Consider the following 72,089-nt stretch of genomic DNA (forward strand, 5'->3'; position numbering starts at 1 on the left):
ACACCAGTAGCACTTCAAGGATGTTGCCTGTGGTCAGTTTTGATGGTCCATTGTTATCTGTATTATTAGTTTGTCTTCAAGAACTATACATTTGTTAAATTGTGAATTCAGTGCTTTGTCATAGAAGCCAATGGAAGCAATGATAAAAAGAGTATGATGTATGTCAGTGAGAGAATTCAGGACTGGTATGTCAGACTGATTCAAATATAAATGCAGTTTAAATATATCATATGGAATTTCTACAGAGTTGGCTGTCAGTTGACAGGGGAATCAGGTGTTGATAAGGTTGGATGGAACATTTTTTGTCAGTAAGAAGATCCAGTTTTCAGCTAGTATCACTTGAATAAAGAGTCAGGTCGGTGCATACCGACATTTTTTGGTGATGGTAACCGATTTGTCTTTGTTTATGTTATTAGTTATGGTATATACAGACATGATAAAGGTAGTGTGTAGAGCCTTTCAATAGGACATTAAAGAGAGTTTAGATGCATAACAGTATGTATTTTGGCACCTCTTATCAATTTCAGTCACATTTCAACAGTGTAATGAGAGAAATTTCTCATTATTTATGGAATTATTTATTATAACATCAATGCATGCCACATTATGGAAAATCAGACAATGGAAACTCCAGACAGGAATATCAACACCGTAGGAAAAGACAGATTGCTACTTACCATAAGGAAGACACATCGAGTTGCAGACAAACACATTAAAAGACACTCAAATACAGCTTTCTGCTGCAGCCTTTGTCTGTAAAAGACACACACACACACAAAAGCAAGCAAGCACACACATACACACACACACACACACACACACACAACTGCCAACTCCAGCATCTCCAGCCTGATGTGCTGGATTTGCTAGATCTGAGCCGTCCTTGTGAATTTATCTTTGCCAACCCATCTTGCAAAACCTCACATGCTGATTCCATGATCCAGGGTGTAGTGGTCCAATTAGCTCCCAATCCAGACGTTTGCATTGCAGCCCTCAAGCTCAACAATCCTTTCTTGGATGACATGCTGAAAATTGCACACTCTTTAGAGATCATGCAGGCAACAAATGAATGTCTTATGGCCCGCCCTGCAGATCGCAGCTTTCTTCCCAATGGCGTTGTCCTGATTCGACAATTTCTGACTTGTTAATGATGTCTGAGCACCAGTCCAGTCATGTCAGCACAAGCAGTTTGGTCTGCCTTATCCTGATTATTTTGTGAGGCATCAATGGTCAGACTGCCATGATTGTTAGGCACGGTGCACCCATTGTGGGAAAGGTGCACAACTCCAAACTGTCTGTCATTGGCCATTAGATCAGTGTAACCCCACTCCTAACTTCAGTCATGGGACGCTGCATGAGCTTATGAGCTTCAGGCCGTCATTCCCCAGGGCAATCCTTGCGCCCCCAAGTTTTTTATTGATCTCATGATTGCTCGTCAGGATGTTCATTTCCAAGTCGACACGGGCGCAACTGTTTCCCTGCACAATATCCTTGTATATGCTCCCATGGGTTGCTCAGCATTGGCCCCACCCTCTCACAAGTTGATTGCATATGATGACAGCTATATTCCCATTCAAGGTCAATTCACCACTACGGCCACCTACAAAATGGTTAGACGGCCATTAATGCTGTGTGTTGTTAACAGTCATTCCTCTGCAACATTTTCGGCCTGGATGCTTTCTCGTTGTCTGGATTCTCCATGATGGACAAAGTTCAGTTCAGCTCAGACACAGTCCCCCTCCAGGAACTTTGTGCTTTGTACGCGTCTTTGTTTGAGTCTGGATTGTGGCGCGCCACCGGTTTTGAGGCACATATTTATTTACATCCAGATGAGGTGTTCTGTTTATGTCATGCACTTCCTCTTCCAGTCTCCTTACAGGTGGCTGTTGACCTCAAAGTCAATCGCCTTCACAACGCAAGGGTCATAGCAACAGTCAAAACTAGGGCTTGGGCCACACCCCTGGCTGTAGTCTTGAAGCCAAATGGTTCCCTCCAGGTTTGTGGAGATTTTAAGTTGACAATCAATGCCCAAGCTCCGGTGGAAACCTACCCCATACCACGTCAAGAGGACGTCCTCTCAAACCTCATTGGAGGTGAATGTTTTTCTAAAATAGATCTTGCTAATGCTTACTTACAGATACCTTATGCTCCAGCGATCTTCCAGAGGTAACTGGATCCATTAATCATGTTCATCCCAGCTTGTGCCAATTACCTGGATGACTTTTGTCATGGGTACTACACACTAAGACCACCTGCATAACCTATGTACCCTCTTCACTATTGTGCATGATATGGGCTCAAGTGCCGTCTGTACAAATGCCAGTTTTTCTAGGATTAGGTGTACTACCTGAGCCACTTACTTATCAAAGACGGGATTCAGCCCACTGACCATAATGTTTCTGTTATTGATTCTCTCCCACATCCCCGAAACCTCCAGGGGTTGCAGGCTTTTTGGGGAAAGAGAATTGTTATTCTAAGTTCCTTCTGCAGGGACCACACATTATGTATCCCTTCAAGCAGTTGCGGAAGAAAGGTGTTCTGTTCCAGTGGTCAGTGGCCTCGTGAACAGGCCTTCACACAGCTGAAGCACATGTTACATTCTGCATTCTGCCTTACCCTTTTTCCCCACTAAGCCTGCTTGTTTTGGTTGCAGATGCTTCTCCCTATGGCATTGGTGCAGTGGTGGCACATCATAGTGATGATGGTACAGAGCAACCCAAGGCCTATGTATCCAAAACACTGATGCCTGCCCATTGCAGTTACTCTCAGATCAAGAAAGAGGCTTTGGCAATCATCTTTGCTGTGAATAAATTCCATGTGTACCTATTTTGGTCCTGGTTTACACTCATTACAGACCATAAACCACTCGTAGCACTCTTTGGGCCACACTCTCGGCTTCCAGAATGGATGGCCCAGAGGCTCCAGCATTGGGCTCTCTTCCTTAGCTCCTACAATTATACCATCAAGTACAAGCCTACTGTGTAATATGCAAATGCAGATGCTCTCTCATGTTTACCCTCAGGACCAGACCCATCATTTGACCAACTGAGCTCTCCTCTTTTTCACACCAATGTGCTATGACAGCACGCCTTGGATGGGTTTCCCATTACCAGTACTTGTGTAGTGGCAGATGTGCACCACAACCTTATCTTGCAGCATGTCTCACTCTATGTCCTCCATGGGAGGCCCCCTAATTTTTTGAAGTCATCTGGTCCTGAGTTCCAGGCCTGAGCTCACCTCTCTCATTGTTTGTTGGTTGTTACCAATGTGCTCCTGCTTGATGCAGAGGCAGGTACCCACTGTGCTGTCATCCCAACTCCCTTACGCACTCACGTCTTGGAACTCCTTCATCGCAGGCTTTGGGGTATGTCTTGGATGAAAGCCCTTGCCAGGCGACATGTCTACTGGTCAAGACTGAACAAGGACGTGGAGGCTATAGTGCACTGCTGTCCTGCCTGTGCTGAATATCAGGCCGCTCCATCCTTGTTTTTTGCTGCTTTGCGTACTCCCTCTCATCCTAGGGATCACATTCATCTAGATTTTGCTGGCCTATTCCTCAGCTCGATGTGGCTTATTGTTGTGGACACTCATTAAAACTACCCCTACATGGCCAGAATGGACTACCCCTACGTGGCCAGAATGAAATCTACCACCAGGGCGGCCAGGCTCAGTACCTTTCTGCAGATTCTCGTGGCTGAAGCCCTTCCACGCACCATCGTCACTGACAATGGGCCCCAATTCACTTCTATGGCATTTGAACAGTTCTGCACCGCTAACAGCATCAATAAAACTGGCCTGCTTACTTGTAGTACTGATGGAACTTGAAGCATTGGAACTGTTGTGAATTCCTCGAAAGACAGTGCTAGTGGATTTGAGAAGGGAGCCAACTTAAATGTCTGGGGAAGCCCAAGAAAGGAAGAGCATTTGTTGGAGAGCATCATCAGAAACCTGAAAACTGGTGAAGTCCTGTTTCATCTGCTGCAAATACGTATCCTAATCCTCCTTGATATTGTTAAACGGCGGAAATGTGGTTCAAATGGCTCTGAGCACTATGGGACTTAACATCTGTGGTCATCAGTCCCCGAGAACTTAGAACTACTTAAACCTAACTAACCTAAGGACATCACACACATCCATGCCTGAGGCAGGATTCGAACCTGCAACCGTAGCGGTCGCGCGGTTGCGGACTGAGCGGCGGAAATGTGGGTGGGCGGGAATCTGTCTGGGAGGTGATTACAGTCCAGGTGAATTGTGGACCTTGTACATGTTATTCATGGACAGCAGCTGAATCTCCTGACGCAAAAGGTCCATCTGCTGATGGAACCGCTGTTGCAATTGCTACTGCAGGAGCAGCTGTTGCTGCTGCTGCAGTTCTGGTAATCGGAATCCGACACGATCAGGAAACACAAGCCGACTAGCTGAAGGCGTTGATGGTGAGTTGCCAAAACCCACAGAAAGACAGCTATAGACAACAATAACAACAGCCACAAATGCATACAGCAGTGTACAAGTGCGAAGAGTAAACCAGCTCAAGAGCCTAGATGTAGCGAGATGAGAAACCAACAACTATGTGTATGATGAACAATACAAGAGCACAGTTGGAATGTGACTGACTTAGGAGCCCCTGCGCTGCGCCACCATGAGTGCTCATAGGCTGGCTTGGCAACTGTGGCTCGTGCACAGCGCTGTTGCAGTGATAGCAGCACTTGCATGTTATAGGGGCTCCACCTAGCGGCTGTCATCCACATCCATGCCTTCTGGCGGACTGTCCAAATTGTCATACGGGGGATGCCAGACATCTCAAATTGTTTCCAGAATGAGATTTTCACTCTGCAGTGGAGTGTGCGCTGATATCACACTTCCTGGTAGATTAAAACTGTGTGCCGGACTGAGACTTGAACTCGGAACCTTTGCCTTTTGCAGGCATATGTTCTACCATCTGAGCTACCCATGCACGACTCACAACCCGTCCTCACAACTTTACTTCCGCCATTACCTCATCGCCTACTTTCCAAACTTCACAGAAGCTCTCCTGCGAACCTTGCAGAACTAGTGCTCCTGGAAGAAAGGATATTGCAGAGACGTGGCTTAGCCACAGCTTGGGGGATGTTTCCAGAATGAGATTTTCACTCTGCAGCGGAGTGTGTGCTGATATGAAAGTTCCAGGCAGATTAAAACTGTGTGCTGGATCAAGACTCGAACTCGGGACCTTTCCCTTTCACAGGCAAGTGCTCTACCATCTGAGCTACCCAAGCATGACTCACAACCTGTCCTCACAATTTTACTTCCACCAGTACCTTGTCTCCTACCTTCCAAACTTCACAGAATGAACTCACACACACATGACCACAGTCTGTGTGTGTGTGTGTGTTTGTGTGTGTGTGTGTGTGTGTGTGTGTGTGTGTGTGGTCTATTTTTGACAAAGGCCTTATTGGATCATTTATGTGTTTCTGTAGCAGGATTAAGGCTTGTTGTAGTACTGAACCTTCAAAGAATGTTACACAATCGCAATTCATTCCGTGTTCATATCTAAAAAGGTGAACCATTGTCTATGACTTTTTGCATACTTCTTACTCAGGTAGAGTTACAACTTTCCTCAGTATGTGTATGAAACTGCAGGACAAAATATACTACAGTTACAGGTCAAATACTTGTGAAATGTGTACTCACATTTGTGAAAACACACACACACACACACAAGCTAGTACATAATTAAAAAGGTCAGTATTTTTTGAACTCATGAAGCAATGCCAGAGACAATGGATTGAATATCTAGATCATATGGCAAACATGAGAATCACGGAGCTTATAGATCAGTATATACCAGACCAGTATGTTTCATCTCTTCATCAAGTGTGAAGAAATGGAACACACCAGAAGATCCAAGCCTTCTGGATGATGGTGGTGATTTTAAACATTATGCATTAGTTGTCAAAGGCATTTGCCATATTTACACTTAAGAGGGCATCAGATTATTGTCTTACATTATTAGTAGATGTTTCAAAAAAGCTCCCGTTTCTAATTATTGTACTAATTTGTTATATATCTTGTAGTAGATGATTAACAATAGTAGAAGTATACTTATTAACATAAGTAGAAACAGTTTGAAGCTACTTTGATTACAGATAACATCCTCCAACAGATTTTCAAAATGTTGCCCAACTGATATGTTGCTTCATCTCTAATGCCTTCATGTCAAGAAGACTGAATTTTTTATCTTGGAACTATAATAAAATCCAGAAACTTCTTTTCTCTTGTATTGTAGAGGATCAGAAATTTTGACACACCTTTCTGTTCCTCTCTAAGGAGATAAAACAACTAATGTCGAACACAATTTTCTGCAATCAAAGTTCCTGTTGCTGACAGTATATGGTCTATCAGTTTTGTAGGCTTATTACAAGAGATCTGAAATTATCAGATGCTAATTGGAGTGTTTAACATCATGAGCAGGGTGTATATTTCACTTCATGTTTCATATCAATGATTTTGTAGGGTTATTCTTTTTCTTAGCTGATTCTTACTCCAGAACATATTTGTATCATGAATAGCATGACTGTTTCATTTTTTGAATTGTGTTTATGGTTGGTTGAGGCGGTTCTTTTTTCTAGCTGCATCTTGATCTAGAATTTTTTGTATACCATTAGTGAATTAGTATTCTTGAAACAGTGTCTTCCATGAGCCCCTGTGAAATTTCAGTTGATTGTATGATTTCTGTTAAAAAACTTGTCGATAATACATTGATAATCTATTGTATTATTGACTGTAGTCACAGTTTATAGCACTGTCTGTGGCAAGGTGTTCAGTGACATGCTGTCAGCAGCTTATTTTCAAGGGAATTTGTTGTTCAGTTCATTAAAAGAAATAGTAGATGGAAAATTTGGTTTGTGTCAGCTTTTTTCCATTTTGAGTGTAGGTTTAGACTATTATTCCATTCTTACATTCAACATGATCACTACAGATATCATCACTGAGCTGTTACTGATAAAGACTTGCCATACAATTTGAAGGACAGAAATGTAAGTCAGTCATGATCTGATTTCATGTGTTTTGTGAAAAGGCACAGCATAGGGGGGTTATTATTGGAAATGTTATCTCATTTTATAATGTTTTTGCACATTTTGCTGGTAACATATGTTGTGAAACCTATGTGTTTACGTTTTTCTGTACAAAATGATATGTGCCTCTGTTGACCACCATCTTGTTTCTTCAGGCTGATGTACTTAAATTGTTTTGAATTATATACTTAGATTGATTCTGTAATTTAACTTTTACTTTGTTTCAGGGAAGGTGGCATTCATTGAAGAGACATGGGGATTGTTAACTACTTCCTTTGAAGCTGTTATGCTTCAGAATGAGAACATATATCGCCAGGGACAGCCCCTTGTGATTAATAATTTAAAGGAGTTTATTAAAAAAGGTATTTAAAATTAGATATCCAAGAAATTGCAATGTGTAGAGCTTCTTGAATAATTGAACATTCTCTGCACTATATCTTAAGCTCCTCTTTGTTGAAAAGTACTGTAAACACATTCAAATTGGAGATCCAAGATCCACCATGAGGTATGGTTAGTTAGGATTTCTTAGCAAGTTGAATGTGGACTGGAGAATCACGAAAGATGCATTTAGACATTCTTCCCACACCCCATATGTGAATAGAATGGGGAGGTTCATCAAATCGGTATTTGTATTGAAGAACGCAACACTTAGCATTTTTTATATACAGTGAAAAATATGTGCATGTAATCCCACCTCCATAGCTTAGTGTAGATGAGCTCCCATCTTGATTCATGATGGTGGAAGAAATTTTACATTTACAGTAACTGACCAGCAAGAGCAAAAAAAGTGTGAGCGTACAGACCCTGAGAACTTATATTTTAAAGTGTTTATTTATAAAAGTCTATGAGATGTGCAAGCTAAAGCTTCTTTTCATGGAACAAATCAGTACATAGTTTCCAGAATGTTGATTAGAAAATATATAAACGAAAAAGTTAATGAATTAGTTAAACACAAAAAACATTTAAGAGACACTAAGGTGACAAAAGTCATGGGATAGCGATACGCACGTTTACAGATGATGGTAGCATCATGTATGCAAGGTATAAAAGGGCAGTGAATTGGTGGAAGTGTCATTTGTACTTGTGTGATTTGTGTGAAAAGGTTTCCAACGTGACTATGGCCTTACAATGGGAATTAATTGACTATGAACACTGAATGGTGGTTGGAACTAGATGCATGGGACATTTCATTTTGGAAACCACTAGGGAATTCAGTATTCAGAGATCCACAGTGTCAAGAGTGTGCTGGGAATACCAAATTTGAGGCATTACCTCTCACTACAGATATTGCAGTGGCCAATGATCTTCACTTAATGACCAAGAGCAGCAACATTTACTTAGAGTTGTCAGTGCAACTGTGACTCTATTACCTCACTGTAAATATTGCTTTACAGCTGCAGCAAGGAACTCATGTATGGAAGAGGAGTGTACCACAAGAAAATATGTATCAACTTGTATTTGAATAAATAGGGTCCATTACTAAGTTTTTTCAGTTCTGCTAGATGCCTATGTAAATCTGCTGGAAATTGAACATCTTTCTTTATAATGCTTAGGGAAATATTATCCAAGGGCACATCATTTTTCTGTCTAGTATTCTCTTAGGGAATGTTCCAGTTCCTTTTGGATGACTCAATATTGTCAGCAAAAGATACCAATTTGGAACATATGTCAAAAGGTGGCAGATTTAGAATTCTGAGACAGCTGAACCGTGGGCTATACAAAGCTTGCGTACTGACATTATACAAAGTTTGCATACTGATATTGGAGAACAGTCTGACCACAGTTCTGTGGGCTAAGAATATTCTTGGTGAGTGCAGAGAATTGCCCCAAAATATAACACAATAGCATGAAAGTAAGGGGAGATGTGGGGGGGGGGGGGGGGGGGCATGAGCCTTCATGTTCCTGTGTCAGAGACAGAGGGGATAATTATTGTAATGAATATAGCCGTATTCAGTTTCTGCAGAAGATCTTGAACATGAACATGATACTTCTAAGAAATAAAGGAGACCACATTCTGCCAGAACTTTCCTTACTACATTTATACTTTCAAGATAGTTTTCTAACTACCCTCAGTCTTAAGAATTTAAAATGGTTGACTCCACTCTTTGTTTGACCATCTTTGTACAATAAAATTTCAATTTTACAAGTATTCCATGTCAGAAATCGTATACAGTGTGTATTATCGCAGTTACGCATTAATCTGTTCTCTGATAGCTGTGTGCTGATGCTACTTAGTACGATATTCCATGTATTTTAAAATAATATTTTGTGTCACGTACAAAGAGAAAAATATTAGAATCATCTGTCATGTTTAGTGGCAGGTTATTTATATACATTGCCTGAAAAAAAAGTAGAGTACCCTGGAGACATGGTATTGGAGGTCAGTGTAACTTTGCACACATTCACACCATCAGCAGATATGTAAATGGTTAGAGTCGCTATTTTCTGTGACAGGCATAATGGCCACCAGAATGCATTAGTGCTGTTCATGTTTATTGTTGTTACCAGGCCAGGTGCAGCGTATAAGCGACATGAATAGCATCAGTCATTGAGTGATCACTGTGAATGACTCAAAGATATGATGTATGTGTGTGAGGTGGAGTTGTCTGTGTTCGTCAGAGTATGATTGGGAACTCATTGTGGGTCTCCATTTGGCCATCTGGTTGAATCATGCAGTATCAAGATTTATGGGGGATTCAAAAGTGACAGTGGACTGATGTTGGACTGCATGGTGATGTGAATGCAAACATACTTGTCACGGTTGCCCACATGAGACCACTGCAATGGAGGATCAGTGTATTGCATACCAAGCACATCATAACCACTTCACATTATTACCTGCCATCCCAGAACAAGTAATGGACTCCTTGCAACATTCTGTGTCAAGCTGCACCATTTTCTGGAGATGAGTGATAGCCAGATTAGGGAATTACCATCTTATACTAGGCTGCCATTAACTCCATAACACTAATGGATGTGTTTGGAATGGTGCTGTAACCAACAAGCATGATTGCTGATAGGGATGGTGTCACATTGTGTTAAGTGATAAATAGTGGTTCTGCACTACTTTGTATGACCATTGTCTGTGACTATGCCAGCAGCCTGGTTAGACGTCTCATTCTTTCAGGTTTTTAGAGAGGCTCAGTGGTGTTACTCCTTGCATTGTGGTGTGGGGAGCCACTGGAAATGGCTTCAGGTTATGGCTAGTAATTACTTACAGAGAACTGACAGAACAGTGGTACGTCATGGACAACAAGTATTCTCATGTGTTATCCTTCTTGTAGCAGTGTTGTGGGCCATATCAACAGGACAATGCTCAGCCACTTGTGACACATGTCTGTATGAACTGTCTGCGCTACCTTAAGGTATGCCTGTGGCCTGCAAGGTACCCAGATCTGTCCGCAGTAGAACTTGTTTAGAACAAACTTGGACATCAACTTCATTCCAGTGCCATTACCCAGGATGTCAGGAGCCAGTTACAACAGTCGTTAGTCAACTTGCCTTAGGACAGGATAAAACAACTTTATGACACCTTCTGCAAACGAATCATTGCACGCATCCATGTCAGAGGCATTGCAACATCACTCTGGTAAGTGGGCTCATACTGCCAAGTTTTTTGTAAATCTGACTCGATTTTGCAATCACTGAGATAACATCATATACCCCTTTCAACCCATGAAGGTTCATTTTGTTTCATCCTCTCCTTCTGGGAGCTTCACTTTTTTGTCAGGCTCTGTATGTCAAGAAACGCAGTGGAGTCACACAGACTCTTTGTCATCCTCACTGTATGTGACCCCAGCCAGATTCCACCTATTCCCTTTTGTTGACAGTGGAGTACAGCCTCCTAATTCCTAGTTTCGAGGTACGAAGTGAATCATTATTGTGCTTTTTCCATATTTCCATATTGTGCCAACTCATTCAAGAATATTGCATGGCTCATACAAAGAAATGCTTTTGTTAAATCAAAGCAAATACCTTCTGTCCTCAACCTATCGTTTATCTGTGGTAGTACCTCACACACAAAAAAATAAATTGTGTTTTCTGTGGATACTCCTTTCCTGAAATCAAACTGCAAGTCTCAACAGCAAATTATGTGTACTGAGATGTGCCATTACTCTCTTATACAAGGGGCATTCAATAAGTAGTGCAACATTTTGTTTTTATTTATTTATTTATTTATTTATTTTTTCTCCAGAAGCAGATTGCTTTTATTCAGCATTCCAATACACCTTATTATTCCTCACTCTTCTGGTTGCAAATCCTCTTCTTCGACATTATCTCTGTTAAATGCGACAGCCATATGCCACCTTTGTGGTAAGACCTGTATGTCTGCATGGTACCACTGTACTGATCAGCGTCATAACCAATGTCTTGCTGCATCAGTAACCTCCCCTTTATCCACTTACTGCTTCCCATGGAGTGCATACTTCATTGGCCAAACTGATGGAAGTCAGAAGGTGCGAGATCTTGGCTGTAGGTTGGATGAGGAAGAACAGTCCAGTGAAGTTTTATGAACTCCTCTCGGGTACGCAGACTTGTGCGAGGCCTTGCATTGTCATGGAGAAGCAGAAGTTAGTTTGCATATTGGTGATGACGAATAGTTTGAAGTCATTTCTTCAGTTTCCTGAGGGTAGCACAGTACACTTGCTTGTTGGACCGTGACGGAGGACATCAAACAGAATAATCCCTTCAGAGTTCCAGAAGACCTTCACCATGAGTTTGCATGCTGAGGATGCGGCTTTGAACTTTTTCTTCAATGGAAGGGTGGTGTGGTTCCACTCCAAGGATTGCCGTTTTGTTTCCAGTTCAAAGTGATAAATCCACGTTTCATTACCTGTGATGGCCTCTGATAAAAAATTGTCACGATCAGCCCTGAAACTGAAAGCAATTCCACACAAATGGCCCTTCATTGGTCTTTATGGTCTTCTGTTTGGTGGTGAGGAACCCAGTGGTCACATACCTTTTGAGTATCCCAAATGGTGGACGAGTGTTCATACTTTCTAACCTTTGTGGAGCCGGCAGCTGTGTGCGGCTGACCAGCATGTGGGATATCAAACAGGTTTGTGCAAACTTGTTGTGATGATGACAGACGCTTCATTCAATGACTTGTTGTGGTTTTGTTTGCTGCCTGGTCTGCATAGACATTCTGCAAGTGTCTGTGAATATCTGTGATGCTCTGATACCTCTCGGCTTGGAATGCATCTCCGTTACAGATGCCACTTTGAAGGTTATGTATAGCACTGCCGCCTATCAGAACTTCAAGAAACTGTAAGGGTGGAAGTGGGAATATTCCACAATGCCCCACAGCAAATTCTGCATTTGTTCAACCAAAATTGGCCAAGGAAAAAATGTGTTGATTTACTTACTGAATGCCCCTCATACACTGATTTCTCAAAAACTTTGAAACAGTGGTAGCAAGGAAGCTGCCTGGAATTGTCTACGTAATGTAGGTCAGCCCTACTAACCAGTATTTCAATCTGTCAGGAAACTAACTACACCTGAAAGACACATTGCACGGGTGATCGAGTGTAGAACTAATATATGGTGCACAGATCGTCATAATCCTAATTGAAATTTCATCGTAGCCATTGGAATCTTTACTCTTTAGCAATTTAATAATTGATTCAGGTTAATCTTTGCTTGTATACTGTTGCTTACACCAGCTTTCAAGGGTTCTGTGTATTTACCAGTATCATAAAAGTTTGATTTAACTTGCAAAATATTGGCAGAAAATGATTATTAAATATTTTGCAAGACTTTGTGGACCAATAATAGTTTTACCCTCATACAAAAGACGTGCAATATGTTAAGCACCCACATTCTGCCCTGAAACCTCTTTCAAAATTCCCTGTGTAGTTTTAATTTTATCCCGAGAGCTTTCTACATCTTGGCATAATGCATTGTTTTAAACTATGGTGGTACTGTTCAGTACTAATGAAATTCTGTGACTGTGTTCTGACTGTCCTTCATATTATTATACAGTTCCCATTTCCTCTTACATCATATTCTGATGCTATTAGTTATCAGAATCAACTGCTGAATTAAAAGTTCTTGGTTAACTTGTCATATCGAATTTGGATAAAATTGAAGCTTTCGATGATTGCCTCAATGATCACCATCATCAGCAAAGTTGCACTCATAAAACTGATGAGGTTCCCAGTTTTATGTCCAGAGGATGGCATCTGTTGGATCACATCATGGACATGATGCATGCTGAGATGGCGCCCTCTGCATCCATAGATTAGGTTTGCACTTGCTATCCAGCATCACTTACAATCCCACCACTTACATCAGGCAGTAAACTATGAGAATTCTTCCTCTGCATGCTTTCTTTATCAAGTGTACATTTTCATGCATTGTTAAGTTCATAGGCCGCGTCTCTTTTAAAGTTATCATACAGTTTAATTTCAACTGCTTCCTTCATTGCAAACTCCAGTAATTTGATAGTGAGCAAGGATTCACATTTTTTCAAACATGATCTTGTGTTTCTTTAATAGGCTGTGCGTAGCTGCCACAAATTTTTTGAAATTCCTGTATTTAAGGTGACGCTGATGCTAAAACAGCAATTGGCAACAGTCTGTATAGAGTTTCCCACATAACTGCTGCCTCACTGACATGAAATGTTATAAATTCCTGATACACTCTGTAAAAGACTGTAACATTTCAGGGTGGCCAGAAAACTGGTCTGGTTCCTTGCCATTTGAGGACTGTACCTATCTTATTAGTTATTGCACCGCCGAATGGAAGCCACACTTGTGTTGGTCTTCTTGGTTTGGTTGAAAGGCATCACATCTTCGTTTCCTCAATAGTGTTGATGTAATATCACAGACAGAATACTCGTTCCTTATGAACACTGAACACAGATATTTTACAGAAGTAATCTCAGAGCTGAGGTGCTCATTGTCTGAAATAGGCCAGGCTCTGTGTATTAGACTGGCCAGCAAAGGTCTCATCTGAGCTGGATGATGAAAGCTGTGGCCATGGGGACATATGCCCATTTGTGTTTGTTTTCGACACACAGAATGGCCAAGTCATCCATAGGCATTTCATTCAATCAACACTCCTAAGAAAGACAACTTCCCATCCTTCATCATCTCTGCTGTAAATCTTATTTTAGCATGTATACTGTTCATATGGTCAGTGAACTGATGCAGCCCTCACTGCCATGTGCCCATATTGAAAACAGTATCATCAACATACCTGAACAAACAGGCGGACAGATGGGGCTCTGTTCAACACTTGTTCTGTGAAATCTTCCATGAGAAAAATATCTACAGCTGATGTCAGTGGCAAGGCCACGGCTGTTCCATCAGTCATTTCATAATAATTTCCACCATACAAAAAAATATACAGTCATCAAGTTGTATTGAAATAATTTTAAAATTTCAGGGGAGAAATGAGTAGCCAGTAATTTTAATGTATCTTCCACTATTACCTTTATAAAAAGGGAGACCATGTTGATGCTGACCATGACTTCACTTGGGTGTGTACTCACAAGTTTTATGGTATTTATAACCCTTTCTGAGTTCTTAATATGGTGTCTAAAGTGGCCGGCTGTAAGTGCCAATAATTTAATTAAATACTTTGACAGGCTGTATGTTGGAGAGCTGAGAGCACTAACAATTGGTGGTATGTCATTTTTGTTTGTTGTAGGAAAACTATATAACATGCGTGGCCTAGTGCTCTTGGCCTTAGGTTCTTCACAAGTTTGTCAAAAAGGCCAGAGTTCTTTAGTAGCCACCCTCCCTCCCCTCTCTTCCTGCTAAGTCCTGATGTAGGATCCTGCTTGAGAATCCAGTATATGCTGTCTTCCAATAACAGACCCACTTTCTTTTGATTGATTGATTTTAACAGGAGAGCTAAAACAGCTTAGGTCTGACCCGCCACTGTCCACACCAAAACTAGGTTTATTGTGCGGTATCGCTCCCTGTATATCTAGTAAAGCCAACCAGTGCCCTTAAATAGTGCAAGGAGCCCCTCTACCAGTTTTTTGTTAGACACAATTTTTTCAGGTCTAGTTGTCCTGAAGATTCTGTATCTTTTACTCTCCAATGCCATGCATTCAAAGATCAGGTGTGATGCAGTTTCTTCACCCTCATCACAGATCCTACATTTAGGGCCCTCTTCCATTATACCCATTGTGTGTAGGTGTTTTTTGACGTTCCCATGGCTGGTCATCAGTCCAGTCATGAGTTTGATCTCTTTCCTGTTCAATCCCACGATTATTCTTTTAAAACATGGCTTGGCCATCATTACCTTACCATGTTTTTGTTTATGGACCTTGGTCCAATATCCTACGTGCTATTTCCTAAGCCAGTTCCATAGTCCTAATTTGATCATAGCCTTGATGATTGTCAAGACAAGTTCCGGTCCAATAAATGGATTTGTTGCCCCCAACCTATCGGCTTGTTCATTGCCACAGATCCTTGAGTGGCCAGGGACCCACACAAGGTACACCCTATTGCTTCCTCCTAGCTCCACCAGAGCCCTGTGGCAATCTGCAACAATCTTAGAACTTGTTGCGGGAGCTGCCAATGATTTCAGGGCTGTCTGAATAGATGTAGAGGCTGATTGCAGTAATTTCGGCTTGAAATACAGAGGCCAGTTTCCCTAGAGAGATGCTGTTCTCCAGTCTTGGCTGAACCCCGTACAACCCTGCCCCAACACCTTGATCTGTTTTCTACCCATCGGTGAACCCTAGATATTTCACTTTCCCCTTCACAGGTAGAGTTTCATCGAAGAGCTTTAGATCCCAACTTGCATGCTGAATATGTCTCTTCGTAAATGGCACTACAACAGTCTTCTTAGGATTAACTCTCAGATCCTGTTTACTGCACCATTTTTGCACAATGTCCAACCCTCCTTGTGCCATATTCCTGACTGTGTCAGTGTATTTGCTAAGTATTACTATGACAAGGTCATCTGCGTATCCATGGCAGGAGCATTGTCTGGAATTTAGTTTCTCAATGAGTTCGTTCACCACTAGATTCCACAATAGAGGAGACAAAACTCCTCCTTGTGGGTAGCCTCTAGTGGTCTTAATTACCATCTTTTCATTCATCACGGTAGCCTCTACCTCCCTTCCCCTAAGCGTGGCTCTGGTCCACCGACATATAGTGGTCCCCAGGTCATGCACCTCTGCTGCCCTTACCATGGAATCAAAGGTCGTGTTACTAAAGGCCCCCTCGATATCCAGGAAGATGCAGAGGACTATTTCTTGGAAGTGAAGTGCTTTTTCCACCTTCCCAACGAATTGGTGGAGAGCTGTCTCACATGATTTACCTGGTTGGTATGCATGTTGATTCAGGTGTAGAGGGACCCTGCTTAGCCTCCTCTCCCCAACATATACATTAACCAGTTTTTCGAATGTTTTGAGAATGAAGGAGGACAGACTGATTGGTCTCATATCCTTGGCCTTGATATGATCAATTCTCCCTGGCTTTGGAATGAAGACAACCTTCACTGCCCTCAAAACATTGGGAATGATTCCTACTGCTAAGCTAACCCTGAATAGCCTGCATAGGACTATTATAAGCTTTCCTCCATCCTGTTGCAGGAGAGCTGGAAAAATTCCATCTGGGCCAGGTGACTTGAACAGTTGGAATGTTCCCACCGCCCACTGGATTTTGTTGAAGTTCACACACTCCTTGGCCGATTCCCAGTCCTCTCTTCGAGTGCCTGAGAACCGTTAGTTCTCAGGGGTCACATACTGGTCTGTGTTATCCAGCAGAGCATATTGAGGAAAGTGAGTTTTGAGGAGAAATTCCAGTGCCTCATGTGCTGCCTTTGTATATTCCCCATCCTCCTTCCTCATCGTACCTCCTGGATTAGTTGGTACTCTAGTGAGAAGCTTATGAAGTCTGGCTTGTGCAGCTGTGCCTTCCACTTCCTCACAGAATGCCTTCCAGGCTGCCTCCTTTGCTTGTCTTATTGCAAGATTGTAACTGACAAGGGCCTCATGATATTTAGCCCATTGTCCTTTACGTCTCACAATATTAAACAGTCTCTGTACCTGTTTTCTTTGTGTTTCCAATTTGTTATTCCACCAAGGAACACTCCTATTTGTGCACTTCCTGGTGATTGTGCAGTTGTCCTGATATGAGTTCGCTATGGCAGAGGTAACAGTCTCTGCTACTTCCTCAAATTCTACTGGCTTCCTTATCGTGGTTTTAATTTCTGATAAGCCTAAGTCAAGGTGCCTCCTATATGTCTCCCAGTCTGTTTTCCTGGGATTTCTATAAGTCATTGTCTGTCTGATTCCCATTTCAACCTTGAATTTGATGTACACGTGGTCCAATGAGGATGGCTCCAACACCACATGCCATTGTTTGACATAACTACCCATCGTCATAGAACCAAATGTTACGTCAATTACTTCTTCCCTTCTGCTATTCCTGAATGTAGGTTCATTGCCCCTATTCAGGACTTCGGAGAACTGTCTTCATAAGGAAGGTATACTGAGGCCAAAATAATTTCCCTCGTGATACCTTCCTCACATTGCTGCATTTTGATGGTCGCTAAGTCCCTAGAGCAGAAATCCATCATTGGCATGAAAGAAATGCAATTTCTAACATAGATGCTCCTGGAGTTTCTTAGATTCCTAGTATAGATTAGCTTACCTCCAGGGCCTCCGAGGCCCGATACATCCCCTTTGTATAAATAGGGTTCTTGTATCAGGGCCACGTCCACTTCCTGTCTCCGCAGGCAGCGGTTCAGGGCAGCAGAGACCCCTTTACTGTGCTGCAGATAATCTGCAGCACTTCCAGGCTCCGTCTTACTGCCATCTTTGAGGTCTTTGAGAACCCTGATGGTGACCTGCAAGAACCCTAAAAACAGTTTCAGATCCTGCTCCCGCATCGCCTTCACCAACCTCTGCCACCAGGTTTCGTCCTTCCAGAGCAACCTTCTGGTTAATCACTTTCCAGTCTTCTGTCAGGACTTTTGGGTTCTGGGCTCCTATTTTTGCAAACAGAGTCTTAGGAGAGACTTCCTTAAGGATCTTGGGTACTCATAATGATACCTTTGTGGTCTTAAGAAGCTCCGCTGCCATCTTGACCAGCAGCTTTGCGTCTTCCCATGGGGATATCATGGGCACCTTGTCCTTGAGCCGTTCTACTGTGTGCACCCCCTCACAGACAAAAATGAGTGCACCACGATCTAGATAGACCCTCCAGAAGTTGGAACCTGGGCCAGGTACCCCCCCCCCCCCCCCCAAATCTTTTTGAAGAGGACCATCTGCCATCTGTACTAGTTCCTCCTGCTGTGAGGTGATGGCCACCAGTGGATAACCTTCCTGGATAACTGCCATCCTAAAACCGAGACTGCAGTACTATAGGTCTGTTTCCCTATTTCTTGCCTCGGTTTTTTCTGGACTCGCTTATCCAGGGGGAGGGGGGGGCCTCTGATTCATCCCTTATCCGCTTACTACCTGTCTTTGCGTTGTGGGGGTCTGTGTGTCCCCTTCAACCTGAGACAGTTTTTTCCTGGGGGTCTTGGGTTCTAGTCCCTTTACTTCCCTCTACTTGTGTTTAGGAAGCCATTCTTTTCCTTCCTTTTTCCTCTGTTCCCTAAGTAACTTCCTCCTTTGGGCCTCAGACAAGCCTTTGATCTTAATCTGGTCTAGCTTCTCGGTTACAGTTCCCACTTCTGGATCAGGTCCAGACCCTGATTCAGTAGTGGAAATGCCTTCCATCGGTTCAGTCCCAATGTGTGTGTATCTGAGGTCTGTATTGGCCCTCAGTTTCTTTTTCTGTAGTCATACCCATGTTGGTCCCATGAGATTTGGGGATCTAGAAGGTCCACACCACGAATACCCCATGCGGTGTAAGGCTAATTACTCAGGGAGGTCGCCCGGTATCCCTGAGGCTCTGTTTGCGACACATCTTCCCATGTGCCACGCACCCCTCAGCATGGATCGCATCACACCTTGTGTTGTGTCAGAGAATAGGGTAGGAATAGGAGTGGATGGGATGTTGTGGGGCACTCATAGTCTGATCCATCGGCTGAGGCCTTTCCGGCAGTAGGTCCTCTACCTTTGGCATAGCCCTCAGCTTTTCGTGGACACACAAGCCTCTCCACCCGCACAGACAGTGCTTTGTCAAGGTGGTGTCCCCTGGAGAGGCTCTTACGATAATATGTAGCATTTAGGATACTGTAGACTTCCTCTTTTTGTCCAGTCAGACAACTAATACTAAGCTTTTCTCTTTGAGATTGCTATTAAGTGTTGTTTACTACTTTGGAATATGATTGTGCCTGGATTCCTTTCAGTATTACTATCTGTGCATCATGAGGCCATTACTAATGTTTTTCATACTGTGCCCACAACTAGAGAACAAAGTATGAATATATTTCTATAATTTTTTTCCTCTTTCCCCAAACTCTGGTTGGAAAGTACATTGTCTACATCTACATCTACATTTATACTCTGCAAGCCACCCAACGGTGTGTGGCGGAGGGCACTTTACATGCCACTGTCATTACCTCCCTTTCCTGTTCCAGTCGCATATGGTTCGCGGGAAGAACGACTGTCTGAAAGCCTCCGTGCGCGCTCTAATCTCTCTAATTTTACATTCGTGATCTCCTCGGGAGGTATAAGTAGGGGGAAGCAATATATTCGATACCTCATCCAGAAACACACCCTCTCGAAACCTGGCGAGCAATCTACACCGCGATGCAGAGCGCCTCTCTTGCAGAGTCTGCCACTTGAGTTTATTAAACATCTCCGTAACGCTATCACGGTTACCAAACAACCCTGTGACAAAACGCGCCGCTCTTCTTTGGATCTTCTCTATCTCCTCCGTCAAACCGATCTGGTACGGATCCCACACTGATGAGCAATACTCAAGTATAGGTCGAACGAGTGTTTTGTAAGCCACCTCCTTTGTTGATGGACTACATTTTCTAAGCATTCTCCCAATGAATCTCAACCTGGTACCCGCCTTACCAACAATTAATTTTATATGATCATTCCACTTCAAATCGTTCCGCACGCATACTCCCAGATATTTTACAGAAGTAACTGCTACCAGTGTTTGTTCCGCTATCATATAATCATACAATAAAGGATCCTTCTTTCTATGTATTCGCAATACATTACATTTGTCTATGTTAAGGGACAGTTGCCACTCCCTGCACCAAGTGCCTATCCGCTGCAGATCTTCCTGCATTTCGCTACAATTTTCTAATGCTGTTCTTTGTATACTACAGCATCATCCGCGAAAAGCCGCATGGAACTTCCGACACTATCTACTAGGTCATTTATATATATTGTGAAAAGCAATGGTCCCATAACACTCCCCTGTGGCACGCCAGAGGTTACTCTGACGTCTGTAGACGTCTCTCCATTGATAACAACATGCTGTGTTCTGTTTGCTAAAAACTCTTCAATCCAGCCACACAGCTGGTCTGATATTCCGTAGGCTCTTACTTTGTTTATCAGGCGACAGTGCGGAACTGTATCGAACGCCTTCCGGAAGTCAAGAAAAATAGCATCTACCTGGGAGCCTGTATCTAATATTTTCTGGGTCTCATGAACAAATAAAGCGAGTTGGGTCTCACACGATCGCTCTTTCCGGAATCCATGTTGATTCCTACATAGTAGATTCTGGGTTTCCAAAAACGACATGATGCTCGAGCAAAAAACATGTTCTAAAATTCTACAACAGATCGACGTCAGAGATATAGGTCTATAGTTTTGCGCATCTGCTCGACGACCCTTCTTGAAGACTGGGACTACCTGTGCTCTTTTCCAATCATTTCGAACCCTCCGTTCCTCTAGAGACTTGCGGTACACGGCTGTTAGAAGGGGGGCAAGTTCTTTCGCGTACTCTGTGTAGAATCGAATTGGTATCCCGTCAGGTCCAGTGGCCTTTCCTCTATTGAGTGATTCCAGTTGCTTTTCTATTCCTTGGACATTTATTTCGATGTCAGCCATTTTTTCGTTTGTGCGAGGATTTAGAGAAGGAACTGCAGTGCGGTCTTCCTCTGTGAAACAGCTTTGGAAAAAGGTGTTTAGTATTTCAGCTTTACGCGTGTCATCCTCTATTTCAATGCCATCATCATCCCGGAGTGTCTGGATATGCTGTTTCGAGCCACTTACTGATCTAACGTAAGACCAGAACTTCCTAGGATTTTCTGTCAAGTCGGTACATAGAATTTTACTTTCGAATTCACTGAACGCTTCTCGCATAGCCCTCCTTACGCTAACTTTGACATCGTTTAGCTTCTGTTTGTCTGAGAGGTTTTGGCTGCGTTTAAACTTGGAGTGAAGCTCTCTTTGCTTTCGCAGTAGTTTCCTAACTTTGTTGTTGTACCACGGTGGGTTTTTCCCGTCCCTCACAGTTTTACTCAGCACGTACCTGTCTAAAACGCATTTTACGATTGCCTTGAACTTTTTCCATAAACACTCAACATTGTCAGTGTCGGAACAGAAATTTTCGTTTTGATCTGTTAGGTAGTCTGAAATCTGCCTTCTATTACTCTTGCTAAACAGATAAACCTTCCTCCCTTTTTTTATATTCCTATTAACTTCCATATTCAGGGATGCTGCAACGGCCTTATGATCACTGATTCCCTGTTCTGCACTTAAAGAGTCGAAAAGTTCGGGTCTGTTTGTTATCAGTAGGTCCAAGATGTTATCTCCACGAGTCGGTTCTCTGTTTAATTGCTCGAGGTAATTTTCGGATAGTGCACTCAGTATAATGTCACTCGATGCTCTGTCCCTACCACCCATCCTAAACATCTGAGTGTCCCAGTCTATATCTGGTAAATTGAAATCTCCACCTAAGACTATAACATGCTGAGAAAATTTATGTGAAATGTATTCCAAATTTTCTCTCAGTTGTTCTGCCACTAATGCTGCTGAGTCGGGAGGTCAGTAAAAGGAGCAAATTATTAACCTAGCTCGGTTGTTGAGTGTAACCTCCACCCATAATAATTCACAGGAACTATCCACTTCTACTTCACTACAGGATAAACTACTACTAACAGCGACGAACACTCCACCACCGGTTGCATGCAATCTATCCTTTCTAAACACCGTCTGTACCTTTGTAAAAATTTCGGCAGAATTTATCTCTGGCTTAAGCCAGCTTTCTGTACCTATAACGATTTCAGCTTCAGTGCTTTCTATCAGCGCTTGAAGTTCTGGCACTTTACCAACGCAGCTTCGACAGTTGACAATTACAATACCGATTGCTGCTTGGTCCCCGCATGTCCTGACTTTGCCTCGCACCCGTTGAGGCTGTTGCCCTTTCTGTACTTGCCCAAGGCCATCTAACCTAAAAAACCGCCCAGCCCATGCCACACAACCCCTGCTACCCATGTAGCCGCTTGTTGCGTGTAGTGGACTCCTGACCTATCCAGCGGAACCCGAAACACCACCACCCTATGGCGCAAGTCGAGGAATCTGCAGCCCACACGGTCGCAGAACCGTCTCAGCCTCTGATTCAGACCCTCCACTCGGCTCTGTACCAAAGGTCCGCAGTCAGTCCTGTCGACGATGCTGCAGATGGTGAGCTCTGCTTTCATCCCGCTAGCGAGACTGGCAGTCTTCACCAAATCAGATAGCCGCCGGAAGCCAGAGAGGATTTCCTCCGATCCATAACGACACACATCATTGGTGGCGACATGAGCAACCACCTGCAGATGGGTGCACCCTGTACCCTTCATGGCATCCGGAAGGACCCTTTCCACATCTGGAATGACTCCCCCCGGTATGCACACAGAGTGCACATTGGTTTTCTTCCCCTCTCTTGCTGCCATTTCCCTAAGGGGCCCCATTACGCGCCTGACGTTGGAGCTCCCAACTACCAGTAAGCCCACCCTCTGCGACTGCCCGGATCTTGCAGACTGAGGGGCAACCTCTGGAACAGGACAAGCAGCCATGTCAGGCCGAAGATCAGTATCAGCCTGAGACAGAGCCTGAAACCGGTTCGTCAGACAAACTGGAGAGGCCTTCCGTTCAGCCCTCCGGAATGTCTTTCGCCCCCTGCCACACCTTGAGACGACCTCCCACTCTACCACAGGTGAGGGATCAGCCTCAATGCGGGCAGTATCCCGGGCAACCACAGTCGTAGTCCGATCGGGGGATGCGTGGGACGAGCTGGCTGTCCCCGACAAACCCCCATCCGGACCCCCACATTGATGCCCATTGGCAACAGCCTCAAGCTGTGTGACCGAAGCCAACACTGCCTGAAGATGGGAGCGAAGGGATGCCAACTCAGTCTGCATCCGAACACAGCAGTTGCAGTCCCTATCCATGCTAAAAACTGTTTTGCAAAGAACGTCTGAACTAATCTACAGAGAGTGCAAACAAATCGACAGAATTTAAACGGTTATTAAAATACAAGATTGCCTAGTAAATGCAGTAATGCTGCTACTTGCGCACTGCTGACACTGCTCGGCGGCGGAAGGAGACTACGCGAATTTACTCTCAAATACTGTAATACGCCCAAAATTTATGAATTAAACAATGCAAATACCAAAAACACGCAAAGAAATTAAGAATTAAACTATGTAACAAATGAGTGAGCTAGGAGTATACGACTTGCTGCTGCAGCTGCTTATCCAACGGCGGCAGGGAGCACACCGACTGTGACCAACCGACACTGGCCGTTCAAAACAAAAACAGAAGACAAACGACTACGCGAATTTACACTATTCAGGTACTAAAACGCGATGCTACAACTCTCAAATACTATAATACGCCCGAAATTTATGAATTAAACAATGCAAGTACCAAAAACACGCAAAGAAATTAAGAATTAAACTATGTAACAAATGAGTGAGCTAGGAGTATACGACTTGCTGCTGCAGCTGCTTATCCAACCGCGGCAGGGAGCACACTGACTGTGACCAACCGACACTGGCCGTTTAAAACAAAAACAGAAGACAAACGACTACGCGAATTTACACTATTCAGGTACTAAAACGCGATGCTACAACTCTCAAATACTATAATACGCCCGAAATTTATGAATTAAACAATGCAAGTACCAAAAACACGCAAAGAAACTAAGAATTAAACTATGTAACAAATGAGTGAGCTAGGAGTATACGACTTGCTGCTGCAGCTGTGTACCAGGTTGTAAGATTCGCATAAAACCACTAACATTCTTCTCTCTGGATACTCAGTCACAAAGTTGATAATGGAGTTTCCACACAAAAGCAACTTTGTTATTGTTCAGAACCAAACCTAGCACAGATTTAAGTCTGGAGAAGAAAGCTTTGATGCTAGGAGATCTGGAGATGACTATAATGCATTTTTTTTCTTGAAAATTCAAACTGTCCTGTACATCCTTGAAATTTTTGGCCCTTACACAATGTTTTGATTACATTTAGCATAAATGGCTACTCTTTCCTTCTGTAATAAACTGATTGTGTAAATCCTGATAAGATGTACTCCCTCCAAAGAACACCTTAGTAGTTCTTTACTACCTTAAGGATGCCCTGAAATACAAATAATGTCAATATATGGAAATGTCGTGTGGCTAGGGCCTCCCGTCGGGTAGACCGTTCGCCTGGTGCAGGTCTTTCGATTTGACGCCACTTCGGCGACCTGCGCGTCGATGGGGATGAAATGATGATGATTAGGACTTGAGAAGATGTATTAGCAGTTCATCCACTTTACCTCTAATTTCCCTTACATTCTGATGAAATAAGTTTACTGTAACTTCTGACTTGTCTTCTCCATCTACTGAACTAACTTTCACCATTAAAGGAATACCTCCTACCTGACTTCTAACTAAAAATGTCTTGCTTTCCTACATGTTATTAGTCAGACTTGCCCTTGAATGAGCCCAGATCCACCTACTGTAGTCTCACGTACAAACTTAATCATCCAAACTTTCCCAATCCAATTCAATGTAGGCTTGACTAAAATAGCCCAAGTGCTGGACTCCCAGCTGTCACCACAAAAATGTGTGTCTTGTCAGCAGTCAACAGTACCTTCTCAGGTCTCATATTAACTTGCCTCATTGCACTGTCAAAATGGGATGGATTGCAATGCTAGAACAGCTGAACAATGTGATCTGAGTTTCATTAACAGTCCTGGCCAAGTCACTATAACCTACACTCAGCCTCCACCAAGACTATTCTCAGCCTCTCCCACTACACACTAGCTGATCCTCTTTAGTCCAGTCCGTATTAGCCCAGCAATCGGTTTAAAAATGCTGGTGACTTGGTACTCCTTGCCTGATGTGTCCCGCAGCTGAGGGGTTGCACCATGCCCTTTCTCTTCTTTTTATAGCTCCTCTCTAACTAGGCTTCGTAACAACATTGGATGTCAGCTGCATCTCATGTCCTCCTATAACTATTAGATGATCCTATCCACATGACTCTCACAGCTGGCTAAACGTATTCTCAATATTCAGAAATTAATTATTTCAGAATTAAATTATCGGAACACATTCTCTTTCTAATGGCCTTACTGACAACTGCCAGTTACCCACTTCTCCACCCTCTCCCTCGGTGGATGGTGATGAATAAGTTGGATGAAGTCTATGTTGAAGTATTCAAGAGATGTAAGTTGTTTTTTGGTTGTAGCTTGATTCCATCCCTTCTCTTATCTGCATTGGTAACAGCAATCCTTAATGTAATGAGTTGCCTGAAACTTTACTCTTCATCTTTATTTTGTATGCCTTACGCCAAAGGTGCTAATATTAAAAAATAAAAGAAAAAATATTTTTAATAAAGATGGTCGAGCTGCTTGCTGAAGTCTCCCAAGTAACAGGTCCTGATGTCTTTCCTTTTAGTATGAAAGCTTGTACTTTTAGCATAAATTGGAAACTGTTAGAGACTAGTTGCAAATCCTTTTTAATTAAAAATTCAGCTGTAACTGATGAAGAGGTTTTATTCAATCTGTATTAGTTATCTTGGGCAAAGAGACTGAAATTATATTTTCTTTGTTTTCTTTTTGTTGCAGGAGATATTATATGTTTTAAAATGAGTCCAGTGAATCCAGGAAACAGGTACCCTGGGAAAACTACAGCTGTGTTTTTGGAGTGCCAGTGCTGAATAAATATTTTAACTTAAAATTTAATTTCTTCTTTGCAACAAAATGTCTTTTTGTAAATGTGAACAAACTGGGTTGGTGTTAGAACTAATTTGTTCTTAAAAGATAAGATAGTTAATGTTACAAAATATTGATTTAAATCTCTACTTCAGGCTTTATTTTTTATTTTTTATGCTGTGGCTTAATTTCCATGTAAATAAGTCATGCAATGCATAGGCAGGACAACCATGTGGCAAAATAGATAACATACATTGAATACAAAGCTACATTTCCCTAACACTGTGGACAGGTATATGTATTCACAAGGCAATGTAAAAACACCAGAGAGACATATATTCCATTTGGCTACTTTGTAATCCTACCTACACATTTGTATCCTGTAACACCTATGTCATGTGCAGTTTTTATAGTGAGTATGCTATATTGTATTCCTATCAAGTACATGCAGGATGCTTATCAAGATCATATCTTTACATTACTTTCTGCTTGACACACAATAAAATTTTAATAGGATATTTAAGAGGCTGCCTAGTTCAGATACTCCACATTACTGTAAAAAGGGTAATTGGGAATAACATTTCATTAAGAAGCATATATAGACAAAATATTCAGGAGAAGGTAACGTATGCGACAACTTACCGAACAAAGAAAAATTATCAAATGTAACACATGTAAAGGCAATGACAAAAATCCAGACCTTCATTGATATGTAAGCTCATCACTTTCAGATTGCATTTTTATTGAAAACATTAACCGTAAGGAGCAATGCTGTACAGAACAGTTGGATCACAGAAGGAATAAGAATTCTGTTCTAGAAGAATGGGCTACTACATGAAATGTATAAATTGAAAAAGTCCAGACCTGAATCAGACATAATTATTATTAAAAACATACTAAAAATACTAAGGTAAATATTATCACCAGGATTATGCATACTTTGACAGAAGGTGTAGTGACACGGAGCATTGGAGACAAACACCAATGTCCAAAGGTGTCATGGCTCACGATCGGCAGCCTTCCGAGGCTATTGGCATCTCCCTGTAGAGCTGTATCTCATATAGAGGAGTGATCAGAAATAACCCAAAAAACTTGTATGGGTATTGCAGGGTAGGTTGTTCTGAGAAATAGTTGTTAAGAAAAAGTTTGATGTAATGTGCTAATTGTGATTTTGCATTGAATTTAGCCAATCAGGTCATCGCGTGCATAAATTCAAGCAGTCTGACACTAATTGTATCAGCTTATGTTGTAGATGAGGGGAACAGAAAGAGTGAGTCAAGAAATGAGCACATCTTACTGTTAACTTGCATTAGTTCTTGCTTTCAACCAGTTGTGGATCTTTGATTCCATGGTAACTGGAAACAGCAATCTGTGTTTTTAAATGATTACTTCTAATGCACATTTTCAGGAACAGGTGGAGTTCTTAAAATTTCCCTATCAAAACAATGTGCCCTATTATTCTTGAAAATCAGTGAGTGTAAACTGACTTAAATGTGCTAAAATGCAGTTAACACAGAAGAATCTGTGGGTCCATGAGTTGCCACTCATTCAGCTGCTCTTTACCAGTTAAAATATGCCTTTTTCAAAAGTGTTAAATTAAAGCTAGGTGAGCAGAAGTTGTGTTTGGGAGCTAAGATTTTTTTTTTTTTTCCGCTTCCAAAGGAATAACATTTTCTGATTTTTCACTTTAATGATTTTCATAAAAATTTCAAATTTTGTATTTAAATGTGGCTTCCACAAGAAAAGGAAGTCATACTTTAGAGGTTTAAGTAGCAAATCCTAATCATTAACATTTTAATAGTTTTTGTGAAAGAGTTGACAGAAAAGTTCATCACAAATATGTACATTTATTCTCTCAGTTACAGCATATACAGTGTTTAGTAATTGCTTATGATTTCACCCAACAAAATTCCAATAATGTGTAACTCTTTCAACATAATTATGAAAAATCAATCAATTTCATACTTAGTCAACAGCCATAAATGTAATAAATACAGGGAAAATAATGATAATTATAAAGCAATAAATCTGATGTTTTCTCAAGTTGGTAATGTAACAAAAAAATAATTGAGAATGTAAAGTAACATTAATTTTTCACAAAAACTGCTCAAGGTGTTATTCTCCAGCTTGTTTGCATGCTTTGCAGTGCTGCATCACGGAGTCCACAAGTTTTCCAGAGGTTTTTATGGTTTCATCAATCTTCACATGTCTACTGGAATCATGAAGACAGTTTTCTTCACATGCCCCACAGACAAAAATTTAAAGAGGTAAGATCTGGTGAATGAGCTGGCCAGGCAACTGGACCACCTCGGCCAATCCATCTCTACAGATACGGTGCATCTAAATCCTCATGGACCCCAACAGCAAAGTGTGGCGATGTTGGAACTACATTACTTGATGGACCATCAGAGGAACATCTTCTAAATACAATGGAAGAATGTTTACAAAGAACACTAAATAAGTCCATCCATTTAAATGTGGAGGAAGTAGGATAGGACACAACAAACACTTGCTTACTATACCTACCCATGCCAAACTGGTGCTTATACAATGTATTTTCGTAATTCCAAATTGTTTTGAGAGTTGAATGGCCCTTCTTTGATGAAATATGCCTTGTCTGTCTACAGCACCATCCTTCAAAATCTAAATTTTCAGTGCTTTAGGTTAAGTAACAATGAATATTGATTTCGAGAAAAGTGGTCCTTTTCCATCAAATCTTGCACTTTCTGAAGGTGTTGCAGAAGTAGGTTTTCATCATGTAGTACATCCAATACTACAGCATGTTGTGAGTAACGACGCCATTCTGTAGCTATACTGAACCCAGAAGATGTGTTACATTCCAAATGATCTGTTACCTAGATGCTATTCATTATACTTTTACCTTAAATATTTTCTTGTACAGTCTTCTTTCCAGAATTCTCTTGATTCAGTGGACTTCCTATGCAGTACCACTAACTCTTACCCGATGACTTCTTCTCCATCTGCAGAGAATCGAGGGCTGGAAGAGAGCTTTACATACTAATGGCCATTATAATTGCTACACCACGAAGATGACGTGCTACAGACGCGAAATTTAACTGACAGGAAGAAGATGCTGTGATATGCAAATGATTAGCTTTTCAGAGCATTCACACAAGGCTGGCACCGGTGGCGACACCTACAATGTGCTGACATGAGGAAAGTTTTCAACCGATTTCTCATACACAAACAGCAGTTGACCGGCCTTGCTTGGTGAAACATTGTTGTGATGCCTCATGTAAGGAGGAGAAATGCGTACCATCATGTTTCCAACTTGGATAAAGGCCGGATTGTAGCCTATCACGATTGCAGTTTACCGTATCGCGACATTGCTGCTCGCGTTGTTCGAGATCCAATGACTGTTAGCAGAATTTGAAATCGGTGGGTTCAGGGGGGTAATACGGAATGCCGTGCTGGATCTCAATGGCCTCGTATCATTAGCAGTCAAGATGACAGGCATCTTATCCTATGGCTGTAACGGATTGTGCAGCTACATCTTGATCCCTGAGTCAACAGATGGGGTCATTTGCAAGACAACAACCATCTGCACGAACAGTTCGACAACATTTGCAGCAACATGGACTATCAGCTCGGAGACCATGGCTGCCGTTGCCCTTGACGCTGCATCACAGACAGGAGCGCCTGCAGTGGTGTATTCAACAACAAACCTGGGTGCACGAATGGCAAAACTTCCCCCCCCCCCCCCATATAAATCCAGGTTCTGTTTACATCATCATGATGGTCGCATCCGTGTTTGGTGACATCGACATTGGAAGCGTGTATTCGTCCTCGCCATGCTGGCGTATCACCCGGCATGATGGTTTGGGGTGCCATTGGTTACACATCCGTTTCACCTCTTGTTCGCATTGACGGCACTTTGAACAGTGGACGTTACATTTCAGATGTGTTACGACCCGTAGCTCTACCCTTCATTTGATCCCTGCAAAATCCGACATTTCAGGATGATAATGCACGACCGCATGTGGCAGATCCTGTATGGGCCTTTCTGGATACAGAAAATGTTCAACTGCTGCCCTGGCCAGCACATTCTCCAGATCTCTCACCAATTGAAAATCTCTGGTCAATGGTAGCCGAGCAACTGGCTCGTCACAATACGCCAGTCACTACTCTTGGTGAACTGTGCTATCGTGTTGAAGCCAGTTCCTGCCCAGTCACCGAAGCTGGGCCCGGCAAGTACTTGGTTGGGTGACTGTTTGGAGAAAATAAAATGGTTTTCAGGACAGGCAAGTCACTGAAGTGGCGTCCAATAGAAAGACTTGCACCAAACTGTTGTGCCAGAGGACTGGATCCATAATTTCTGTCAGAAGGGGCACGGTTCATAGTAACTGATGGAAAGTCATCAAGTAAGACAGAAGTAATGTCTGGCACTCTGAAGGAAGTATTATTAGGCCCTCTGCTGTTGCTGATCTATATAAACGATTTAGGAGGCTACTTAGATTGTTTGCAGATGATATTTACCATCTTGAAAAGTCATCAGATTATCAAAATGAATTTCAAAATGGTTTAGACAAATTATATGTATGGTGTGTGAAGTGGCAATTGTTGTTGTTGTGGTCTTCAGTCCAGAGACTGGTTTGATGCAGCTCTCCATGCTGCTCTATCCTGTGCAAGCTTCTTCATCTCCCAGTACCTACTGCAACCTACATCCTTCTGAATCTGTTTAGTGTATTCCTCTCTTGGTCTCCCTCTACGATTTTTACCCTCCACGCTTCCCTCCAATACTAAATTGGTGATCCCTTGATGTCTCAAAATATGCTTGTCAAGTTGTGCCACAAACTCCTCTTCTCTCCAATTCTATTTAATACCTCCTCATTAGTTATGTGGTCTACCCATCTAATCTTCAGCATTCTTCTGTAACACCACATTTCAAAAGCTTCTATTCTCTTCTTGTCTAAACTATTTATCATCCACATTTCACTTCCATACAAGGCTACACTCCATACAAATACTATCAGAAACGACTTCCTGACACTTAAATCTATACTCGGTGTTAACAAATTTTTCTTCTTCAGAAACACTTTCCTTGCCATTGCCAGTCTACATTTTATATCCTCTCTACTTCGACCATCATCAGTTATTTTGCTCCCCAAATAGCAAAACTCATTTACTACTTTAAGTGTCTCATTTCCTAATCTAATTCCCTCATCATCACCCGACTTAATTCGACTACATTCCATTATCCTCGTTTTGCTTTTGTTGATGTTCATCTTATATCCCCCTTTCAAGACACTGTCCATTTTGTTCAGCTGCTCTTCCAGGTCCTCTGCTGTGTCTGACAGAATTACAATGTCATCGGCGAACCTCAAAGTTTTTATTTCTTCTCCATGGATTTTAATTCCTACTCCAAATTTTTCTTTTGGTTCCTTCACTGCTTCCTCAATATACAGAATGAATAACATCAGGGATAGGCTACAACCCCTTCCCAACCACTGCTTCCCTTTCATGCCCCTCGACTCTTATAATTGCCATCTGGTTTCTCTACAAATTGTAAATAGCCTTTCGTACCCAGTATTTTACCCCTGCCACCTTCTGAATTTGATAGAGAGTATTCCAGTCAACATTGTCAAAAGCTTGCTCTAAGTCTACAAATGCTAGAAATGTAGGTTTGCCTTTCCTTAATCTATTTTCTAATATAAGTCGTAGGGTCAGTATTGCCTCATGTGTTCCAACATTTCTAAGGAATCCAAACTGATCTCCCCGAGGTTGGCTTCTACCAGTTTTTCCATTCGTCTGTAAAGAATGTGTGTTAGTATTTTGCAGCCGTGGCTTATTAAACTGATAGTCTGGTAATTTTCATATCTGTCAACACCTGCTTTCTTTGGGATTGGAATTATTATATTCTTCTTGAAGTCTGAGGGTATTTTGCCTGTCTCGTACACCTTGCTCACTAGATGGTAGAGTTTTGTGAGGCCTGCCTCTCCCAACGCTGTCAGTATTTCTAATGGACTGTTGTCTATTCCCAGGGCCTTGTTTCGACTTAGGTCTTTCAGTGTTCTGTCAAACTCTACACGCAGTATCATATTTCCTATTTCATCTTTATCTACAGTCTCTTCCATTTCTATAATATTGTCCTCAAGGAAATCGCCCTTGTATAGACCCTCTATATACTCCTTCCACCTTTCTGCTTTTCCTTCTTTGCTTACAACTGGGTTTCCATCTGAGCTCTTGATATTCATACAAGTGCTTCTCTTTTCTCCAAAGGTCTCTTTAATTTTCCTGTAGGCAGTATCTATCTTACCCCTAGTGATATGTGCCTCCACATCCACTAGCCATCCCTGCTTAGCATTTTCCACTTCCTGTCGATCTTATTTTTGAGACTTTTGTATTCCTTTTTGCCTACTTCATTTACTGCATTTTTATACACTCCTGGAAATTGAAATAAGAACACCGTGAATTCATTGTCCCAGGAAGGGGAAACTTTATTGACACATTCCTGGGGTCATATACATCACATGATAACACTGACAGAACCACAGGCACATAGACAGATGCAACAGAGCATGCACAATGTCGGCACTAGTACAGTGTATATCCACCTTTCGCACCAATGCAGGCTGCTATTCTCCCATGGAGACGATCGTAGAGATGCTGGATGTAGTCCTGTGGAACGGCTTGCCATGCCATTTCCACCTGGCGCCTCAGTTGCACCAGCGTTCGTGCTGGACGTGCAGACCGCGTGAGACGACGCTTCATCCAGTCCCAAACATGCTCAATGGGGGACAGATCCGGAGATCTTGCTGGCCAGGGTAGTTGACTTACACCTTCTAGAGCACGTTGGGTGGCACGGGATACATGCGGACGTGCATTGTCCTGTTGGAACAGCAAGTTCCCTTGCCGGTCTAGGAATGGTAGAACGATGGGTTCGATGACGGTTTGGATGTACCGTGCACTATTCAGTGTCCCCTCGACGATCACCAGTGGTGTACGGCCAGTGTAGGAGATCGCTCCCCACACCATGATGCCGGGTGTTGGCCCTGTGTGCCTCGGTCGTATGCAGTCCTGATTGTGGCGCTCACCTGCACGGCGCCAAACACGCATACGACCATCATTGGCACCAAGGCAGAAGCGACTCTCATCGCTGAAGACGACACGTCTCCATTCGTCCCTCCATTCACGCCTGTCGCGACACCACTGGAGGCGGGCTGCACGATGTTGGGGCGTGAGTGGATGACGGCCTAACGGTGTGCGTGACCGTAGCCCAGCTTCATGGAGACAGTTGCGAATGGTCCTCGCCGATACCCCAGGAGCAACAGTGTCCCTAATTTGCTGGGAAGTGGCCGTGCGGTCCCCTACGGCACTGCGTAGGATCCTACGGTCTTGGCGTGCATCCGTGCGTCGCTGCGGTCCGGTCCCAGGTCGACGGGCACGTGCACCTTCCGCCGACCACTGGCGACAACATCGATGTACTGTGGAGACCTCACGCCCCACGTGTTGAGCAATTCGGCGGTACGTCCACCTGGCCTCCCGCATGCCCACTATACGCCCTCGCACAGAGTCTGTCAACTGCACATACGGTTCACGTCCACGCTGTCGCGGCATGCTACCAGTGTTAAAGACTGCGATGGAGCTCCGTATGCCACGGCAAACTGGCTGACACTGACGGCGGCGGTGCACAAATGCTGCGCAGCTAGCGCCATTCGACGGCCAACACCGCGGTTCCTGGTGTGTCCGCTGTGCCGTGCGTGTGATCATTGCATGTACAGCCCTCTCGCAGTGTCCGGAGCAAGTATGGTGGGTCTGACACACCGGCGTCAATGTGTTCTTTTTTCCATTTCCAGGAGTGTATTTTCTCCTTTCATCATTTAAATTCAATATCTCTTCTGTTACCCAAGGATTTCCAGTAGCCCTCGTCTTTTTACCTACTTGATCCTCTGCTACCTTCTCTATTTCATCTCTCAAAGCTACCCATTCTTCTTCTACTGTATTTCTTTCCCCCATTCTTGTCAATGGTTTCCTAATACTTTCCCTGAAGCTCTTTACAACCTCTGGTTCTTTCAGTTTATCCAGGTCCCATCTCCTCAATTAACTCTAAATAATGAAAAGTGTGAAGTCATTGACATGAGCACTATAAGGCATTACAATGGATCCACTAAATTTTGGCTACACGATATATCACACAAATCTGAAGGTTGTAATATCAACTATATACTTAGGGATACAATTATGAATAACTTGAATTGGAATGATAACATAGATAATGTTGTGGGAGAAGCAAACCAAACACTGTGATTTATTGGCATAACACTTAGAAAATGCAACAGGTCTACTAAAGAGACTGCTTACACTATGTTTGTTCTCTCTTGGAGTATTGCTGTCGGCTGTGGGATCCTCATCAGTAATGATGTCTGGAGGACATCAAAAATGACCAGGGAAGGGCAGCTCTTTTTGCACTGTCACGAAATAGTGGAGAGAGTGCCATGAATACGATACACAAATTTGGGTGGCAATTATTAACACCAAACCGTTTTTTTGTAACAGGATCTTTTCATGAAATTTCAGCCACAAATTTGCTCCTCAGAGTGTGAAAATATTTTGTTAGTGTCCACCTATATAGGGAGAAATGATCATCATAACAAAAAAAGAGAAATCAGATCGCGCACAGAAAGAGTTAAGTGTTTGTTTTTATCACACACTGTTAGAGAGTAGAAAGTAGAGAAATAGCTTGAAAGTGGTTTGATGGTCACTCTGTCAGGCTCTTAATTGTGAATTGCAGAGTAATCATGTAGATGTAAATGTAGTTGCAAGTTCCCATATTCTTGGGCAGGAATGTTACTTACTATAAAGGTTGAAATAGAATATCATGAGCACATTTTGGTGCACTGTTGTGTTAGTTCCATATTTACAACTGTATTTTTAATTATGTATGTTAGCCGAGTGGTCTAAGGTGCTGCAGTCATGGACTGTGCGGCTGGTCCCGGCGGAGGTTCGAGTCCTCCCTTGCGCATGGGTGTGTGTGTTTGTCGTTAGGATAATTTAGGTTAAGTAGTGTGTAAGCTTAGGCACTGCTGACCTTAGCAGTTAAGTACCACAAGATTTCACACACATTTGAACATTTTTGAACTATATATGAAGGTAGTATCTGTTCCTGAAAGAACAGTTAACGTTGATGACCATGCAGTTTTTGTTAGAATGAAATGATAATTAAATGGACACCTAGCTGCAAACAGGCGTTGAGATACTTCATTGGGGACATGTTGAAAATGTGTGCCCCGACCGGGGCTCGAACCCGGGATCTCCTGCTTACATGGCAGATGCTCTGTCCATCTGAGCCGCCAAGGCACAGAGGAGAGTGTGCCTGCAGGGACTTATCCCTTGCACACTCCCCGTGAGACCCACATTCCCAACATGTCCACACAACTACATTCGTAGTGCGCCTAATAGATGTTTGCCCATAATAATCATTACTCGTGGCAGATTATTTATCAACCGTAAGAGTTTGAGCGTAGCGTATGCATTCGCACAAGAAGGTCAATAACCGGGAAGCCATATTTGGACTATATATGAAGGTACTATATGTTCCCGAAAGAACAGTTATCGTTGATGACCATGCAGCTTTCGTTAGAATTAAATGATAATTAAATGGACACCCTAGCTGCAAACAGGTGTTGATATACTTCATTGGGGACATGTTGAAAATGTGTGCCCTGATTGGGACTCGAACCCGGGATCTCCGACTTACATGGCAGATGCTCTATCCATCTAAGCCACCGAGGGCACAGAGGATAGTGCGCCTGCAGGGACTTATCAAAAAAATGGTTCAAATGGCTCTGAGCACTATAGGACGTAACTGCTGAGGTCATCAGTCCTCTAGAACTTAGAACTACTTAAACCTAACTAACCTAAGGACATCATACACATCCATGCCCGAGGCAGGATTTGAACCTGTGACCGTAGCGGTCACATGGTTCCAGACTGTAGCGCCTAGAACCGCTCGGCCACTCTGGCCGGCAGGGACTTATCCCTTGCACGCTCGCCGTGAGACCCTCATTCCCAACATGTCCACACAATTACATTTGTCTTGCACCTAATAGATGTTTGCCCATGAGTATTAGGCCACCGAGGGCACAGAGGATAGTGCACCTGCAGGGACTTATCCCTTGCACGCTCCCTGTGAGACCCACATTCCCAACATGTCCACACAACTACATTCGTAGTGCACCTAATAGATATTTGCCCATCAGTACGATGTAGTTGTGTGGTCATGTTGTGAATGTGGTCTCATGGGGAGCATGCAAGGGATAAGTCCCTGCAGGCCCACTATCCTCTGTGCCCTCGGTGGCTCAGATGGATAGAGCGTCTGCCTTGTAAGCAGGAGATCCCGGGTTTGAGTCCCAGTTGGGGCACACGCTTTCAACATGTCCCCAATGAAGTATATCAACGCCTGTTTGCAGCTAGGGTGTCCATTTAATTATCATTTTATTCTAACGAAAGCTGCGTGTTCATCAACGGTAACTATTCTTTCAGGAACAGATACTACCTTCATATATAGTTAAAATATGGCTTCCTGGCTATTGACCTTCTTGTGCAAACGCACACGCTATGCCTAAACTCTTATGGGACTTGGTAGATTACTCTGCCATGAGTAATGAGTATGATGAGCAAACATCTATGAGGCGCACTACGAATGTAGTTATGTGGACATGTTGAGAATGTGGGTCTCACGGGGAGCGTGCAAGGGATAAGTCCCTGCAGGTGCACTATCCTCTGTGCCCTTGGCGGCTCAGATGGATAGAGCGTCTGCCATGTAAGCAGGAGATCCTGGGTTTGAGTCCAGGTCTTGGCACACATTTTCAACCCAATGAAGTATATCAACACCTGTTTGCAGATAGGGTATCCATTTAATTGTCATTTGAACTGTATTTTTTTTTTAATTGGTAAGTAGCATTGGGGTGCGTTACTGTGCTGGAAATTGATGTTATTTCATGGTGGCGCTGTTGCTCAAGTGAGATACAGACTTAGATTGACAGTCTCAGAATGGTGAAGACACTAAGGGGATGGTGTGGGAACAACATGAGCACATTGTACCATTAGGGGAGGGGAGATGCTTTTTTGACCATAAATTACCGTCATTATGATAATGGTTATCCGGTTGCACTAAAAGCATTTTACCATTAACTAACAACTGGGTAATCATGGACACAAGTGCGCTACTCGGGGACCATTATGCCTATAAATTACGGTAATTGTAATGAAAATTATAGATCATTAATTGCAGTTACAAGACAGTTATTTTCTATTAATTATATCCTACATAAACAAAGTGATTGATTTGTTTACATATGGGGAACTAGGGCAACTGACCAGTTTGTTTAAATAACAGAACAATGTCTGCCATTCGGTTACCTTCCATTCAGAAAGCGGTTGCACTCAACGACAGTTATATTGACTTGTAAATTATAGATTGCAGCAATGAGTTGTTATTTTATTTTATTATTTTTTTATGCAGATCTAGATTTCAGCTAGAGGCTAGCCGTTCCCAATGCACTATTATTTTCGCTCAAAGCATGTAAGTCCCTGTTGATCGGGCTTCACCCACAGTTCATTGAATAGTCAAAAAATTTAAAAAGGATGACTGATTACTGCAATCTGTAATTTACAAATGTCTGTCATTGTCACGAAACATGCCTATATCCGCTATTGGCCTCATCTTTGAAGAGCAAGCAGATAGGCATATTTCATCGTTAAGCACCCTCAACAAGTACTACAAGAAAAAGGACCATTTCCGCGAAAACTCTATCTAGGTGCTCTTTTCCTGCTAACGAGAGCCCTGAAATGACTGCCGACGTTACGAGACTGCTAAGCTCTCCCGAGCCCGTCACTACTGCGGAATAACCGGATACTTATCACTCCCAACAAAATGTACAATTAATTATTGTGTAAGCATGACAGAGTTAAAATAAAATCGCAAAGTGATATATCACAGTACGCTATGTTTCTCATTTTGGGATTTCGTGAGAAAGTCTCTTCACAACACGGAACATCTTTATGGTAAGGTCTCCCGTCATTGTTTCTTGAGCATATCAGTCACTCACATTGATTAGACAAGCCTGTGACGAATAGTGCATTTCTTCTTCGAATCTTGTTTATCTCTGACTTCAGTCCAACTTTCGACAGGATAGAGGACCAGTGAACTATACTCAGGAATTGGTCTAATAAGTATTCTGTAAACTATCTCTTTTCCGCGTATTAGACTTCCTTGGAATTCTTCCACTAAATGTAAGTCTGTCATTTGCCTTCTCCACAGTTTAGTGTACGTGATCATTCCACCTTAAATCAGTCGAGACAGCAGCTTATAGATTCTTGAAGATGGTGGCTGGTTCCATTGACTAAACACTGACCTCTCAATCAAAAGGTGCTGGATCCTTTCACCTATTCACGTGCATTACATTACATTTATTAATTTTGAGAGTCAGCTACCAAACTTTGCATCAGGCGCTGATCATCTGCAAGTCTCTCTGCATTTTATAGCAGGTTTCTAATGATATCACCTCACTGTAGATACTTCATTGCCTATGAACAGTCTTTTAGGGATACTTAACTATTTCACTAATTTATTTATATTCTCTGATTTCCATTAACATTGCAACACGAGGAAGGATAACAAAAAAAAAAAAAAAAAAATTTACTTGCTTTGCATATGTGGCTCAGAAGGAAGAATAGATGACTAAATTTGTAGGTGATTTGGGGTACGCAGGCTGAGCTACTTAGTGCACAGGGTTGCTACCACTGACAGCAGCAGTGGTTCTAACCTGGGTGAGTAATGGGATGAATTGAGTTTGGATGACAGATATGAGGATGTCACTCCATGCTGCTTCAACTGTTTGCCAGAGTTTGTCAGTTTTGATGGTTGGCGAGTGGTGGTGTATCAGTCTCTCTGTAACGAACGACTGGGTGTGTTCAGTGAGTGAAAGACCTGAAGAACGTGCTGAATAGAGCAGTAGTCGAACACATCCTGTATCAAGGTAGATCAGGACAGATCTTGTAGAAAGGCAATGCCACTGCGACGTCGAGAAAGGGCAGAACCATCGGCCTTAAAACCCCAGGACTGTAATGGCCGCTGTCCAAATTAGAGGCTACATCAACTATAGGTAGTAGTTGAAATGGCTCTGAGCACTATGGGACTTAACATCTGAGGTCATCAGTCACTTAGAACTACTTAAACCTAACTAACCTAAGGACATCACATATATCCATGCCTGAGGCAGGATTCGAACCTGGGACCATAGTGGTCGCGCGGTTCCAGACTGAAGCGCCTAGAACCGCTCGGCCGGCCATAGGCAGTAGTGTTGTGCAGTTAGTGGTATCCCATATCATCATGCCAGTTCTGGGACTGCATGACGACAACTAAATGCAGCTTGGCAACGTTCATTCTCCTCGGAGCCACCAAACATCGATACATTCATTGTGATGCTTAATGCAGACCAAGGACTAACCTGAAAGGATGGTGCCACTCCTCCGTCCAGTGGCGTCATTGGGTACACAACAGTCAGCGCGCTCTCATTGTTGCCATATCATGGGAAGCTGCCATGCCCTCCAGCTGACAGTCAATAGTCTTCTAGAGGTCGTCATACTGTCCTTGTTGATACTTGTCTAACAGCAACAAGCCCATTTCCTCACTCAACATAAGCGACATGGCTTTATGATCCTGCAAGGCCATGTATTTAATATGTTTGTTCTCTCAGAGTCTAGTTGCACGGGGCTGTTCAGAAATTCATTATGAGCTTCCAGTATCCATCGATTCGCTATCTGCATGACAGTCATCTAATCCTAATCAATGTATGAGTATTGAGTAACGATAAACCATAGTCTCGATCCTGCCACTGACTAGTTACGACACATTTCTGTACAAGTAAACCTTTCTTACACGAGGAACAACTATATCTTCACAGAAAAAAACAACATTCAAGTCCTATTTCTGAATGAGAAACCAGCTGCCGAACCTTTCCTTGTTGCATGCTACCTTCACGGTGCTGCAATTTTGATGGCCTGGTTTCGTCATCAACAACAGTGGCTTTTATCACGTTACCTTGAGTAGTGACAGAATATACCTTCGCCTTTGCCAAAACCTCTCCAGAAGGACGACATGCGAGGGATAGTGCTATACTTTCGTTTATCACCTCGAAAAAATAAAGTTACATAATTAATTTTCTGTTTGTCCCCATACACACGTAGCATGCCACTAGAAGAGCCAAAACAAAATGGCACAGCCTTTGGGTAAAGTGGAGTAATTCGTTTTCTGCGTTTAAAGGGGGAACAACACTGCAAAAATCACTCATGGATCGGTTTTCAACATATTGGATGACTTTTGAACATGAAAAAAGTCCCACCTGCTGTGTTCCACGAATGCTCACACTGCTTCAAAAAGCCTGCAAGACCGAAGTAGCAGTGGAAATGTTGCGGCTGTGTCAGGCCAATCCAGAAGACTTAATTATCGTGGACGTGTGTTATTTTGAGCAAGCTTGCATGAGATTGTTACCACATATGGTATCAAGTGGAAAATTACATTGGCGACTCAGACAACAGACTGTCAACAGTTTCTTAGACCAAGTTTGTAAATAGATCGACGTTAATAAACAGTTTATCTTGTCCTTCTAAACATAACGATATTTTGTACAGCGTCACAAGGAAAATATTCGGATCTTTCCTACTCAGCTTACTGGGCTGTGTACAAATAACAAGGTTTTTATTTTGCAAAACCAAGTCACCTACTACAATTAGTGTAATGCCTGTACCTAGTGTGTGTCCCTGGAGCTTTTTCATCTTGTGACTTATCATCACCTCTGATGGTGCTGGATGTACCCTCATACGGCGGGAGGAGGGAACACGTAACAAATCCAGGAACATATTCGTTTTGGTCCAGATGTTATGATATGAGGAAGCATAATGTTACATGGCTACTTGCTACCAAATATTTGAACATGGTACTCTCACCAGTCAACATTATTATGACACTGTGGGACACCTTCCCCATATGCGTCTTTTTATGGATGACATTGCACGAAGACATCGAACAGCTCAAGTGGAGGAGTTTTTGGAAGAACAGGATATTTGACTAATGGACTGGCCTGCCAGTTTCCCTGAATTGAATCCCATATAGCACGTGTGGGAAACGCTGCAGTGATGTAGATGTATTACCTTTATTATTATTATTACCTTTATTACCAATTCTATGTCATTCACCAGCCACAGCTGGACAGACAACGTCAAGATACATTATCAAAATACATGAATACAACTCTACTATGATAGTAATTTAATACCGCAAGGCATATTTAAGTTATAAATTAGATTACAATAATATCACAACTATAAAATAGATACAAGTATATAATGAAATTACATATAAAGGTTGCTGTTGGAGTCATGGAACTGAGCTGCAGCTCAAGTAAACACTATGCTGTTACTGGAGAAGAATTCTTCAATATTGTAGAAGGATTGCTCTTCTAGTTTACACAAAATAGTAGTTTTAAACTGCTCCCATGGTAAAGACTGAATGTGATCAGGTAGGGCATTAAACAATTTTAGGGCCACCATTGGGAAGTTGTTTTGTGTCTTTGCTAATCGAACACCTTGGCATGTCGATATTGTCTTTGTTGCGAGTGCTGTATTTGTTAACTTAATGTTTCTTTCTGTAAATATCATCGTTTCTCTTTATGTGGAAGAAGCAGTTCAATACATACTGGCAGTCAGAACTCCTAACCAGGTGAAAACTGGTTTACAGTGGTCTGTTTTTTTTTTTTTTTGCTTGATGTAATGATCCTCATTGCTTTCTTTTGCAGTAAAAGCACATTCTTGCAGCGTGCAGAATGACCCCAAAACAACAGCCCATAACTGATGTGGATGTGGTATATTTCATAGTACACAGCTAGAAGATATTGTTCTGGTACTATACTTTTCAGTTTCCTCAAGAGGTACAGGACCCATGAAAGTTTGGAACATACATGTTTGGTGTGCTGTTGCCAGGTTAATTTGGTATCAATGAGAAAGCCCTGAAGTTTAACATCTGCTGTATCACCCCAGTGCTCCAGTATTGCTGAGGCTGCATATCATCCTCTGATATTTTTCTTCATTAATTTTCATTTTGCTCATGATAAATCAGGCCTTAGCTTCATTGAACAAGACTTCTGCTTGTTGGACTGCCTGTTCAACATTCTCTCCTTTTGAGAACAAGGTTGCATCATCTGCAAGATGTGCCCATTGTAGCCTGTGTCATTTACGAAGATAAGGAACAGAAGGGGCCCTATTACAGATCCCTGTGGCACACCACGCTGTAGCTTCTTCTCACTAGAATCAGATCCTTGGATGGAGATAATCTGCCGTCTGTTTATCAGGTAGGATTCAAGAGTTTGTAGGACAGATCCCCCTATACCATATGTTTGTAGCTTTCTGAGCAGGGCCTTATGTGATATGCAGTCAAATGCCTTACTAAGGTCACAGAGTACTATTGCAGCACGTTCAGATGCACTGACACCCATACAGCAGTTATCAGCTGCACTCTAGGAGAAATGGAATGCTCTACAATATGAACTTAATAGTGTTGTGGGTGCAAGGAAGAACGTTGCAGGGCATGCACTATCATTCGTTGTAATCAGACACCCTAATAAGAACTATTATCTGCCTACTTTAATGTCTAGAGGACCATCATGAATCACAATGACTGTCTTTGAATAAAAGTGTCATTTCCGTTCTTCTCATTGCGTATTTGTTCCAGTTACCTTCTGTATTGTAATGTAGCATTTCTTTCTACGTATGGTCCAAGTTTCATCAAGCAATGTTCCTTGGCAGTGACATGCATGCGAAAGCTACATTCAGTTTCGCAGAACCAGTCTACGTTGGGCTGGAGACATAACATTGTGACATTCGGCGACTGAATCTGAATGGGTTAAAGTATAAAACAACTATTCATCAGTATTTTGAAATATGGCAGACAAAAAGAGTGCCTACATCTTCATCTACATACGTTCATCACGAGCCACCATATGGTGCATGGCAGAGGAATCCTTTAACTACTGCTACTCACTTCTCTCCCTGTTTCTGTCGCAAATGGAGCGAAGGATTAACGATTGTCTCCATGCTTTTGTATGAAGCCTGATTTCTGCTATCTTGTCTTCGAAATCTACACGAGATATATATGGGTGACACTAGGATTGTTCTGCAGTCTGTCGCAAATGCTGTTCTCTAATCTTTTTCAATAGCGTTTAGAGAAAAGGACGTGTTTTTCTCTCCACAGATTCCCACTTGAATGATAGAATATCTCTGTAATACTCGTACGATGATCAAACCTACCGGTAATAAATCTCTCAGAATGCTTCAGAATTGTTTATTTTTCTCTTTTATTGGTGACCTACAGTATTCTATAATTCTCCCAATAAATCGAAATCGACGATTTGCCTTCCTTGGAACCGAGTTTATGCGCTTATTCCATTACACGTCACTTTGAAACGTTACACCTAAACATTTAATCGACTTGTCTGTGTCAAAGTAGCACCGTATTCCAACATTTCAGCGACGTTTTTCCTACTCAGCTGCAATAATTTACGTTTTCCCACATTTGTAACAATCTACCATCCAAGTCATCCTGTATCTTCCTATAGCCCCTACATTATAGCATCAGCAAAAAGTCGTAGATCGCTGCTCACCCTGTTCGTCAGATCTTTTATTTATACAGAGAACAAGATCAATCCTACCACATTTCCTTGGCAAACTGTTGACAATATTTTTAGTATGCGATGAACACGCACTATCGAATGACGCACTCGGTTTTGTTGCTTACAAAGGCTTCGAACCACTAACATCTGAAAACTTATTCCGTATAGTCGGATCTTCGTTAACAGGCACTGTCTCGAAAGCTTTCCGGAAACCTAGGAGTATGGAATCGGTCTGTAGCTCTTCATCCATGTCTCGCAAAATAATGTGCGAGAAAATGGCAAGCTGAGTTTTGCACACTATGTCTGAACGGACGAGGCCGGTTTTCACATGATCGGTGCTAGTGGAAACGATATTGATTTCTATGTATGTTTTGTTCTGCATCCACACAAGTTATCACATGCGAATACAGCCTATGCTCTATGATTCTGCTGGAAATAAACGTCAGGGAAGTAGTTCTGCTTGTCGGTCAAGCCACCTTTCTTGTTGGCTGGAATGACCTGCGCCTTTTTCCAGTCACGTGGCAGCCACAATTGTTTTAGCGATCTGTGGTAAATTGATGTCACAAGAGGTCGGCTCCACCACCCATTCATTATAGGATCTAATGGCCACTACATCAGGTCGTGTTGCCTATCGTTTACCGAACGACTTTTACCGTTTTTCACTTCCGCGCTCACTTATTTCTGCTGTTTTGAAACACAGGATGTAGTTGTTATTGGCAATTCTCGAGTGTCTCGTTTGAGACTGATTACTCAAGCGACTGGAGAAGAATGCTTAAAAGCCTATAGCTTGTTACACAGAGGCAACAAATTTTTCAACGAACCGTGCTAAAGTGTTGGGTTTACGACTGTAATAAGACCTAACGACCCATAGCGACGATGTTTGTAGCGTTAAACTATCACAGATATTTTTGAAAGTACCTCTCCCTCCCCTCCGTGTTTAGGTAGACGACAATGGTAAATGCGTTCGATTGAGTCAACATATTTTTTGACGAGAAATGGGAATTGCAGCTTTTGTGTTGCGGCATTCAGTAAAATTTCATCGTATTGGTGTAATTCTCTAACGTACACTTCACGCCAGTTCTGTCTTGAACAACCTCAGGTGCTTTTGGTGCTACCAGGCGAGACATAAGAAACACCGCTGTGCCAGTAAATTGCATATCTACAAAGCTCGATGGTTTCTTGTACGTGAAAAAAGTAGTCTACATTCAAACTCATTTGATGGCAAGTAACTGCTGCCCTTTCAATTACTGATTTTCTGCTTTTTCGATCAGAGTGCAAATGCAACGGCTAGTTGTTAGGTATTTAGCATTTTTAAGGATGTTAATGTAACTGACGTTCTGAAAATGCCAAACTGAGATTCCGCGTTAGCTGCAGGTCTTCAGTGACTGTAGGAGTAGGTCGATTCACTACCTAGAGAAAGGTAAGGATGCAGTCTCCAGTAGGATAACTTATGCAAAACAAAATTAAGAAATTAGGATTTAAAACTCTTTTCCAACAACACCGACCTATTATTTCTGTTACATTCTTTAAAATCTAGTGTTGACCTACGAACATTCTGAATGTGTCAGGCTCTACGTGTCTTTGATGGAAAACTGAGATGTACTGGTGTCATGGTGCGCGTGCAGAGCCTGTTATGTGAGCTTAAGATTGAGAACCATCACATTTGTTTATTCACTTACTTGCTGTTAATAGAGACGTTCTTATCACATTCATGTGTGTGGCTTTACAATAAAAAAGAAATGGTTTCCAGTTGTCAAAGACATGAAATCTGGGTTGTGTATGAGACGAGAGTAGTTGGGAAAACAAAAAACGATGGAGAACAACTTATCATTTAGAATTTCAGAGTTCAAATTAGTATTGTATTATACTTCATAGTTTTTTAAAGATGCACAAATGATATTGGACAAGACAGAATTCGAAATTATGGATGTAATGAGAAACATTGAACCAATGAGGTGACTTGTTATGTGATAATGATATGATAGCCTAATAATAAACACATTGAAACATATAATATTTAAGTTGACAGGATGTATAATAGATTTTGTAATGTTTGTGGCATGAGCCTTATTTTCATTAAACTTCACTGAATTTAACATGTAGGTCTTACGAGCAATATACTATTCCTAATGTTCTGCCGAATCTAGCAATTGTTGAGCTATTTATTGCCTCCAAAAAAGTGGCTCAAATGGCTCTGAGCACTATGGGACTTAACTTCTAAGGTCATCAGTCCCCTAGAACTTAGAACTACATAAACCGAACTGACCTAAGGACATCACACACATCCATGCCCTAGACAGGATTCGAACCTGCGACCGTAGCGGTCGCGCGGTTCCAGACTGTAGCGCCTAGAACCGTTCGGCCACTCTGGCTGGCTTATTGCATCCAAAGATTTACAATAAATTAAATAAGTTTAGATACAGCCACAAGCCCATTTTACCCATAATTAGATTACTTATGAAACGGTCTACAGCATTTCTCATCTCATCAGCAGAAATCCATAAAGGTGATTTGCTAGTGCCAGCCCTGATTTTGTTCTAATATGTCAACATAGCAACAATCCAGGTAGTTCTTCATGAGTGTGGACTTGTCGGGAATGTTGCGGCTCCAGTATTTCTGTGAGAAATGTTTAAACTGACATGGCTGAAGTTTGTTCCAGGATATTTTCCCAGAAACCAATGCAAAACACAGTTCTTTGTAAAATTCACAATTAGATGATGTAGGCTGTCCCACAACTGTATAAGTAGAACCTATTTCTCGGACGAAATCCATTGTTTATTTATAATACGTATATTGCTTTATAAACATTGTTTGATTTCATAGTACTTCCTGTATGTTTACCATAAGTTTGACAGACGACTATTTTACCATCAGTGGTTAAAGCTCTGTCAATAGAAATCCATGTTTACAGCTTTGATGATGAAGAAGATGCGACAAGTGCCACAGTTAACTTAATGCAGCTGACGGTTGCACATTGTGAAGCATTTGAGAATAACAAAGGAAAGCGTTTAAAATGAGTCATTGTTGTCTCCACCGAACTTGTGTAATTTAGTTTTGAATGTAACAGAATTCACGACAGCATGAGAAACACAGTAATAAACCTTAACATTTTTTCCTTACTTCCTATATAACGAAAATGTGTGGGACTTGGGAAAATGTATAATAATTCTGCAGTAATAAAACATGTAAAATTCGGCAGTATAGTGTGAAATATGTATAATGCGTCAAAAGATGTAAAACTATGTAATTTAAAACTTTGAAATAAGGGTTCTTTCAGCGTAATTTGTCCCATTTTAGTTACGCTCACTACTACATACAGTATAATGGAACAAAATTGTAATTACATGGAGTGTGAGCTCTCATAATAATAATAATAATAATAATAATAATAATATGTACTTTATTATTTTAATATAACAGAGCAACTGATGGTATTTATTTTATATTAGTAGTAACGATTTTCAGATTATGTGTACATGCAGCTGCATAATTAATGCAATTTAAGTTTTCCTACAAATTTAATAACATGGTGCAAAAGTGCAGAAATGATATTTTGAATAGCCCCCTCAGCTGCTGAATTAAATAACTTTTACTGCTTATCAGAAGGGCCAACCAAGGACCATAAGCCAATTTCAAATCCTTATTCGTTGTCCTCACCATTTCTTTCAGTAATCTTTCAATTTAGAATTATATTAATACCTTCAGCTACTAACGGGCGTTGAAATATATCAACGGGAACAGGTGAAAATGTGTGCCCCGACCGGTACTCGAACCCGAGATCTTCTGCTTACATGGCAGACGCTCTATCCATCTGAACCATCGAGGGCACGGAGGATAGCACAACTGCTTTTTTTTTCAGTATTGTTCGTTGCGTTTGGTCTGGGCGGACGTCACAAGACATCCGTTCAAGGTGATCGTTGATTCTTTTACTCAGTTTTTTATTACAGAGGGCGAGCAGCCGTATGACAGAACACGCTGAGCTACCGTGCCGGCTGCAGGGGCCATCTCGCTCACGCCTCCAGCGAGACCCACATTCTCACCTTGTATAACTACACACTACATTTGTAGTGTCCCACCCCAACACACTCACTACTCGTGGAAGACAATCTTACCAAGTCCCATAAGAGTTCGGGGAATATGTGTGCATCCGCACAGAAGAGGAAGGTCATGGCCGTTGTTGCCAGAACTATATACTTATATGGATATGGTGTCTGTTCTTTCGGACTAACTAATGTGAGATCACTGACATGTCCGAAAGAACAGACACCATATCATATATGTTCTCCAGTAGTTCCACTGTTGCATCTTGCGATTTTTCTATGGAAGTGGCATTGGAACCATGACGTCGACACCGAGAAAACTGTGTTCAGCTGTTTGGAGATTACGTCTGGAAATGACTAATTTTCCAAATTTTATGTGTGAGAAGATCGTGAAAAAAATCGGAGAGGTTAGGACATTAACACGGCTTTTAGGTACACGCAGTTTGTGTGATACCAAAATCACAGGGTGAGTATGCTTGAAAATGGCCCAAATTTAATCTTGGCAGGTTAGGTACGGAAGTTTTCGGACGACGAGCGTCATGTGCCATCTTGATGTCTAGATGTATTAATGGCACAGGTTCTCTACTGAAATCCAAAGATTGCTCAGATTTGTCTTCCTTGGAGCGTGGAGACTAAGGCTGAACGGAGTTTAACAGGTGAAGGTCTTTTTGAGTGGTACAAATCCTTCTGTAGATTGAATGATGGTGTCTACCTAAGTGGCAGAAGCTCTTTATCCTCAAGTACCTTTTGATTCTGTATGTCACGATTTCGGTGTTGAGTGGCCATGCCTACTGGTGCTTTGATGTCCACCACACGAGTCATGCATGTCCCAATAATGGTACTCAGCGCCCATGTCCTTCATGACATGAAAGTATGGATCAGCCTCGTTTTCATAGGCTGGGACTTAGGCAGACTACGTGCAAACATAATCAAACTGTGCTTCTGTGGGTAAAATAATTCCATTATCGTCCACAGATGATAGACATCTAAAATTTCAGACAGTGTGATCTGGTACAGTTTGCTAGCAGTAATTTTGCCAATAGCCAGAGGGGCTTGCGGAGAGTGGAGGGGGGAAGCCCAGCTCCCACAAATATTGCACATGGTGAGGAGCTGTGTGAGGAGAATACGACCAGCCTCTCTCTCGCAGTACAGGCATGTTAACCTGTGCTTCATGCTTCTGCAAAGGCAGGAGTCACACACGGAGAAGAAAATTTCTTAATGTTGTTCGTTACTGAAACTGAACTCATATTGTACATTGAAATCTTTAATAAAGATCCTAACTCCAACAATGATGTACATTTATCACAAGGAGATGAAACAGTTCAAAATAGAGTGAAGTGCGAAACAGTAATACAATAGATCATAGATGTGAGATCACTGACAATAGTGGCTGGCCATGTGCTTCATCAGTGTTCTGCCCCACAAACTCTCTGTAACAAGCGGAGAATCTGGTCAGTTACTGAAAGGGCTATTACCGCACTGGATTCGTCGATGAGTGATTGAAACACAAAACCACATTGTTGTACCATCAAACGATGTAGCTTGTGAAAATACTGTGTGGCAGCTGAATCAGACATGGGCCATTTTGAGGGTTGGCACCTGTAATGGCAAGATTGAGTTGCGGTTGGTTAGTTGGATGACGTAAGATGCATACAAGCGCTGTTCAAAAAGTAAGGTGACTTTTCAAATTGCGTGGGCAACATACATTCGATCATCAATTTTTTTTTTGTTATGTCGGTATACATGTCCCGAACACATTTTCACAGTTTCAAATGTGCAGCATGCTTCGTTTGTTTTTGACAGATAGAAAGGTTAGAGATGTTTTAGTGTGCTTGACGATGTTCATCTATTATAAAAAAAATGGAGCAAAGAATTTGCATCAAATTTTGTGTGAAAAATGAAATCAAGTGCTATAAAACACTCGAAATGTTGACAGTGGCATACGGTGAGTCCGCTGGAAGGAAAAAATAAATGTTTACAAGTGGTACAAGCTCTTCCAAGATGGCCGAGAAGGTGTCAGTGACGAACCCCCCTCTGGACGCCCCAGCACAACAACAACAGATGATAACGTCGAAGCTGTGAAGAAAATTGGTTTGGAAAATCGTCGAATTACTGTAAGAGAAGTTGCTGAGGATGTTGACATACTGGTCTACTCATGTCATGCTATGTTTTCGGACGTTTCGGGCTTGAGACATGTGTCAGTGAAATTTGTTCCAAAACTTCTGAGTTTTGATCAGAAGAACCGTCGCATGAGTATCGCTCAGGAGCTCTTGGATGACGTCAGTGATGATTCTGATCTGCTCAAAAGGGTAATCATGGGTTTATGACTATGACGTCGAAACCAAGGCCCAGTCGTCCCAATGGAAAACCCCGGAGAGCCAAGACCGAAAAAAACACGCCAAATTTGGTCAAATGTCAAAGTTTTGCTCATTGTTTATTCAGTTACCGTGGCATAGTGCATCATGAATTGTTGCCTCAAGGTCGTAGGTCAATAAGGAGTGTTTCCTTGACGTTATGCGCCGTTTCCGAGAAGTAAACGCAAAAAAGTCCGGAATTGTGGAAAAACAATTCATGGCTTTTGCATCACGACGACGCACCTGCTCATTCATCGTTGCTTGTGAGAGATTTTTTGGCCAAAAACAACACGATAATCATGCCTCAGCCACCATATTCACTGGCTTTGGTCCCTTGCAATTTTTTTCTATTCCCAAAACTGAAGAGATCTATGAAAGAACGAAGATTTTCTACGACTAAGGAAATAAAAACTGCATCGCTGGATCGCTGGAAGAACTCAAGGCTGTTCCAAAAAGTGCTTATGAGAAGTGCTTCGAGGGTTGGAAGAAGCGTTGGCACAAGTGTATTGTATCTGAGGGGGATTACTTTGGAGGAGACAATATGAATATTGATGAATAAAAAAATATTTTTTCATGAAGATATACAGTCATCTTACTTTCTGAACACAACTCGCATACTTGGAAACATTTCCCGTATCAGATCTAGTTGCGTCAAAAACAAAACGCTCTTCTCCCTCAGTATCGGAAGGCGCAATGAGAAACAGTGACAGGCAGGACAAGGCGTTTCATCTGTGTACTTGGTTGCGTGGGATGGTATTGTATTTCGTGGTGATGACCGGTCCCTCTGAAACCTGTTAAATGCCAAGAGGTGGCCAAGGGAGGAATTGCGAGAGTGAAGTGTGAGGAACTCATCTTAACGGATTTCGACTCCATACTGGAGGAACCATACGCAGTGTACATCAGATGTAGAACAAAAGGTGAAAGCTCAGACAATATAAAGGCGGAAAAAATAAGAAAAATTCGGACCACTGCCAACCATATGGCTGACGAGGGGGAACAGCTGCCCCCGCACAGCTCAATCCTCAAACTTCCGATGGGAGGCAGATGTGATTCAACCCGAAAAAGCGAGCCGCTAAGCCTACGAACTTTCGTCCCAAAGCTTCGATAGGATGATTCACTAATAAGAAGTTAATTCCGGAATAAGCTGACTTCAAGTTTGGTAGGTCAAGTTGTGACCAATATAACATCTGCCTTTGACACTGCGAACAACATGAGTATATTCCTAGAATCATCATTTAAACTTATCCTGAAGTTTTTAAGTAGGCTTACTCGGGATAGCTTACATCTATCTTCAAGAACCTGCCGATTCAGTTTCTTCAGCACCTCAGTGACACTCTCCCACGGTTCAGACAAACCCATAACAATGCCCTTCTCTGTATACATTCAATATACCATACTAATCACATAATATTTGGTATGGGTCTACACAGTTGAGCAATATTCTAGAATGAGTCACACAAGTGATTTGTAACCAATCTCCTTTGTAAATTGATTGGATTTCCTTGGTGTTGTACCAACAAACCAATGTCTACCAACCGTTTTTTCCCACGACTGTTTCATTTCATATCCGTAGAGAGTGTTAGACCGAGATATTTGTTTGAGTTGGCCGATTCCAACTGTGACTTATCGACATTATAGTCATAGAATACTACGTTTTCTCGTTTTGTGGGTGTACAGTTTTAGATTTCTGAACATTTAAAGCAATTTGCCTATTTTTGCAACACTTTGAAATCTTATCAAGAGTTGACTGAATATTTAAGCAGCTTCTTTCAGAGAGTACTTCATTATAGATCACTGCATCATCTGCAAAAAGTTTGAGGTTACTATTAATATTGCCCACAAGGACATTAATATACAACATGAACAGCAAGGTTCCCAACACACTTCCCTGGGGTACACTGAGAGTTACTTCCACATCTGACAATGACTCTCTATCCAAGATAACAGGCTGCCTCCTACGTGCCAAAAAATCCTCAGACCAGTCACAAATTTCGCTTAATACCTCATATGATCGTAATTTTGACAATAAGCATAGGTGTCGTAGTGACTCAAAACGCTTTTCGGAAATCTAGAAATATTACACTGCCTGACTGCCTTGATCCAAAGCTTTCGGTATGTCATGTGAGAAAAGTGTGAGTTGGGTTTCACATGATCAATGTTTTCAGAAACCATGCTGGTTGACATGGAGGAAGTCATTCTGTTCGAGATACTTCATTATGTTTGAGCTCAGAGTATGTTCTATCGGATGGTAGTTTTGTGGATCACTTCTGCTATACTTCTTACAGATTGTTTCTTCCAACAACTGGGCAAGGTTTTTTGTTTGAGGAATCTATGTTAAATTGTAACCAGAAGAGGTACTAACACAGCCACAAATTTAGTACAGAATCTGATAGAGATTGCACTAAGCCCTGGAGCCGTGTTCGGTTGTAACAGTTTCAGCTGTTGCTCAACACCACTAATACTAACACTTATTTCATACACCTTTTCAGTGAGAATTACATTGGGGTAATTCTCCTGGGGTTTCCTTCGTAAAGAAACATTTGAAAACAGAGCTCAGAATTTCAGTTTTTGTTTTGTTACTCTCAGTTTAGTTCTTGTCTCATCCATGAGCGACTGGACCCTAACTTTAGTGCCATTAACTGTCTTTAAATGTGACCAAAATTTCTTTGGGTTTTATGAAACGTCAGGTGGCAATATTCTGCTGTGGTAGTCACTGAAGGCTTCACACACTGCTCTTTTGACAGCGAAATGTGTCTCATTCAGCTTCTCTCTATCTATAGTCCTATGTTTTACATTTATTATGCTGTAGTATCTGTTTCTTTAGACGTTTCTTTACAGTGAGTGTATACTGTGGAAGGTCCCTACGATTATGCAGTGCATGGTCAACTACTCTTTTAAACTTGAGCCATATTTCCTCTATATCCTCCTGCCCTGTTTTGAAAGTTTCAAGTTCCACATTGAGACATGACACTACTGCTTTATATATATTTCTGTTTGTTTTATTGTCCTTTGCACTTTGGTACTCATTGTTGCCACAACTGTGAAATAGCTACTGACACCATTTCGACGTGGTCACCCTCAAAGATGTGAGGTCTATTTGTTGCCATTAGACCTAATATACACTCCTGGAAATGGAAAAAAGAACACATTGACACTGGTGTGTGAGACCCACCATACTTGCTCCGGACACTGCGAGAGGGCTGTACAAGCAATGATCACACGCACGGCACAGCGGACACACCAGGAACCGCGGTGTTGGCCGTCGAATGGCGCTAGCTGCGCAGCATTTGTGAACCGCCGCCGTCAGTGTCAGCCAGTTTGCCGTGGCATACGGAGCTCCATCGCAGTCTTTAACACTGGTAGCATGCCGCGACAGCGTGGACGTGAACCGTATGTGCAGTTGACGGACTTTGAGCGAGGGCGTATAGTGGGCATGCGGGAGGCCGGGTGGACGTACCGCCGAATTGCTCAACACGTGGGGCGTGAGGTCTCCACAGTACATCGATGTTGTCGCCAGTGGTCGGCGGAAGGTGCACGTGCCCGTCGACCTGGGACCGGACCGCAGCGACGCACGGATGCACGCCAAGACCGTAGGATCCTACGCAGTGCCGTAGGGGACCGCACGGCCACTTCCCAGCAAATTAGGGACACTGTTGCTCCTGTGGTATCGGCGAGGACCATTCGCAACCGTCTCCATGAAGCTGGGCTACGGTCCCGCACACCGTTAGGCCGTCTTCCGCTCATGCCCCAACATCGTGCAGCCCGCCTCCAGTGGTGTCGCGACAGGCGTGAATGGAGGGACGAATGGAGACGTGTCGTCTTCAGCGATGAGAGTCGCTTCTGCCTTGGTGCCAATGATGGTCGTATGCGTGTTTGGCGCCGTGCAGGTGAGCGCCACAATCAGGACTGCATACGACCGAGGCACACAGGGCCAACACCCGGCATCATGGTGTGGGGAGCGATCTCCTACACTGGCCGTACGCCACTGGTGATCGTCGAGGGGACACTGAATAGTGCACGGTACATCCAAACCGTCATCGAACCCATCGTTCTACCATTCCTAGACCGCCAAGGGAACTTACTGTTCCAACAGGACAATGCACGTCCGCATGTATCCCGTTCCACTCAACGTGCTCTAGAAGGTGTAAGACAACTACCCTGGCCAGCAAGATCTCCGGATCTGTCCCCCACTGAGCATGTTTGGGACTGGATGAAGCGTCGTCTCACGCGGTCTGCACGTCCAGCAGGAACGCTGGTCCAACTGAGGCGCCAGGTGGAAATGGCATGGCAAGCCGTTCCACAGGACTACATCCAGCATCTCTACGATCGTCTCCATGGGAGAATAGCAGCCTGCATTGCTGCGAAAGGTGGATATACACTGTACTAGTGCCGACATTGTGCATGCTCTGTTACCTGTGTCTATGTGCCTGTGGTTCTGTCAGTGTGATCATGTGATGTATCTGACCCCAGGAATGTGTCAATAAAGTTTCCCCTTCCTGGGACAATGAATTCACGGTGTTCTTATTTCAATTTCCAGGAGTGTATTTCCGTCATGAGTGGGGTTTTGATATAACTGCTCTGGGTAGTTTCCAGAGAAGGCATTTCGTAACGTTTCACAGGATGCCTTGTCACGCCCATCGTTAGCAAAACTTTGAATTTCGCAACTGATTGTTGGATGATTAAAGTCTCCACCAATGACTGGGGAACTTAAGTACAAGTGAACTGAGCTTTTCTCTAAACTTTTCAGCTCCATCAGGAGATGAGTCTGGTGAGCGACAGAACGAGCAAATTACCGTTTTATGCTCACCCCTGATCCTGAGTCTTGCCCAAACAGTCTCGACTGCAGCTTCAATTTCTATCTCAGAGGATTCAAGTTTCTTGTCTACTGCGATAAATACACCATCTCCACTTCCCATTTGCCTATCCTTTCGATACACACCTAAATTTTCCCCAAAAGTCTTACTGCTATCAATTTCAGCTTTAAACCAGCTTTCTGTATCTTGTGTTACATGAGCTGACCGCCTTTCAGGAGCGCTTCAAATACTGGCACTTTGTTACAAAAGCTTCGCAGTTAACTACTAGGATTTTAATATTATCGACTGTGAAGGGGATTCTTTTGGATCTTACACAGATGCTTCTGGGTCTCTTACAGCTGTCGTTATCTGGACTGGATGGAGAATCGTCTAATCCAAAAAAATCCTTGTATGCACCCCAAACACATTCAGCTACCTGGGTAGCAGCCCCTGATGTGTAGTGCACACCTGATCCATTTAGGGGGATTGTATAGTTCTCAACCCTATGATACAAGTCCAGGAAGTCACAGAACCTTCGAAGTCTCTGGTCCAGTCCTTCCACACGACTCAGAACCAGGGGGCACGATCAGTTCTGGGGATAATACCGCAGATTGTGAGCTTCATCGAAACGCTGTGCACAAGGCTGGTCTTCTCAACCGTCTACTCCAATCGCTGGAGCCCAGATAACAGGCATAGTTTGTTCCAATGCTCACCACACGCCACTATCTGCAGTTGGTTGCACCGTGTTCCCTCAATGGACGCCGGAATAGCCTCTTCAGCAGGTTGAATCTGGGCCCCTGACAAACACACTTATTGCACCTGATGATGTATCCCCTCCCTTGCTGCCATTTTCGTAAGGGGTGCCAGTATTCGCCACACGTTTGGACTGCCGACATTTAATAGACCCCTACTCTTTTGTGTTTGCCTCCTCTTGACAAAGGACAAAGCAGGTTTCCCCAAAACTGGTTCAGTTTCAGTTTGAGTAAAAAGAAGAATCTCGAATTCGTTGTTTAGAGGGATTGGTGTAACACCCTGAGTTCTCCATGCTCTCTGTCTACCCTGTACAGAATGTATAGTTCTATCTTTGACGCGCCACTCGCAGAGAAGTGGACGAGAACCGACGAATCTTGTGCTTCTTGAAGAGGAGACAGGAACCATAGGAGGAGATAGTACTTGAGGTATCTTTGGTACTGGTACCACAGGTACAGGACTCCTGGGAACTCTTCCAACACACCGATTCGCAACAGCTGCAAATCGTTTGACAGTGGTCAGGGCGATTTCCATCTGCTCATGAACGTCAACCAACTCAATCTGTGTTTACAGACATCATTCACAGTGGGGCTGTATTGTGGTTAGTCAATGTATTAGAGGACAGTGAACAAATAACTTTAAACTAAGCCTGCTGACTATCTTTTCTTTAAAGTCATTCTTCGAAATGTAACAGTTTATAGGAACCAAAACAGGAACGCCAAAATGGGGAAACAGGAAATATTAGACATTTCAGTATATAATTCGCATTTATTTAAAATCTTCTGGATTTTTTCATTGCAGACCGTTCAATTACATGATTAAAGTTTACGTTTATATTTCTTTCAGTTGATAAAATTGCAAAGTTACTTACCCTTTTCTGGTTCATAGTCGATCTGCGACAGATCTTTAGTAGCTTTAATGTGGAAAAACCTTTTTTCACTTGTAGCATTTGGCACAGTGATTGTTTAAATGAATTTAGCATTTGACGATGGCCCTATGGCGGCAGTACATTAGGACTTTGTTTTTATGAAACAGGTATACCTCTTCATACTTAAAGCGCACACATGCATACATTGTCAGTAGTACTTTTCATTAGGGCCTATGTATTGTTTTTAAGCTGTAGACAATCTGCGAGTGTATTAATGTTTTTCCCATTTTTGCTGCAGATCTGTTGATGGTCATTATAGACCGAAACCGGTAATCTATTAACAAAAAGTTTGTGACCATAGACGTAAAGTAAAGGAAACTTATTGCATATACGGGTCACTGTTTTATTTGCGACAATGTCGCAGGTTGTGAATATTTCTCAGTCGCTTACCTGATTTCAATTCTAAATTTTTATACAGCTTCTTTCGTATTATTTCCATCCCATTTATGTCATGACTGTTAAAGAAAAATATCCGTAAAAATTTGAGTTTTGTCCGGCACAATCGGAAAATGCCTTGTGCGATGCAACTCAAAAGTACCGAAACGATATTGTAACATTCCTGGGGCTGCCATACGTGTGGATTTGCCCAGAATTGTCTTAGTTTTTAGGGCATCCTGGGCGGTTGTTATACATGTCGGAGGTAAGCCCGGATGTTTTTGCTTTTGTGTCTGGAGAAATTCGATTGACTTGAAATAAACAGAACTTTAATAACCTTAGTTAAGACTCACTAAATGAGGACTGGCATGTAGGTACTTTCGTTCAGTTTTTATTAAATACCCAGCGACAAACATAATTGAACGCTCTCCTATACACATGTTTTCCATACTTATATACTGAAAAGGATGTAAGGCCGCCGACAACAGACGATGGCATGAACTGCGCCGTCTTACCGCTAATCATACATTTACGAGCAGGCCAAGTTGTGCTAGTGCACGTTTTATTCCAAACGTCCGTGCCGCAAACATAATACCTCGATACTGCAGAGGACCGACCTGCGAAAGTTTTTATCAATTATAATCGTTAAGGTCTTTTAACTCGTCATCGGTTTATTTGTATCGGCCAGCTTATTGTCGAATGTCTTGAATTTTCGAACTCTTGGCCCCGGATCGACAATTTATGTGATGATAGGCCCAAAAATTCCCACTGTCGCTGCTTGGGATGGATAAGGTGACTAGACGTCCAGTATTAGCCCGGACAGTCCCTTGTTTTGGGCCTTTGTCCCGTCTTTTTTTTTTTTTAAATGTAGAACAGAACGCCAAAACGTTCCTTTTTTTAGCTATGACTTATCGACATAAAATGCCGTTAACTAAATTCTCAAAAATTCAAAAGGTCCTGTTTTGAACCAGTTTGATGAAAAACTTATACATACTAACCACTGACAAAGCAAAGCGCTGCTTATATTATGGATTTACAATACAAATGCATCTGAACGTGTGGAGACTTGTTTGAAAAGTACCCTTGCGAACGACTACTAAACTGTGCTGGTCTGTGCTATCAACTAACAAATCGTTATCATTTGTGTTTGACATAAATGCTCCCAACAATAGCGAAAACTGTAAACGCGAATGGTTCGGTGTGGGTCAAGAGAAATTCATTACATTTGTGACATTGGTAGAAGACAGTACAATGAATAGAAAAAAAGACAGGTTATCATTCGTGTTTGATGTAAATGCTGCCAACAATAACGAAAACTGTAGATGCTTGTCCTAGAGCATGGCTTTGATAGAAGACAGTGATGTGCACTGCATTTGTGAAAAAAAGTGAAGTTATGTAAACTGAGAGTGCTAAAACACCTGAAGTTAATAATGTGCCACTGCCGAAAAGGAAGTGTGTTTTTAATAGTGATCTACTAAAGGACATTAAATAAAAAATCTGACTCAGATGTTCGATGCAATGAGGGTGCATCTACTTTCAATATAAGAGCGTGAGGTGGAGCGGGGGGGGGGGGGGGGGGGGGGGAGAGAGGTTCGGATATACCAAATCTTATAAAGAGTGAAAAATATAAAAGAATGGTGTGTGCAGCTGCTTCTTCTAGCACTGTACTGATTTTTTTAAGTGCGACTTTTGGTGATAAAGTTATGCAGTTAGCAGCTGTTGAAGGAGCGTTTGCTTACCACACTGTCTACAACAACCACCTTTTAGATCAATGGACTGTACTGTTAAACTTATCCAGTTTACTTTTGAACCAAACTTAGTTATAGCCGTAGCAAAGCCGATGCAATTATATTAAACGTTTTAACCCCATTTGTCGTTTCTCATCTAGAATCTGAATTACAGAAAGCTAATTTTATTTCGATAATGCCGAACGCATCAGACCACAAGGGGAAAAAATATTTCCGTTGCTTGTTAGGTACTTTAATCCTAACGAGAGAAATGAAGTTCAGATACTACATCTGAAATCTTCAGAAACCATCGCCACTTTTTAAGCGAATGTCCAAAAAATAATAACTTAAAAGAAAAAAATCTCTCTTTGTGCAGATAACACGAAATGCACTTTTGGAGATGCATCTATAAATGGCTTCAACAACGTCTTCACAAAACTGAAAGGAAATTTAAGTCATAATTTACTTACGAGTTGAGTGTTTTGCTCATATAATGGGCAGCACTATCCAGGTGGCAGGCAGTTAATGGCCTTCCTATTAATACTGAACCCTTTGATTGTAAAATGTATATACTGTAATGGTTGAAAATTTTTAAGAAATATATAAACCTGGAGTACAAAAAAATTTTAGGCTAGAGCAAAACAAGATGGCTTGGTTTACTCCCTGCAATCGAACGTCTTCTGACTACATTTGTTCTTCTGATATCATATTTCGAATCTCAAAATAAATATCCATTTGTTATCAAATCATTCTTTGAAAATCCTTTATCAGAAGCTTGGCTGTACTTTCTTCACAAACAACCATCACCTTTCCACACTGCAGTTCAAAGAGTAGGCTAAAGGGTGAAACAGTTTTTGAAGAAATTTCTGCGTTAAATAATTTGAAAGCTAATTTTGTTTCCAAGGGTGAAGATAGTTTTATAACATCAGCTGTCAGGTCAGTTCTTGATAAATTGGAAAATGAGAATTTATGATCAGAGACCGCAAAATTTGAACAGTATGTCCATACGTTTTATCAAATTGCAACTGAATATTCAAATAAGTGATTTGAACTAATTGAGAGTTTGCAGGATTATAGTTAGGCAACACTTAACCCATTACTGGCCATTGTCCCTTTTTTGGGATGCATATATTTTACTTATTTCTACGTAAGCAATGGAGCTTTTACCCATTATTGTTGCACCTGTAGGTTCAACCAACTGCTATAATACCTGTAAATGTAAAATAAATAACTTTTTTCTAAGTACTTCACGTCAGGACAATTATAAACTTGGCGATTTTTTGTTCTTGGACTTGGTAGCACTGTATGTCTGCTGGTAGTTCCTGGACGACAATGAGTTGTGATTTAGTTGTCTGGGCGTGTTTGTTATGAACATAATATGGATGTCCACGTAAGATTAAGTATACTTCAGGTTTTTTCAAGTAAGTGCAATATCGATATATTTTATGCATCCCAATAATGGGACAATAGCATGTTACACTATCATTTATTGTTGATGTGTCTTATTCTTGTATACACATATTATACAGAGAAGAATTCCATTTTACGTTCGTTATATCTGCTTTTTTTCATATTCTATTCGAATTTTACGATTCTAACAGGATAAAAACATGCTGCCTGAACTTACACCTGAAGAAATTCTAGCAGAACTAGAGAACCGTCAAGAAAGTGACGATGAAGATGATGACGTACAATTGGCGATTATTCCACCCGATGCAGATGTAATAACAGATGAAGAAGACATTGACGATACATACTGAACAATGTATCTGTTGTACAAGATGTAGCCGGTACTTTAGAGCTCATAACCAGCCAAGATGAAGCTAATGCTACAGTTGTACCTCCAGAAGCCAAAAGAAGGAAAGCGTTAGGAGATGGAGCAGAAAGTGGTACGTTATCTACAAAAAATATAAATGTAAGTGGTATAATTGTCAACCAACGTACACAAACACCAGTGAACCAGGGAAGAACAACGAACATTATGTTACAGAATGTCTAGCAAATAAGACAGTGCCCCAGGTGTTTCATGAATTTTTTTCTGAGAAACTAATGGATGCTATTATTGAACAATGCGAAATCTATGCTTGCCAACACAACAAAATAAATTTTCTGCTAACCAAAGAAGAATTAAAATCATTTATTGGCATACTACTTCTGAGTGTTTATCATAAGCCTCCCCATGAGAATATGTACTGGGAACAGGCTCCTGATGTCGATGTTCCTTTAGTCTTCAACTCCATGTCAAGAAATAGGTTTCGGGAAATAAAGCGATTCATTCACCTCAATGGCAACTCCAAAATAGACAGAAGCGACAGAATGTACAAACTGAGGTTGTACTTTGAAATGCTGAAAAAGGAATTTGGTAAATTTGGCGTATTTCATTCAGAACTCTCAAGTGATGAAATGATGTTACGTTATTATGGCAAACATTCAGATAAAATGTTTCTGAGGGGAAATCCTATCAAATTTGGATATAAAATTTGGTGTCATACAAGTTCCAATGGCTTTCTTTATAATTTTTCGTCATACTGTGGCAAGTCTGACAACAAACAGGAGCCTTTAGGTGCAAGAGTAATAAATGAACTAACCGGCTTGATTCCAGAATCAGAGCATCCGAATTATAAGCTTTTCTTTGACAACTTTTTCATCAGTGTTGACACACTGGTAACACTCGGAAAGAGTAAAATGAAAGCTACACGAACAATAAGAGAGATCCAAACTAATGCATGTTCTTTGATTGACTCGAAAAGAATGGCAAAATAAAAGGAACGAAGATTCTATGACTACATGTTTGACAAAGAGAACTAAGTTCTGGTTGTGCAATGGAGTGACAACAAACCAGTTTGTGTAGCGACAAATTACAGTACTATTACTCCTCTGAGTTCTACTAAAAGATACTCACGGGCAAAGAAAAAGGAAATATCTGTTACAGTGCCCCATGCCTTTGAAGAATACAATGCCCATATGGGTGGCGTAGATCTACTGGACAAGCAGATATCACTTTATAGGACGAGGATAAGGTCAAACAAATGGCGGTGGCCATTATTCACACAGATGATAGTAAACACATGGCGTGCAAACCAAATTGGTAACTTTAATGAGAACCTCTCACTTTTGGATGTCCGATGGAGAATAGTGATGTTTTACCTATCAAAAAAAAAAAAAAAAAAAAAAAAACAGGATCAGTACTAAAACGCAGAAGACCACAAGGAAGCAAATTGATGGGAGGACGGGTGAGCACAGATGTACGACTAGATCCAGGAAATCATTTCAGTGTGCCAAGTAAAACACAGAAGAGATGTGCTTACTGCAAGAAAAAAACAACAAAAATTTGTGATAGGTGCAATGTTGGTGTACACGACAAGTGTTTTGCTTCTTTTAAAAAGAAAATGGTTCAAATGGCTCTGAGCACTATGGGACTTAACATCTGTGGTCATCAGTCCCCTTGAACTTAGAACTACTTAAACCTAACTAATCTAAGGACATCACACACATCCATGCCCGAGGCAGAATTCGGACCTGTGACCGTAGCAGTCGCGCGGTTCCGGACTGAGCGCCTGAACCGCTAGACCACAGCGGCCGGCTGCTTCATTTCATACTGAATAGACATTCAATAATATTAAAACATTCTTAATTTGTTGTTTGTGTTGTTTCTTACAGTATTATGCATGGAGAATAAGGTTGTGAATTTGGGTCGCACATTTGGCCAATGTCCCAAAAATGGGACTGTCTGAAGTTTTTGTTCTAAAAGCTGAAAATTTTCAAAACAACTTTTTATTCAATTAATCACTCAATGTAATGTAAAAGCTTGCAAAAAATTATGCGATAGAGTTTTGGCCAGTAATGGGTTAAGGCAGGAGCACCCCAATCGAAGGATTTACAAAAGACTGAAAATTTCGTTTATGAAATGGTTCCTTCAATTATAATAGACGATTTGGTCTGCGTGGTGAGTATGTGTATAGTAAACAATATATATCAGTGAAAATAATAGAAAAATACCAGTTTTCTTAAAAGATTAGAATTTCTTCTTTGTTTACCAGGAACTAATGCTTTCACTGAAAGAGTGTTTTCTCGTATGAATGCTTGTGGACAAATAACAAGAACATTCTTTCAGTACAGACTCTGAACACCATGTGGGTTAATTAGGTGATCTTCGATCACATTTTTGTGAATTTTTGAAAAATCCACTCATCAGTAGAATATCAATGAAGAATGACTCATGCACTAGTAGCTCAGCAATGAATTTGGAGCTATTACAAAGTTACACATCATTTATATATTTATTTATTTCTCATTAGTATCTAAACCTTCGTATTTATGAGGCAACAATTTTACCCATTCTCTTTTATCCCTTGTTGCACTGAGAAAAACTGAAAATGTCCAGTTTTCTTGTTTCAGATATTTGCCAACGTCAAGGACAGACATTGTCACAGCCTACAATAAAGAGAATAATATCAATTGCATCTAAAAATATGACAAAAATCTAGTATGACTTACTAACATAATGCTCCAAAGTTAAGCTGGTAGTTCAAAAAACTGATTTTTGTGGCGTCGGCGAAAGAAGATTCCTGGCAGCAAGTGGCGCGGTTGCTAACTTTCAATTGCGAATTGCGAATGACTGCCGGAGAAAACAGTAATCAGCTACAGAGCTGCGACAACACTGAGGTGTAACCCTAGAGACGTATACAAAATCGCATTACGTAATTGACTGAAGTAGATGCATGAAGAGTAGTGCAAAGTCAATTGCATCTTCAGGGATCGTTTTTCGCCGCCTGTTACAGGAACAGATGATGACTTCTTGCAATACCGAAATGCACTGTTGTTCTGATTCAAAGTTACATGTGTGATCTTGTTCCCTCATTGTAGACAACGTGGTGGCGTAACAGGTGCTGTCAGTAGTGCTAGAGTTAAGAAACAGCTCTTGTACGATAGCATGTGCTCTTAGATAATATCCGAATTTCCTTTATTCAGAACAGATTGTTCAAGAATCGCATCGTGGTTATCGTATAAACTATCTGTCTTGTTGTATGTGGATTCCTGACAAACATAATTCGGTATCAGACCTTCTGTCACTTCACGATAGTAGATACAATTTGGGGTTACCGCCCCACCCCACCCCAATCTCAAAACCATCTATCAATTAGTATGGAAATTGGATGTAAATGCAATATTTTGTTAGTAAAAATGAAGTACAAGTATTTACTATAAAAAACTGTATATAAAAGACGACTTATAATGAAGGTTAGTACACAAACAGTTTGCTACAACTTGTAATGTCCGTATGGTAAAGTATCTATTTTATTTTCCAGAACATATCTTTTGTCATCATGAGGACTCAATGCTTTTTCGCTTATTTCAACTGTATAGATTTCATGTTTTTCACTTCGAATCATATTAATTATTCTGTACTGTTCTCTGTTGTTAAATAAACAATCTTTATAATCTTCTAAGCTTATTCTATTTTTAACAATACACTTCTTAACTCCTTTAGATTTTTTTTCTATTTTATCACCAACTTTATAAGCATACATTTTTGCTCTTAAACCACAGAATTCTTCCACTATTTCTCCATTGCATTCATCTTACATTTTTCCTACAACTTTCTTGATTACTTGTGGAATATTGTAAATATTATCTGTTGGATATTCACTTGTATCAAAGTAATCAATCATCGATTTCATGTCTTCATAGAAATCATCTGTTTTTATATTGTAGATATAACTGTCTGTATCTTGATAACACAACTCAATATTTTCACCATATTTTGGTTTCATTACTCTATAGTGAAAATCATACATCAGTTCTTTAGATAAATCGAGTATACTCATCCCTACATAGATTGGTTTATTAAATATGATTTTTGTCTTATTCATATGAATGGCAACAAGATTCACATTAAATATAGTTCTTTGTTTGAAGTTTGGTTTAGCTATTAATTTATCACATTTTTCACCATCTGATACTAACTTTATATCAACTCTGTTTCTTATATTTTCCATGGTCTTTCCGAATACTGAATTATTCATCAGTTTTTAAAAATCCTTTTCGAAATCGTTCTTTGATTGCATTCTCATTTGAGTATTCAAATCTATATATTTCTTCAACCAATCAGCTTGTTTAAATTTTAATACTCTGTGTATTTTTATCATTTTCACTCCCAGAGATAAATACTGTTTGAGATTTCTGTAGTGAACTACATAATTATACTTGTCATTTAGAGTAGTCAACAATTTGCTTTCTTTAGTGTTAGGTACAATTTTATTCTCAGGAGCTAATGGTAAATCTTTATGCAAATCATGCAATTCTTTTGGATATTCTAGATCCACTTCGAAAATATATCCGATTTTAGCAGTATCTGATATTTCACTTATTTTTGCACAATCAAAATTATTTGGTTCATCCCATTTAAATCCACCATACGGTAAATATTGACTCATAGCATAACCATATAGATTATTAGCATCGAGATACATTAAATAATTTGATCCTTTTTCTTCATCATAATCTTTCATATATTTATTATTTGCTTTAGCATATCTAGCATTGTGATATTCCACCTCTAATACCTCCTTCAGCCATCAAAATCATATCATAATCATGTAATAATTCAAGTGGTTGTTTAGTCTTTTTAACATTGCATCCCAAGATAATCTTGGTGCTGTATAATACCATGCTGGATCTAATTCACAAGCTTTCATACAGGTTTCTCTGAAGTTTTCAAATACATCAGCTAACAATAGAACATCTGTTTTAAGATATAAATCATTATATTCACCAAGATTTTTTATGTTGAATTTATTCCAAACTAGTTTTGCATGTTTATAATCTTCATCACTTATATCACAGTCATTAAGTTTATTGTAAAATTGTTCTTGTTGTGGAGGTTGTGTTTCTTCAGATTTATTCCAGCTATCCATGTAATCATAAGGATATACTCCTTTTCTAATAACTAGATCTTCTTTATCTTCTGGAAAGAACATTTGGATATTTTTCATTTGATCTTTTTTCAAATTTGATGAAAGTTTGTCTAATGATAAAGCCATGAACCTGAATGTATCTAAGAATCGCATCTTTAAGATGTTTGTTTGCTTACCAAAACTTATATATTTTTCTTCATTATTTGGAATCAGATCTATTTCTTTTTCATCATAGCCAAGTTCTTTTACAAATAAATGTGAATCATATCCTGATAGATTATGGAGATATATTGGAACAAACAGTGGTAACTGATAATTCAAATTACAATAGCTACGTGCAGCACCTCTAAATAAACCAGTTAAATGATCATGATCACGAACTTTTTTAATGTTATCTTTTAAGTTATTATTAAAATCATCTAATTTAGTTCTGTTAAGTTCTAATAATCTTACATATCTTCCAATTGCCTCTTCATCAGTAATATTCTCATCTCCTAATTGATCATTGAAGTATTTTATTTTATTTTCTAAATCATCTTTATAGTTCATCAAATTAGAAGGTAATTCATTTAATCTACCTTCACAAATGTGACATATTTCAGCATTAGAATATGCTTCTTCCTCTTCTTTTGTTAGTGGCTTCATTGACTCTATTTGTGAATACATTTCACCTATCTCTTCAACTTCTTGCTTAATCATTTCAATAAATTTACTTTTAGCATCTGGTCCTCTGTATACAACTGGATCTTTATAATATCCATGAGCATACTTTATATAGTAGCAAAATCCACATGGTTTATGTTTTTGATATTTAATTGTGTATGATTCATTTGGATTTGGTTGACATGTATCAATTTTCTCCAACAAACTCTCAAAATCTGCATATATCACAAAAGGAACTTTCATAGTATTTTGATAATTTTTAAAAGTTATTTTATCTCCTTTCTTTGGTAGTTCTACTTTGAGTGGTTTATTTATTAAGCAATCTGGAATATGTTTCTTCAATTTATCTTCAGAATTGAAATGAAGTAAACACATATCACAGATGAATTTGGTTTCTTTATGTTTTGAGATTTGGGCTGAAATAAGTCGAGATAAATCTTTAATCCAACAATAATGAGAATTTTCATTACTTTTAAAATATAATAAATTTACATGTTTTTCCTTCTTACATTTCGTAATTTTTAATGGATACACTTGGTATTTTTCATCAAATGAGTAAACATTAATAGATATATTCAGTTTAGGTTCAATTTTTGGACTGATGACCATAGATGTTAAGTCCCATAGTGCTCAGAGACATTTTTCAATTTTTGGAATATTATCAATTTCAACAGGAAACGAAATATTAGGTAATTTTTCTTCAAGCTGTATCACAAATTTTTTATAATTACTTGTTCTATCTGGATTTTTACATTTCTGTCTATCTACTGGATTTAATGCGGAAGCTATAGACCATAGAAAACATTTTTGATCATTATTTTTTACATTAATACACGCTTGCTTTCGTTTTATTTTTTGTGGTAATTCAATGTAAGATGATCCTCTTAATGGAACATATTTATTAATTCCTAATTGTAAACCAATAATTCTATTTAGTGTCCAACCTGAACCCCTAGCTTGAAAATTAGACATTTTTGTTAAAATTTCTTTCTTCCCACATTCAATTTTTTTTATTGAATCCTTTGCTGTAATTGCAGTATAAGTTTGTGTTTGATGTCCAAATTTTTGCAGTTTAGTGTTCGTATGCATTCTGTACTCACAAAGCAAATTAAAATTTATTTTCAAACCATTATGCAGTTTTAAATAATCTTTAACTATTTTCATAATTTTTGGTTTCACTGCATTTAAAAAATGTTTAGGCTCAACTGAATTTATATTATTTACGAGATTTATGGTTTGCAATCTTTTCTTAAATGCTGTATTAACTAGATAATGTTCAACTGTTTTTCTATCTCTTTGTTTACCAAATACATTCGTAGAAAATGGAAATATTTCTTTCAGTGGTTTAGATTCTTTATTTTGAAATATTTCATCATCAAATTTCTAGTAGTAGCATATATTAGGTAGCCGGTTTTGTCTTGAACTAGGTGGGTAAAACAATTCATCCTGAAAGGGAAATTCTTGTAATGTAATTAAATTAATTAGTTCCGATTTCTTTAAATTACTATAACCTTTAATACCAATATTTTTAGCGTATGTTTTGAGTTGTTTAATATTCATTGTAGATAACTGCATTTTTAAGGAAAAAATTTTTAAGAATTTTTAGTATTTGTAATTTTAGATATGTATTTTTTATTCGATTAATATATTTTAATAATTTAGATATAATTATTCAATAATATATATTTCTTATCCCTTATACATATACAAAGTAATAAAGTATTTGACTTACCTTATTACATATAATAATATTCAATTACTATATTTTAATAAATATGGGTATATCTATTTCCTCTTAAAAAAATATATCTCATAAATGGATAACCTAAACCTAAAAGAATTAAAAACTAAAGGTAAACAATTAGGACTAAAAGGATATTCTAAAATGAAAAAACAACAACTAATAGATCTCATTAATAATAATAACAATAATAATCAAGTGAATGAACCAAATGATAGAGAACAACAACTAATTGAATTGATTCATCATATGTTTAAAGTCGTGGATTTTAAAGCATTATATAAATTGTATCAAAGTAATGAAACATATGCTGAGATGGTTGTTGATTACATTAAAAATAAAAACCCATTTAGTTACTTTAAATGGGTTATAATTTCAAGCCATCGTGGTTTATCCTTAGATTTCATGAAAACATTTCATGATAAAATAAATTGGTACAGGATATCAATTAAACAAAATTTATGTGATGATGCTATAAGAACATTTCATGATAAATTAAATTGGGATGAATTATCAGCGTATCAAACATTATCAGAGGATATAATAAGAGAATTTCAAGACAAAGTAAATTGGAATAGAATATCATATCATCAACGTTTACCTGAATCATTTATTAGAGAATTTCAAGTGAACAAGTGTTATCTGAAGAATTTATAATGGAATATCAAGATAAAGTACATTGGAAATATATTTTAGAAAAACAAAATCTATCTGAATCATTCAGACAAAACGTAATACCATCTTATGTAATAATAGAAAAATCTGATGATACTGAATGTTTGATATGTTTATTGGCTGAAAACTAGATGTGATCATGTGTTTCATGAAGATTGTGTTGATATATGGCTAACAGAACATGATACATGTCCTATGTGTAGAACTAATATTAAAGATATAAATATATAATCAAAAATAAATACATAATCAAAATAATAAAAAATGCAAGAATATATAAAATAAAAAATAAAAAAATATTAAAATATAAAAACAAATTAAATATAATAAGAAACACTTTAGTATCATATATAGTAATAAACATTTTAGTATTATATAGAATAAGTACATACATATACTAATAAAATAAATGGTTGGGAATTTATTTCAACAATTGATAATCATATTATTGATTTATATGTCAATGATGAGATCGAATTTATCAAGATAGAAGTTTTTAAGTGTATATAAATGAGGATATGTCAACTGCTTTTATTAACTAAAATAATAGTTGCAGATGATAAGAGTAAAGCAATACAGAATTTAAATGATTATGGTTACTTGGATATTCCAGATAATGAAAATAGTAAAGTAAGTGATGATGCAGTTAGAGAAGCATTAATGTTATTTCAGTTAACATGTAATCTTGAAATAAGTGGTGAATTAAGTGATGATACTTTAAATTTTATGAACATGCCTTGATGTGGTGTAAAAGATGAATTTGGTAGCTATAGAACTAGTTTGTATAAATGGAATAAGAAACGTATCAAGTGGCATTATAAAGGTGCTACTAAAAAAGTATTACATGTAGCAGAATCAACATTTAATTTATGGCAAAAATATATTGATATTCAGTTTCATCATGATAGCAATAATCCTGATATCTTAATTACAAATAAAAGACAAAAACATAGGTTTGAAATTAGTAAAAATACCCACTGTTCAAGAGATTTAGATGGAAAAGGTAATGTGTTAGGACATGCATTTTTTCCAGATATGAATAATAATCCTGTAGAAATACATATGGATGATGATGAATTGTGGTACTTGGAAATTGATGGAAATACATCAAAATATCAAACGAATCTATTTGAAGTGTTAGTGCATGAAATTGGTCATACATTAGGTTTACGACATTCAGACGATTATGGTTCAATAATGTATGCATACTATAATGGATCGAATTTAGAATTATCTCAAGATGATATTGATGCTATTCAAAGTGTATATGGTAAAATATCACAACAAACTACTACACCAAATATAAGTGTAAAAATACCTACACCATCTACACCAATTGAACCAGCTGAATCATTATGGGAAATTAAACATTTCGATCACTTACTGTTCGCAAATGGAATGTTATATACATTTTATCAGAAATGGGTATGGATTGGTGATAATATGAAACCGAAATTAATAAACAATTGGTTAAACTTCTTACCACCAGATTTAGAAAAAGTAAATGGGATATTTCAAAGACCTGGTGGTGAAGTTGTAATATTTGTTGACAATATCATCTATATGATGAATTTAGATACATTGAAATTAATTTCAGGATATCCAAAACCATTATCTAGCACAGGATTATGTATTAATTTCAAATTAAATGGTATAGTCAACACATATTCAGGTAGAACATGTTTATTCTTTAATGAATTTTTCTATGCTGAGTTGGATGAATGTAATTTTAAATATAAAGTATGTGGTATAATAATCAGACAATTATCAGGATTCCCAGCAGGTATAACTTCAGTATTTAGGTACATTAATGGAATATTGTATTTTTTCAAAGATGAGACATTTTATGAATTCACGAAGAAGGTAATAAGAGCAGGTACAACTGATTTGTTGTTATTTGTAATAGACTGTGCAATAATATCAGAACTAATAGATGTACTAAACAGCATATTACATAAACTTGAATATTTTTCTACTATATAAATGGACACTACCAAAAAGTGTAATCGATCTAAAAATGAAAAAAATATAAATGAATTTCATACGGATAAATTTCGAAAAGATGATCATCGCAATATATGTAAACAGTGTGCCTTGTATTATACTAAGAGGTACAATGATATTAATAAGGATAAAATGTATGAAAAAGTTGCATGTGAATGTGGTAGAACTGTAGTTAGGTGTAAACTTAAATGACATGAAAAATCAATAATTCATAATAAACTCACAAAATAACATTATCCTTATTTACCCAACTATTATGTGAATCATCAAATCCTAACCATTTTACAAATACTTTATCACCTTTTTTTCTTAACTCTTTTTCAATAAGATATACATCTGGATATTTTGTTTTCTGTAGTTCATGTTCATAAAAATTCCTTTAATATCTTTCAATTTGTATGTAATTTGATATGAATATATAACATCGTCAATTTCAAATAATTCTGTAGACCAATTAGCAGTATATCCTTTTTCAAATATTCCTTTTAGTTTGCTTATTCTAACTTTATCACCAATAGAATATTTTGTTTTAGTTTCATGTATAACAGTTACATTAGGTTTATAATTTTTATCATTAACATCAATTGGTTTTATTTTTATAGTTCGATGTATTGTATTATTATATTCATCAACTAATTTTGAGACAATTTCTATCCACTTATAATTGCCTTGAAGGCTAAATTTTTTCCACATTTTTTCTTTTAATGTCCTATTGAATCTTTCTACAACAGATGCTTTTAATTCACTAAATGTCGAATAATGATTGATATTATATTCTTTCATTAGTTCTTGAAAATCTTTATTATAAAATTCTTTTCCATTATCTGTTTGTAAATTTTTTAGAGTTTTGTATGTAAATATTTTTTCAAAAGCATCAGCCACATTTTTACCTGATTTATCCTTAACTGGAATAGCCCAAGCATATTTAGAAAACACATCAACTATAGTCAATAAATACTTATAGTCTTTATTTATTTTTGATATTCCTTTCAGATTTCCTGAATCCATTTCAACTAAATCAGCTTACCATAAATCGTCAATCCCAAATGATACTACTTTTCTTCTATTGTAATTTTTTCTCATAGGTTTATGTAATTCATTTATTATTTCTTCAAGAAAAATTAGGTTTTATTCCTTCACCTACAAAATTTTTTTAACAAGTTTACTCTTTTTAGTTTTACATACTGTGCAAAGACCTTCAATTCTTTGTCGCCCGTTTTTTGTTGTTACTCTGTGAGGATAATGGGTTTCTGTAAATTTTTTGCACTTTAAACAATATAAGTGATCATTCATTTATATAGTGGGAAAATGTTATGGTTCTAAACTGTCATCTTCACATAAATCCAACACTTCACCAAATAAAAATATCTT

General features: G+C 40.1%; 2 non-coding genes across 2 annotated transcripts; one reads left to right on the forward strand and one right to left on the reverse strand.

Moving 5' to 3' along the window:
* Positions 1–35,308: 35,308 nt before the first annotated feature.
* Positions 35,309–35,382, reverse strand: Trnat-ugu. Its single transcript has one exon. It is a non-coding gene; the product is annotated as a tRNA-Thr (tRNA).
* A 989-nt stretch (positions 35,383–36,371) lies between these two features.
* On the forward strand, positions 36,372–36,446 carry Trnat-ugu. The gene has a single exon. It is a non-coding gene; the product is annotated as a tRNA-Thr (tRNA).
* The last annotated feature ends 35,643 nt before the right edge of the window (positions 36,447–72,089 follow it).

The sequence above is a fragment of the Schistocerca piceifrons genome, chromosome 2 (genome assembly GCF_021461385.2).
Source record: "Schistocerca piceifrons isolate TAMUIC-IGC-003096 chromosome 2, iqSchPice1.1, whole genome shotgun sequence".
NCBI classification, from domain to species: domain Eukaryota; kingdom Metazoa; phylum Arthropoda; class Insecta; order Orthoptera; family Acrididae; genus Schistocerca; species Schistocerca piceifrons.